We start from the raw sequence: 72,089 nt of genomic DNA on the forward strand, positions 1-72,089 counted from the left end.
GACATTCTCAGGACTGGAGCCTTGGGGGATTTATGGGCGAGGCAATAGATGGCTTGAAGCAAAGGACAAATTACAGCCTGGGAGGGCTAAAACATTTATGATTACTTTATGTGTTTAGGAATGACTGTCCTAGCATATCTTGCTTCCAATCTGTTTGAAGTAAAATACCGATGTATTCCCTGCAGTACAGGGAAGTAGAAAATAGTAAATAAAAACCATGAGTTGGCTCAGAGGGTTACTATTGCCTCCTGAAAGCTGTAGCCCTCTGATCCCCACTCTATTTCTTTGTCTCTTTCTTCTTATTTCTGCGGCACTGCTGACTTCGGGACCTGGGTTGACGAGCAGGCCTTGTCACTTGACTTAATCAAACAAGAAGGAAGCCAGGAAGTGTAATTATACTCCAAGTTCGGAGGGATCAGATATTTGGTCAACAGCACTAATAACCACCAAGCAGGAAATAGACTTTATTTGTAAATTTTTTATGTTTAAAAAGAGAGAGGGGGAGGGATGGAGGAGAAAGAGAGAAAGAAACTGTAGCAAAAATGGCAAAATGTTAGCCCTAGTATATTTGGTATATAGATGTGTAATGCATTATTTTCTAGACATTTCTGTGCATTTTAAATATTAAATACTAATTTTAAATATAAATATATACTATATGTGATAATAAAGGAGGACTCAGTTTTTGAAACAGATTAAAAGAGTAGAACTTAATTTAAATGGTGGAGTGAGTCATGGAAGTCCTGCCAGAGAAAGTGACATTTAAAATAAAAAGCAGGGGAGTTCCTGTTGCAGCACAGCGGAAAGGAATCTAACTAGTGTCCATGAGGATGGGGGTTTGATGCCTGGCCTTATTCAGTGAGTCAGGGATCCTTGATGCCTGGCCTTACTCAGTGGGTCGGGAATCCAGCATTGCTACAAGCTATAGTGTAGGTTGCAGACTCAGCTTGGATCCCATGTTGCTGTGGCTGTGGTATAGGCTGGCAGCTGTAGCTTCGATTCAGCCCCTACCCTGGAACTTCCATATGCAGCAGGTGCAGCCCTAAAAACCAAAAATAAAATAAAATAAAAAGCAAATGATGAATAGGTTGGACAGGTAAAGAATTAAGGTTAGAAAATTCTAGGTAGTAAAGATATCAGCTATAGAAACCTCTATGTAGGAAAGCACTGTGCTTATTTTGGAAATGAACATGGTCAAATTCATTCAGTAATTCAAATGTAATTTTCAGGTGTATATTATATAATGAATATTATTCTTTATAATGGAATCTCTCTGAAGATAAATCTATGAGATGGAGTGAATGACAGGAAAGTGGTCTTTCATATTGCAAAAGTACATCTGTACAGACTGGTGTTTGCATTTTAATTGAAATGCAATGAAAATCTATGGAATGGATATAAAAACAGGTTTTTATTACCTTATTTTCACTTTCCAAATACCTACCTTGTTGATTTAAGGAGAATGGTTTTAAATAGGCCAAGAAAACAAGCAGGAAGACCAAATTGAGGACTATAATGCTGAATAGAGAAAGAGTAATTAGCATTATAGTAGATAGCATACAGGTATATCAACAAGATTAGAAGTGAAAAATAACAATTTGAAATTCTGCATTTGTTGAGTTATGGTGATCGTAGTTTCCATTAATTCTTTAAACATATATTAGATGTAAAAAATAAGAGAAAAATATAAAGAATAGCCTGCAGGTTCGTGACTTGAGGACAAATAGATGACAAATAAATATCTATGATAGATACAAATACCATCAAGAGATGGTAATAGCTAGAGTAAAACATAAACTGATTTTGTCATTTCATTGTTTGTTTTTGAGATAAGTTTAAGAACACTGTTAGATATTATAAGTAGTAAGTCAAAGAAGTTACATGATCCAGAGTCCAGAGAGAAATCAAGGCTTGAGTAATAATTTGGTATTTTATTTATACATAATTTTTGATAATGAGGATGGATGAGTCTCACAGGTTTTTCTCTTTAAAGTTAATAACTAAGGTATGAATTCCATAAATAGTGTGCCCACACTCTATACTTTGCTCAGTTTTGAAAAATATATACACTACTTTGAACAATAGCCAAATTAAGATTTAAAACATTTCCACTATTCAAAATTTTTTTTTTAATGTGCATTCCAAAACTCCCATGACTCACCTTAGACAACAACTGACCTGATTCTATTTTAGTTTTTCTGTTACATGGCCTATATAAATTAATTAATTTAGCACATGTCTTTACAGGACTGATTTGTTTCATTTACTTATTTTTTTTTTGTTTTTCTTTTTAGGGTCACAGCTGCAGCATGTGGAAGTTCTCAGGCTAGGGGTCTAATCAGAGCTGCAGTTGCTGGCCTCGGTCACAGCCACAGTAATGCAAGATCTGAGGTACATTTGCAACCTACACCAAACCTCATGGCAATGCCACATTCTTAATCCAGCAGGCAAGGCCAGTGATAGAACCTGCATCCTCATGGATGCTAGTCAGGTTCTTAACCTGCTGAGCCACAACAGGAACTCCTCACATATTTTTATCCATGTTGTTGTATGCCAGGCCTTCATTCCTGTTTATTGCTGAGTTATACTACATTATACATACACTGCAATTTTAAAAATCTTACTATCTATTGATAGACATTCCAGTTGTGTTCAATTTTGGCTCATAAATAAAATTGCTACATAAAATTTTATACAAATTTTAATATAAATTTTAAGGTGAATAAGTTCACTTGAAATTTTTTTCTTGTGCATGTAAAGTGCACATGTGACTTGTTTGAAAGAAACACTTTTGTCTGCCCAAAGTGCTCAAGATATTGTCCTATAATATTGTTACTTTTACCAACATGAGCAGGAATTATCCTGCCTTTTACTCCAAACTAAGATAGTCACCTCTAGAATTGAGGCTGAGGGTTCCTGTGTCTTTCTTCAGCTTGGTAGATTTACAGCCCTGCTGGGCCAGATAAATGGGAGTAGCCTCAGGCAAGAATGCCACAGACTACCATTGTTCTTATTAAAATTTCAATAAATTTTAAGGAATGCATTTGTTTGTATTTGATCAATTTCTAAAACCCTTAAATGTTTGTTTTTGATAACTTTGTCCAGTATTTATAGTTGGTTTGGGGGAAAGGAATTTGCCTACCTTATCATACCAAGGGTTCTACTTCTCTGATATTTAAAATCAGATTAACCAACATTAAAAATAAATGTTCTATGCATACAAAATATATATCATAGCATCTCAATAGATGCAGAAAAATCTTTTGACAAAATACAACACCCATTTCTGGTAAAAACCCTCCAGAAAGTGGACGTAGAGGGAATCTATCTCAAACTAATAAAGGCTGTTTATTAAACCACAGCTAACACCATTCTCAACAGTGAAAAGCTGAAAGCATCTCTGCTAAGATCAGGAACAAGACAAGGAGATCCACTCTCACCAAACTATTCAACATAGTTTTGGAAGTTCAAGCTATAGTGATCAGAGGAGAAAAAGAAATTAAATGAATCCAAGTTGGAAAAGAAGTAAAATCATCACTGTTTGCAGATGGCATGATACTATTATGCATAGAAAATCCTAAGGAAGCTACCACAAAACTACTAGAGTTCATCAATGAATTTGGTTGCAGGACATAAAATTAATACCCAGAAATCTCTTGCATTCCTATACACTAACAATGAAAGATCAGAAAAAGAAATGAAAGAAACAATCCCATTTACCATCACATCAAAGAGAATAAAATACCTAGGAATAAATCTACCTAATGAGGCAAAAGACTTGTACTCTGAAAATTGTAAGATACCGATGAAAGAAATTAAAGAGGACATAAAAAAATGGAAAGATATTCCATGTTCTTGGGTTGGAAGAATCAGTATAGTCAAAATGACTATACTGCCCAAGGCAGTCTACAGATTCAGTGAAATCCCTATTAAATTACTGATGATTCACAGAACTAGAAACAAAAAAATTTTAAGTTTATTTGGAAACACAAAATACTCTGAATAGCTAAAGCAATCATGAGACTGAAAAACAGAGCTGGAGGAATCAGTCTCCCTGACTTCATACTTTACTACAAAACTACAGTGATCAAAACAGTATGGTATTGGCACAAAAACAGAAAGAGGTTGGTGGTACAGCATAGAGAGCCCAGGAATAAATCCATGCACCTAAGGATTTATTAATTAATCTATGAAAAAGAAGACAAGAACATACAATGGAGAAAAGACAGTCTCTTCAATAAGTGGTGCTGGGAAAACTGGACAGCTACATGTAAAATAATTAAATTAGAAATTCTCTAATACCATACACAAAAATAAACTAAAAATGGTTTAAAGGCATAAACATAAGGTTGGACACTATAAAACTCTTAGAGAAAAACATAGGCAAACCACTCTTTGACATAAATCACAGCAATGTCTTTTGGGATCCACTTGTCAGAGTAATAAAATTGAAAACCAAAATAAACAAATGGGACCTAATTAAGCTTAGAAGATTTTGCACAGCAAAAAAAGTAAAAAAAAATAAAATAAAATAAACAAAATTAACAGATAACCTATAGAATGGGAGAAAATTTTTGCAAATGAAGCAACTGATAAAAGATTAATCTCCAAAATATACAAACATCTCATATATATATATCGCAATTAAAAAATGGTTAGAAGATCTAAACAGACAATTCTCCAAAGAAGACATAGAGATGGCCAAACAACGCATGAAAGATGCTCAACATTACTGATTATTAGAGAAAAGCAAATCAAAACAACAATGAGATTTCACCACCCACTGGTCAGAATGGCCATCATCAAAATGACTATAAGCAATGAGTGCTAAAGAGGATGTAGAGAAAAGGGAACCCTCCTACATCATTGGGAATGCATGCTGGTGCAACCACTATGGAGATCAGTATGGAGCTTCCTTAAAGAACTAAATACAGAAATACCATATGATCCAAAAATCCCACTCCTGGGCATATATCTGGAGAAAAACCATAATTTGAAAATATACATGCACCACAATGTTCATTGCAGGTCTATTTACAATAGCCAAGACATGCAAGCAACCTATATCCATTGACAGAGGATTGGCTAAGAGGATATGGTTCATAAATACAATGAAATATTACTCAGCCATAAAAAAGAACAAACTAATGCCATTTGCAGCAACATGGATGGACCCAGAGTTTATTATATTAAGTGAAATAAGCCAGACAAAGACAAATATATGATATAACTAATATGTGGAATTTAATAAATAATGATAGAAAAGAACTAAGAAAAGAGAAACAGACTCAAGGATTTTGAAACAGACTTATAGTTACCAAAGCGGAAATGGGGGGTAAAAATAAATTAATAAATTAGGAGGATAGGATTAATATACACACTATTGTATATAAAACAGAAAAGTAAAAAGGACCTACTATATAGCACAGAGAATTCTACTCAATATTCTGTAATAACCTGTATGGGGAAAATAATCTGAAGAAGAATGGAGATATATATATATATATGTACATGTATAACTGATTCACTTTTCTGTACACCTGAAATTAACAAAACAAGTCAACTATATTCCAATAAAATAAAAATAATTGTAATAACACTTTTTATAGATTATAATTTTAAATAAATTTGACCAGCCCCATGAAGTATTTTTTCTTATTTGTTATTAAAATTCTGAAAGTAACATAAGTAACTGAGTAGAAACTGGGCTGGAACTAGGTATATAAATCCATTCCTCTTTTTTCAAAGTTCATCTCTATCTCCACAACATCTAGTGTTATAGTAGGCTATAAAATTCTTGGCCTACTAATCAATCTTACATTAAACATCAAACTATTGTCCTTTAATTTGGATTACTCCAGTAGAACTCAGCATTCAATCATTTATTTAGTGTCCAATACAGTAGTGCTATGTTTCCTGGTAAAAGAAAATCTTGAAGTATAGCCTCTGAGCTTCATGTTTGATTTTTGAGATGTTATCAAGAATAATTTCCATTTATTCTATTGACTAGAAAAATCAATTCAAAAAAAAAAAAAGAAAGAAAGAAAAAGGAGTTTCCATCATGGCTCAGTGGTTAATGAATCCGACTAGGAACCATGAGGTAGTTGGTTCAACACCTGGCCTTCCTCAGTGAGTTAAGGATCCTGAGTTGCCAGTAAGCTACAGTATAGGTTGCAGACTCAGCTTGGATCCAGCATTGCTGTGGCTCTGGCATAGGCTGGCAGCTACAGGTCTGATTAGACTCCCAACCTGGAAACCTCCATATGCCATAGGTGAGGCCCTAGAAAAGACCAAAAAAAAAAAAAAAAAAGAATATCACTTCAATAGCCAGCCAGGGGTAAAGGTGAATTTTCCTGGGTCAGAGTACAGGTTATCTGTCTTATTTACACTGTTCCAAGCACAATTTAAGATGTAATATCTATTGTGTATAATCTGGAATTCGATGATACTTTTAATATTTGATGGCAGATTTTCACCATTTCCCATAGACATATGAAAAATTCTTATTATAGTAGATGATTCTTAGTGATTCTTTGTATTTTAAAAATTACAGTAGAAATGTAATTAATTTAGTGAATTTTAACCTGGACAGCTGCATGCTAACCAATGAAACTAGAACACACCCTCCTCACACCATGCACCAAAATAAACTTAAAATGGCTGAAAGACTTAAATATAAGACAAGACACCATCAAACTCCTGGAAGACAACATAGGCAAAATATTCTCTGGCATCAACCTTATGAATATTTTCTCAGGTCACTCTCCCAAAGGAACAGAAATCAAAGCAAAAATAAACCAATGGGACCTAATCAAACTGACAAGTTTTTGCATAGCAAAGGAAACCATAAAAAACAAACAAACAAACAAAACCAAAAAGACAACTCACAGAATGGGAGGAAACAGTTACAAGTGATGAAACTGACAAGGGCTTAATCTCTAGAATATGCAAGCAACTTATACAACTCAACAGCAAAAAAGCCAACAGCCCAATGGAAAAATGTGCAAAAGACCTGAAGAGACATTTCTCCAAGGAAGATGTACAGATGGCCAACAAGCACATGAAACAATGCTCAACATCTCTGATTATAAGAGAAATGCAAATCAAAACTACCATGAGATTCCACCTCACACCAGTCAGAATGGCCATCATTAATAAGTCCACAATTAACAATTGCTGGAGGGGGTGTGGAGAAAAGGGAACCCTCCTGCACTGTTGGTGGGAATCTAAGCTGGTAGAACCACTATGGAGAACAGTGTGGAGGTACCTTAGAAATCTATACATAGAACTACCATATGATCTAGCAATCCCACTCTTGGGCATATATCCAGACAAAACTTTTCTTAAAAAATACACTTTCAACCGTATGTTCATTGCAGCTCCATTCACAATAGCCCAGACATGGAAACAACCCAAATGTCCACCAACAGATGATTGGATTAGAGAGATGTGGTATATATACACAATGGAATACTACACAGCCATTAAAAAAACCCAATATAACGCCATTTTGGATGGCAACATGGATGGAACTAGAGACTCATACTGAATGAAGTAAGTCAGAGAAAGACAAATACCATGTGATAGCACTTATATCTGGAATCTAATATAGGGCACAAATGACCCTCTCCACAGAAAAGAAAATCATGGACTTGGAGAATAGACTTGTAGTTGCCAAGGGGCAGAGGGAGGGAGTGGGGTGGATTGGGAGCTTGCGGTTAATCAGTGCAAACTATTGCCTTTGGAATGGATTAGCAATGAGATCCTGCTGTATAGCACTGGGAACCTATGTCTAGTCACATGTGATGGAGCATGATGATGTGAGAAAAAAGAATGTATACATGTATGTGTAACTGGGTCACCATCCTGTACACTGGAAAAAAATTGTATTGGGGTAATAACAATTAAAAAATAAAAATAAATAAATTAATTTTAAAAATAAAAATAAAAATAAAAAATCAATGTTAAAATTGTATTTTAATAAAATTAGTTGACATGTCATTGAATATAAAGAAGTTATAATCAAATGTCTGCAGATCAAGGATAAATTTAAAATTTGCCCAAATAATCAGAGGTTTAAAAAATTGAAGGGTTTACTTTGCAGCATATTTATAAACTTGTTTTTAGAGTTTCCACAATTAAGGAGAAAAAACGAATTCAGTTAATTTAATCTAAACTCTGTGATTTTTCAGCAGCTGATCAAATTTATGCAAAAGAGAAAGCCACATTTGGATGGTATTGAATTAAAGGTAATAACCAATAACAAAATCTAAATACCTATAACAAGATACAAAAAGGCATATTTCTCATCCACCCACCAATAATTATATATGAAAATATTATGCTGATATGGCTTCTGCAAAATGTCTTAGTATTTTACAAGTACATAAAAATTTGCTGACATGGTAAAACTAAAATTTTGCCAATTTTTGCATTAATTATCCATCCAAAATTTTTTCATTTTCTTTTATATACATATATATTAATACAAAATACAATTGATAAAGAGGTACAGAGATGCACCTTATACTACATGAAGCTTAGCTGTAATAAGTTTCCATTTCCCAGAAAATCAATAAAATAATTATTTATCCCTTCATAAGTAACCTTGTAATCGGAGGAAATGTACTTTCACTTTTATCTATGTAATCAGAGCGAAATAATGGGTTAAATCAAATAACTATGATCCAATTTATTTTATCTGCTTAGGAATGGCAGTTCCTTTTCTTTTTAAGTGGTAGAATGCATAAAAATGTCTTTTGAGGGTGCTGCAAGCAGGAATACCTTAATAAAACCTGTCTAATAGAAATTCATTGGTCATATACAGAAACAGTATTATATGATAGTAAATGGATTGTCCAAATTGATAAAATAATAATAGCAGACACTGAAAGAGTATTTTCCATGGGTCAAGCACTCTACTAAATGTCTACCTCTACTCACCCAATTAAACCTTTCATTAATATTATAATTAATACAGCAATTAGTATTTTCATTCATATTTTAATGATGACAAAATGGAGACACAGAAGGGTCACACAACCAGCAACTGACAGAAAAAAGATCCAAATTCAGACAATTTACCTCCAATGTCTATGCTCTACTAAAGTGTACAGTATTTATATACACTTTATTAGCACTTCAAATAATAAGATAAATTATGTTATCAAGAAATAAATTTGTGCGAACTATTGCCTTTGGAATGGATAAGCAATGAGATTCTGCTGTATAGCACTGGGAACTATATACAGTCACTTATGATAGAGCATGATAATGTGAGAAAAAAGAATGTGTACATGTATGTGTAACTGGGTCACCATGCTGTACAGTAGGAAATTGACAGAACACTGTAAATCAGCTATAAAGGAAAAAATAAAAATCGTTATAAAAAAGAAATAAATTTCTATTAATAGTACATAATTTCTTCCTATTTCACTTGGGATTGAGATCAGGAGAGGCCATTTCACAGTTGAAGCTCTTGGGGAAATACATGTAGAGAAGGGTGATGTGGAAAATATTAATTAATTTTCAATTCCATGGAATTAAATGATAAATGCTTACATCAAATTCTCTATGCTGTGAGGTAGAAAAGAACACAAAAATGGAAGTAATTAAAGCTTTTTCACTGGCAGGTAAATTGGCTCCTCTATCCCTGTCTTATATCAAATAATTGTCTTGCATATATAAAAAAATGTAAGAATAAAATTCATGGAGAAAGACCAGAAGGGAATAAATATTCTCTCATAAAAATGTAGTAGAATATCCATGATCTTTTATTCCAATATATAATACATAGTGTCTTTCTCAATAAAGAAATATATCTTGATGTTTGACATATAAGGCAATTCCCTGGGTTCAAAATCAATCATCTTTGTTTTTTTTCTTAAGAAACTGATAAAGACAAAAAATGTTTAATTATAATTGCAAGAAATCCTCTATGGATTTTGCAATGAATTAATCATGATCTGCTTTGAAGCAGAACATAGGAGTAAATGAACATCATCATAAATAGCAAAAACTATTTTAAATCTTTTTATTTTTGACCATTTAAAAAATTATAAACCTTCTATTTTAATATATGATTTTCAGAATGTCAATACTTAATTATACACTTTCCTCTAGAAAGCTGTAAAATTGATGTGTATAAACATCTTTTAAGAAAAATCAATGGATCTAATGTCAAAGGGAATGAAATTTCAATGCATGAGAACTTTCATCTTTCCAATAGAATTGGCCCTAATGATGTCTACCCAACAACACAAAAATTCTGTGATTAATGATAAATATTTGTAATGCCAGATAATCTTTCATTAAATACAATAAAAATATTAAAATCTAAATGAAAATTAGAGACTTAAAAATGAAGCTAGATTGGAATGAGATTTATTATACTGATTTCTCATTTATGTATGGTTTAAACTTTGATATTTCTAAGAAATGAGCACTACCAATCTTACCAAGTTTGCTTCCTACATTTTTGTTTTCTTCTGAATGTTTAAGCCAACTTTGGGTTTAGATGTCTCCCTCCCTTCCTTCCTGTATATACATATCTATGCGTCCATTTATCTGCAAGGGTTAAATTTACATATCAACTTGACTGGCCCATAAGGTATTCAGCTATTTGGTCGAACATTGTTCTGGGTGTTTCTGTGAAGATGCTTTTGAATGAGTTTAGCACTTAAAAATGATTCCTGAGTTAATGACTGAGGACAGCCATCTCTAATGTGGGTGGGCCTCATCCCATCAACTGAAGGCCTGAAGAAAACAAAAGGCTGATTCTCCCACTGAATATCAGGGATTCCTTCTGCCCTACCTTCTAGCTGTGCCTGAGGGATGTTTTTCCCTGCATTTAAACTCAAACTGAAATAGTGGCTTTTCCTTTATCATAGGCTTGCTGGTCTTTGGACTGGAATTACACTATTGGCTCTTCAGGTTCTCCAGTTTGTGGACTCTATTCCTTGGGGTTTGTCAGTGTTCATAATTGCATGAGCCAATTCCATATACACATAAAATCCTATTGGTTCTGATTCTACAGAGAACCCTAATCTTCTTCCCATCCTTTAATCTGTATTTACACATATACATAGGTGTGTGAGTATGTGTGTGTGTGTGTTTTAAGTAAGAATTACTGTGCGTGTTCAGGACTATTTAGAGAGACTAACCTTCTTGGCCTTTTTCAGTACAACTGAAAAGAGGCATTTGCAGACATTCAAGAAAACTGCCTTTCCCTAAGTAAGAATGAAGGTCCCAATTTGTCCATGATATGTTGGCTAATTTCATTTTGTATTTATTTTCTGGATATTCAGACCCAAATCATCTGGATTAAGAACATTTTAGCTCTGCAGTCTGACAAATGCAGCTTTCAATTCAGATCCTCAATCCTAGGCCCTAACACTTAATGTCCTTGGGTAAATTATCCAAATCAGATTTCTCTTCTATGAAATTTTGGCAAAAAATAAACTTCTAAGGTGTTGTATACAGTGCCATGTATACGATAAGATCTCAAGAAATGGTATTTTCTTTTATCAAGTATCTCTATTTTATTATGCATATGTGGTTATTTCATGTAAGAGCACAAAATCATAATAGAAAGTGTTCTGTTAGACATTCCATCCAGTGAGTTGTCAGAAAATCTATTATACCATTTTGTGCATCTGATTCTGTATTATAATTGCATCAGAATCAACTGTTTTAAGCCACCATAACCTTTTAAAAATTATTTAATATACATTAGTGGCAATATTTGATAAGCATACCAATGTATTGCCACTTTCTTCCATTGTGTTTGTAATCCACGTATGGTGTAAAAAACAGACACACACATTATTTTTAGATAAGTCATCTTTCCTGAATGTCTCTAAACTCTAGTTGCAATGACAAGAGCCAAAAGAGGTTAGTCTCTCTAAATAGTGCTGTATCCCTAAAAATACATTGCCTGATGTTTTAATGGGTCATTGCTGTTGATTTTTGTCCCAGAGACCGACATCACTCTGATTGGCGCTCATTGGTTCAGATTGTAAGGTCCTCAAATGTCTTATTCTTCCCAAGGATCCCATCTGATCATACATAATCAGTAAACAGAAATGGATCTAACTTCAAATTAGCATCATATCATGCAGAATGTGTTTGATTTTTTTTTTTCCTTTTTAGGACCGCACCTGCAGCATATGGAGGTTCCCAGGTTGGGGCTGAATCAGAGCTATAGCCGCCAGTCTACACCACAGCCACAGCAATGCCAGATCTGAGCCACATCTGTGACCTAACCACAGTTCACAGCAACACCAGATCATTAACCCAATGAGTGAGGCCAGGGATGGAACCCGCAACTTAATGGTTCCTAGGCAGATTTGTTTCTGCTGTGCTACATCAGGAACTCCTGATCTTATATTTTTCGCTTTGGTTTGTCTTGATCTTTCCTTTCCAGAGAGGAGCATAGCCAGCTTGACACACTTTTGTATGTGTGCAACATACACTCAAAAATTATTCTTTTATTTTTTAAAAAATATGGCAAAATAGGTATTTTTAGAAAACAGTTATTGTTTATTGTATTGTCATTTGTCTTTTCAAAAGAAAAAAAATAATGTTATAAATAAAGGTCTAGCTCCCTTGGCATGTTTCATGGTCCTACCAGACATTGCATTCATTGTATTGTTAAAGGTGCTGATGGGTAAAAAATACAAGTATTCCTTATGTCAAATTTACATTTTCATCTCCTGGAGACCTAGGGGGATAAACATTTACTAGACTTAAATGTCAGAGCTCTATTCTGTATTCCAGCATGATGGCTCAGCAGTGTGCAGCTGCACATTTAAGCAGAAATGTCTTCCTGGCCAGATTAATGGTCAGATTAATGATACCTGTTTATTTTAAATAAATCTATCTTGTGGCAATGTCTCCAGGTATGCCTAGTTAATACACAAGGCACCCCAGAGGGCTCTAGGATAAGCAAAAAAGAAATAAAGGATTTTTTCAAAGGTAATTATCTCTAGTCAACAATAATTAGTCAATGAGTAGATTGATTGAACGAATGAAAAATGATTTCAAACTTTCTGAAACCTGAAAAAAGTTAGGATTAGATGATTTTCTACTTGATTTTCAGCTCTTAAGCTTTTGGGATGCTAAACAATATTTAGATCAGTTTTTATAAATGATGAAATATTTCCTTTTAGCCAGTAATTATAAAAGATAATAAGAAGTAGTTCTGTGGTCCTTATTTAACTCTTTGATGCTTCTTTGAATCTATGTTTAAAAATACTATACCAAATTTACCTCTGTAATTTTCAAATCAACTCAGAAATGTTACTTTATCTTCTTTTGGAAATGTTACCAGTTGGTTCTGAAATGATAGAGGTAATTATCTCTTTGGTTCTTGTCCTATTTTCCTTTTCTGCAGGTTTGACAGAATTGAACATCTTTACCTGTAAACTTTATGCTCATTGAGTTTTTCAGATATGCTGACAATTCTTCAACTCGGTTTTTTTTTTGTTTCTTGTTTTTTAAGAAATGGGGAGCATCAGAGAGGGAAAAGTAAAAAAGACTGATCTTTTTTTTTTTGTCTTTTTTTTTAGGGCTGCACCCATGGCATGTGGAGGTTCCCAGACTAGTTGTCAAATCTGAGCTGCAGCCACCGGCCTACACCATAGCCACAGCAACACCAGATCCCAGTTGTGTCTGCAACCTACACCACAGCTCATGGCAATGTTGGATCCTTAAACCCCTGAGCGAGGCCAGGGATCAAACCTGTGTTCTCATGGATACTAGTCAGATTTATTTCCACTGATCCATGATAGGAACTCCAATACTGATCATCTTTTATATGCCAGTGGCTTATTTATAATGCTATTTAATTATCATGTCAAATTCATGCTGTCTGAGGTGTATTACTTTTCAAGGGTTGCCATAACACAGTACAACAGACCAGGTGGCTTAAAAAACAGAAATTTATCCCTCACAATGTGGAGACTGGAATTCTAAGGTCATCCTGTTGACAGGGTTTGTTTGTTTGTTTTGCTTTTTAGGTATATACCTGCAGCCTATGGAAGTTCCCAGGCTAGGGGTGGAATTGGAGATGTAGCTGCTGGCATACATCATAGCCACAGCAACATAGGATACAAAACATGTCTGCAACCTATACCACAGGTCATGGCAATGCCAGATCCTTAGTCCACTGAGTGAGGTCAGGGATTGAATATGCATCCTCATGGATACTAGTCAGTTTTATAACCCACTGAGCCACAACAGGAACTCCCAGGGTTGATTTATTTTAAAGGCCTTCTTCCTTGGCTTGCAGATGGCTGTCTTCTTTCTGTGTCTTCACATGGTCTTCTTCTATGTGTGTCTATGTCCTAATTACCTCTTCCTGTAAGGACACCAGTCATATTGGATTATGGCCCAACTAATTTTTCCTTAATTATCTCTTTAGAAGCACTACCTTTGAAGCCCAAATTTTATCTTAATTATCTTTTTTGAGGCCTATCTCTAAATTCAGTAACATTCTGAAGTACTGGGTATTAGAATTTTAACACATGCATTTTGGAAGGGACAAAAATCAGACCATAACAGAAGTTATGTAGGAGACAGTTGAGGCTAAGTGAGTTTAAGTTTGAGTCACACTCTTATGAAATGAAATGGTTGTTTCAGAAATTCTCTATAAGGTCAATAACATTACCTACCACATTTTGCCTCCCATCCTGGATCTTAATTCTTACCTTGGTCATTAATTGTAGAGTGACTGAGAAAGTTCTGAAACTATTTTTTTCCTTTTATCTTGCTCAAAACGAGAAAGACAGGTCCTATGAAATTTAAGGAATCTTGAAACAAACATTTTTGGATGAAATGACAGTTGAAATTTTGTCATGAATTCTGATTCTCCAATTACATTGTAGAACCCTTTTGGGTGGAATTAAATGTCAATTTTTAATTCCACTAATAGTTATAACATAGAGAATTTATGATTAATTAAATTGGGACTTTTTAGTTCTCTGTTAAAATGGAGATATGAAAAATTTTCACTTCAAAGTATATACTGTATTCAGTAAAAACATCTAATGATTTCAGTCTAAATTCAGCAATGGGGCAGAAACTACAAAGTTTGTAGATTAGGAAAAATTATTGTGAGCTTCATGTAATTACAGTCATTCAAATGACTTTAATTCTTTATTGACTATGACATCTAACAATTTTTTCCGTCTATTTAATGATTCCATTTTAATAAATGGACAGCACACATCAAGCACAGCACAGAAGGGTTAAAACTGATTTATTAAACAGATTCAGTTTTCAGGTTATAGGATATAATTATCCCAGTTACCATAGGCCAAATTTAAATTTCTCTGTCATATATCTGTAAATTCTTGAAGAAGGGACAATCTGAGCATATGGTTGTGATGTTATACATATTTTATGCCTGTGTTAAGCATTGGCTTCTTAAATTTCATTTACTTTAAAATAATCAGTAATTCATTTATTTGAAGGTATTTCATTAAAGGTTTTCTTTAGGTTAAATGAGTATATTCAAATATTTCTCACTTTTATATTTCAGTCTTAGAATTTATTTTGATATTGGATATAACATCAAATCAGTCATTTTTTGTATGATCTAGTTCCTTCACAGGTAACAAAACTTAAGTTTTCATAATCTCTCTAGTAGAAAACAGAAATACATTCTGGAAAAAAAAAATTAGAGTTTCAGGCTTTGATTTATTTTTTTTTAAATAGAAGTTATAGTCTGAATGAATTCATCCAAAATTCATATGTTGAAATCCAAACCCCTAAATATGATGGGATTGGGAGGTGAGGCCTTTGGGAGGTGCTTCAACCAAGAGGATAAACCTTTATCAATAGGATTAGTGTTCTTACAAAAGAAGCCCCGGGGAAATCCTTCATCCCTCTCACCTTTTGGGGATCCAGGGAGAAGGCACCAGCTATAAATCAGGAAGAGGGTCCTCACCAGAAGAGACCATGGTAGTGCCTTGATCTTGTACTTCCCAGCTTTTAGAACAGTGAGCAATAAATTTCTATTGTTTATATACTATCCAGTCTGTGGTATTTTTTTACAGCAGCCTGAATAGGACTAATCACAACATCTTTATCACCAATACACTCTTCAGACCCACCATGTGAATCTTAGCAATCGTTTAGCGTTGAGTATTATGCCTGGAATACTGCTCAAAAGAGATGATCTCTTTATTAATGTTATATAAGCTAGATAGACAGTTTTTTTATCTTCCTGGGTATTAGGCTTTTTTAAGAATGTAATGAATATTGTATAATTCTGTAACTGAATTTATTATTCTTAACCTTGACCATAGAGATCTTTTAGATAGCTAAGTGTAATCCCTTTTAAGAAACTCCTCAATGATGTATGTCCAGAAACCCTTATGTGCTGTCATAAGGAAATTAAGTGTAGAATTAACTATATGATGTGATCATGAGAACACATCAGTAAAAGTGTGACTATAATAAAGTTCATTTTCTTTTTATAAAGATAGATATCACATTTTTTTCTCGTAAGAAATAGTGCATACTATTTAATACTTTTCAAGGTTTAAAATGTATTTTATGCAAAAATACATAATTGTTTCATAGATATACCATATTTTAAGAAACAATTAATATATGAAAACAGAGTTGAGAACAGATGTTTTGTTATGTCTATTTTAAAACATATTTATAAGTTTCAAAAATTGCCAATATTTTCACTTGTCTAAAATATAATTTATTTTTGTTTTAGCCTAATTATGAAGATTTTAAAACATGAGAATCATACTTCTTTGCCCAAATGATGTAATGCTTGTACATGAAATTTCTTAACACAAGAATCCAGAAAATTATCTAAAATTCAAAATTAATCCCTTTTTTCTTGCTTTTTATTCTGCCTGACATATAATTTGCTTCTCTAAAGACACAATGTAATATAAGCTCTATCTATCACAGGTATAACAAATCTCTCACCACATAATGAGAATATTTTAATAATATCAAAATGGCAGTACTTGATCATGAGCACTCTCTTTGTTAACTGCTTGTAGATGGGATTTTCTACAAGAGTCTGCTTGGTCCATTGTTTTCTTTTTTGTTGCTGTTGCTACTGTTGCTGGTTTTTGCTTTAAAGGATGTATTAAAGTTTTTTTATACTAGGCTAAAATCCCTAAGCTAAAATCCCTCTTATTACTTCTGTATATGTTTTTATTTCTTTACTTTGAATAAAAGAGTAAGTATATAATTTTATTCAAAGAATCTCCAAATGGCTATTATTAAATTATGAGATATTTATGCTAGAGAATGATTATTTTATTAAGTTTCTTGAAAAAACTTGTTTTTCAACAAGTCATTCCCTCACTATCCTAAACATATGCTAGAATACATTTCATTCAATTTCAGCCTGAGGTATTTTTATACTTCTTACAATGGGTGCTCAGAAATTGTGGGAATGCCTCAGAAATATATAAGAATAAGGGATGATTTTTCTTTTTTAAAGATAATATTCTAGGAATTGAATCTTTTTTTAGGTAGCACCAGTGTATTGATTTTTAATTAGTTTATTTTTAACTGAAACCAATTTTTTTATATATGATTGCTAGTTAATTTCTTTTTCAGTGCATGAGAACTTGAAGAATTGATTTTAGGGGAACAAAATATAGAAATTTATTAGTATCCCTCTTGAATGTTATATCCAGTAATCCAGCTTATTTTTTTAGCTTGTGAAAATCCTTTCAGACCTATAATTGTCATTCATTAGCGCTTCAGGTTTCATGACACTGTGGCAATCATTAGGAATATTAATAGATATTCTATCCCATCTATTCCTTCAAGCTCATGATAGGATTACAATTCCTGCATTCAAGAAATTAAGTGCATTTTTGTAATTTGTTTTGTCCAGTCAAATTTAGTCTACATGTCCTGTGTCATAGTGGAAAAAAACCAACAATATCCACTTTTTTCCTATGTCACTGTGACTAGCAACATTAAAAATGATACCTGTTCCTCAGCCTGGGTCCTGGAGTGGGGATGATTCAAAACAGGGACCCCTCACAAACCTAAGATTAATGTATGGTACACCAGTAAATAATCCCTTCTTGCTGTAAACCACAGAGATTGTGTATGTGAGGGTGCACATATGTGCTGAGACTCGATTGCTATTATGAATTAGAATAGTCGCATTTGACAACAAAATGTCAGTGGCTTAATGCGACAAAATTTAATTTCTTCCTCTAATAGACTGTGGGCTTTCAGGGCAGCTTTGTTCATTATATTCATTGAGACCCAGAATGATGGTGGACCATCTTGACACACGCTATCATCATCTCACGGCAGGAAAAGTGAGTGTGGGAAAGTGTCACCTAATCTTAGACCTTTAGTGTAATGTGCTACACAGAAGTGACACAACCCATATTATATTTCATTGGCCAGAAGAAATCATACAACTACATCTAACTTCAGATTGGTGGGATGTCTGAATTATCTCTTAGCGATTCGATATAATTTTAAAGGATATAATCACCATATCCTTTAAAAATATCCTCTCCCTAAGAGTGGAGAAGATTAGAACCATATTTCCTACACTCCTCTTTTAGCAAGCAGGAGGAAAGCAGAGGTTGTTATTCTCTGGAAGTGGTTACAAGCATACAAGTAGGCAGATGTGAGATTCACAGCTGCTTCTTGGTGAGAATTGAGAACAACCACTATATTGCTGCCAACTGAGATAAGTGGAGGGAAATTTTCTAGAAATTCTTTTAAAAAGGAGATAATTTCCGGCTAGTTTTCGACAAACACTTCCTTCCATATGTCATATAAAGAATTCAGCTCTGCTTCCCTAACCATATAGTGCGGTTTCTCTGTCTTTTCACAAGGCCTTTTCTGTGCTTTGCTTTCTCATCTCCTTCATAATCATAACAAACATCAATTCTTATATTAATTTATAAAAGAGTACTTAGAATGATCCTTTTTTTTGATAATACATACATACACATACGAAAAAAGCTAAAACATGCAAATTTACCATATTCTCATTAAAAGTATAACTAGAATATTTACAGTCACATAAAGTAATGTAGTCACATACACTGTGACTATCCACATATATTAAATACTCACAGATAAACTATATTCTTTTATTTTAAAAAAACAGCATCCAAGTGATTTTTGACAAGTGTACCAAGATTGTCCAATGGGGAAAGGACACTTTTTTCAACAAATGTTACTGGGAAAACTAGATGTTCACATACACAAGAATGGCACTTTACCTAAAACTATATACAAAAATTAACTCAAAATGGATCAGACCTAAAATTGATGTAACAGGTAAAATTATAAAACTCTTAGAAGAAATCATGGAACTAAATTTTCATGAAATTGGATCGGGCAATGATTTCTTGGCTCTAACATCAAAGACACAGGTAACAACAACAAAAAAAATTGTTTAAATTAGACTTCATGAATTTTTTACCAAAGGGGAAATGTGGAGGCTGTGGAGGGGATAAATTAGGGGGTTGTGGAGGGGATAAATTAGGGGATTGATATATGCACACTACTATATAGACAATAGATGAGTAATAATGATCTATTGTATAGTACAGAGAAATTTACTCAATACTCTCTAATAACCTATATGAGAAAAGAATCTGAAAAGGAATGGATATATGTATGTGTTTAACTGATTTCCTTTGCCATATGCTTGAAATTAACACAATTTGTAAGTCAATTATTCTAATAAAATTTTAAAAATAAATAAAGTCCACATATAAGTGAGAAAAAAATGTACATCAAAAGATGACATCAACAATTTATAAAAAGGCAACCCACAGAACTGAATAAAATAATTGCAAATCATAACTCTGGTAAGGGACTAGTATGTGGAATACATAGAGAATCTCTAAAACTCAACAACAAAAATCAAACAACCCAATTCAAAAATGACTAAAGGACAAAAAGACATTTCTCCAGAGCAGATGTACAAATGACCAAAAAACGCAAAAAGATGCTCAGCATCACTCACCATTAGGTAAAAGGAACTCAAAACTATACTGATAGGCTACCTCACACCACTTAGAATGGCTACCATCAAAATAAACAAACAGTGCTACACAGCAGGATATCATTGCTAAACAAACAAAAATTAAGCACTGATGAGAATATGGAGAAACTGTTCACTGTTGGTGGAAATGTAAGATAGTACAGCTGCTATGGAAAACAGTGTGTTGGTTCCCCCAAAAATTAAAAAATAGAATTGCCATATGGCTCAGAAATTTCACTTCTGGGTGTATACCCAAAAGAACTGAAAGCAGAATCTCAAAGATACATTTGTATATACATATTTACAGCAGCATTATTCACACTAGCTAAAGCATGAAACTCAAGTATCCATCAACAGAAGAATGCATGATCAAAAGGTGGTATATACATACAGTTGGCTATTATTTAGACTTAAAAGGAGAGAAATTCTGACATTGGCTGCAACATGGATAAGCCATAATTATATCATTTTAAGTGAAATAAGATAGTTTAAAAAAGAAAAATAGTATAGATCCCACTTATATAATTTACTTAGAATAGTCAAAATCATAAGGAGAAAATAGAATGGTTATTGCTAGGGGTTGGAGTAATTGGGAAGTACTGTTTAATGAGAACAGAGCTTCATTTTTCAAGGTAAAATGTGTTCTGGAGGTGGATGATGGTAACACAATAACACAATCTTATGAATATAATTAATACCACTGAACTGTACACTTAAAACTAGATAAGATGGCAAATTTTATGTTAGGTGTGTTTTACTACAATAAAAAAAAATGGGGAAAACAAAACACTAAGCACTATGAAGTTGAACAACAGGCTCATAGACTTGATTCTTTGAGTGATACACAATAGTAACTTGAACCAGGGATAAATAATACATATATACCTTTTATTTTAAATGCATATATTTTTATAAAGTTTTAAATGCATATATTTTATATTAAATATATACATTTATATTAGATGCATATATTACATACATATTTTTATATTAGATCCAGATGTCCTTATTTTCGATCGATATATCTATGCACTGAAAAGTGAAATAAAAGCCATATAGAACAGAAAACATAAGTGATATTCCTCACATACAGCTGTATACAATTGTGGGATAGGGACAGGAATACTGATTTTTCTTCCTGGTCCTTAATCTTTGTTCTCCATAGTCTATGGTTTTCTTCCAAACACCATCTCAGCACACTGACCATGTGATCATATGACTTCCACTGGTAATAAAATGTCATAAATTTTAGGCAGAAGTTGTAATGGCCAATTAATAAATCATCAAGCTCTCTTCTTCTGCCATGGTAACCAGTAATATTCTAGATTGTATACCTTCCTTCGATCTAGATCCTGGAGAAAACGATAGGGATGGAGTAGGATAGTTACACAGGTAGTTGTAGAAGTCCCTATAGGGGACCACAGATAAAGAGGGAAATCTAGGTAACTTTGGAAGATCACTGTAGTTAATAATCACCCAAGAAAGCCATCAGAATAAAGCAGGCTTGCTTAACTACAAAACCACAAATAAAAACACGAGATATGCCTCGGGTTATTAAAATGAGGCCTGCATTTAATTTCAGCAAGGCAATAACACTTAAGACCAAGGTTAGGATTTTAAGTACTGCTCTTCTGCTGATTTGAATAAGCACCTTGTTTGACTGTATAGGGTCAAATACTCTCTTACCAGATACCAAGAAGGAACTACTCCTCAAAGAAAGAGGAAGAGATGGTCTTTTCCCACTCCCCACTTCCCTTGGGTTATAAAAATGTAGCCCATCTAATCCTCAGGACAGAGCCTCCTTGCCTGACTGCTTGGATCTCTCACAAGTGTCTTGTTTTAATAAATCTATTTCTTTCCTATCACTTTGTCTCTCACTGAATTCGTTCTGTGCTGAGGCACAAAGACCTAAACCTCATTAAATCCAGACACCAGGTGAGTGATTCTAATTTAAAAAGCATGGGTTCAAGTCCTTATCTGGGTTTAGGCTAGGTTTGAGTCCTGCATGTGGGTTCAAGTCCCAATCTGGGTTCTGGCTAGATTCAAGTAATGAGTGATGTCAGTTTTGAAAGGAATAAAGAAACAAAGCCCCTAGAATAGATATGGGATGGGCATATACCTTTTAATTGAAGCCATTAAGGTGGAGTTCCCATTGTAGCTCAGCGGAAATGAATCTGACTAGTATCTGTGAGGACACAGGTTCCACCCCTGGTCTCACTTAGTGGGTTAAGGATCTGGCATTGCCAGGAGTTGTCGTGTAGGTGGCAGACACAGTTCCGATCCAGTGTTGCTGTGGCTGTGGTGTAGGCCAGTGGCTACAGCTCTGATTTTACCCCTAGAATGGGAACCTCCATATGCCATGGATGCAGCCCTAAAAAGACAAAAAAAAGGAAAAAGAAAAAAATAGAAAAACACTGAACTGAAAACCTTAATCTCAGGTGCCTGATACACTGTATTTTGTTAAAATGAAATTTCTGTTCCTCAAAGACACTACTACTAAGAAAGTGAGACTATAATACAACAAATGGGGAAAGCTATTTTATATTTATTTATATTCTATATAAAATAAAATATATTAATATATTTATATATATTATATATTTATATACATAATAAAATATATTTTATACATGTATTTTATTTATTTAGTTAGTTTTTGCTTTTTAGGGCCACATCCACAGCATATGAAGTTCCCAGGCTAGGGGTCAAATCGGAGCTCTAGCTGCTGGTCTATACCTCAGCCAAAGCAAGGAGGGATCCAAGCTACAGCTGCCACATACACCACAGGTCATGGCAATGGCTTAGTGGGATTCTTAACCCATTAAGCGAGGCCAGGGAGCAAAACTGCATCCTCATGGATACTAGTTGGATTTGTTTCCACTGGGCCACAACAGAAACTCCCTATATTTTATTTATATATATATATATAAATATAAAAGGACTCATGCCTAGAACACATATAAGGCACTCCTATCAGTTAGTAAAAATGTCAACAACCTAACTTTTGAAATGGACAAAAGGCTTAAATAGGCACTTAGCAAAGAAAGATATCTAAATTGTCAACAAACCTATAAAATGGTGTTCAAGATCATCAGTCATCTGTAGATACAGACAAGCTTATTTTAAATGTAGGTATTATTTATTTACTACTTAATTACAATCTTAGAAAAATATGATCTAAACAATAAAAATTCAGTAAAGGTATGTAAAATGAATTGTATCTGTTTTATTACAACATATATTTTAAAATTTTGTGATTATATACTTGAATTATTTTAAATATTTGAATATAAATGAATTATTCCTCTAATGATATGGCCTAATCATTAAAGTTGGTATCACATGTACTAGTTAGAAGCTAATTATCTGGAAAGTTTAGGACAAAACTATATTCTTTACCTTAAATTTAGCAAATGTGTTCTGTTTCCAGGTATCTTCTGATTATATGTATTTGGGAGGTATTTCAGGTGTACAACATAGTGATTTGTTGGGTTTTTTTTATATATGTTAGGAAATGATCACCATGATAAGTCTAGTTACCATCTGTCACTATATAGAGTTATTGAAATATTATTGACAATATTCCATATGCACAATATTAAATCCCTATGACATTTATTTTATAGCTGGAGGTTTCTGCCTCTTATTCTCCTTCACCTATTTCTCCTGCCCCTTCCAGGCCCCTCCCCCCTGGCAACCACTAATTCTCTGTACCTATGAGTCTGTTTCTGTTTTGCTTTGAATCATTACCAGCCTTAAAGTTCAAATTGAACAAATGGAGATAATATTGGGTTTTTACTTCAAAAACATTATTCAGATTATGCTTTAATGCTTTCCTAAATGTTAAAATTACACTTACGCCTAGGATTTCTTAGTATTTTTAAGACAAGGAAATAGCAAGGTCCACACAAATTTTTTTTAATCTTAACAGCTATGTAATCTAAGTGATAGAAATACTAAGGGTAATTAGAGTAAGGGGTGTGTTTTATGTTGAAAATGTTAAAACCATAATGAAACCAACTAATGGCAGTCTGCTTGGCAATTTTAAGCAATGTCATTGATGAAACACTGCTCCTCTGCATGGTGGCAGACCACTTACACTGCCCTTCTCTTGGCATGCCACTGTTGGGCACAATTCACTTTAAGGGAAAACTGGGATAATAAATATATGATAAATCCATAAACTAAACTATCCGTTGTAAACAAAATTATTTTTTCCTTTGTATGAAAAAATAAAAGTGGTTACTTTGAAAAAGCCTGCTTACTATATCTCTGATTTGATGTTTTTTTCTCCAGCAAAATCATGCGTGTCATAAATACAGACTTTCCAACTGAAATCATCAAAATCCATGTGTGCAACACTTAAAAAAAAATTCAGTTTAGAATTATTTCATAGAGGTTAGCCTGTTTACTTTTCACTGGAAACATTTTTAACTTTGTTAGAAAAGATCATGAGAATTCTGCTGAATGCATGGTTGTTTAGAATGAATTTACGTTTATTTATGTTCAAAATGTTTTTGAAACTAAAGTCCACCCACACCATTAGGAAAAAAAATTTAAATGATAGAATTGCTATGAAAATATAATCATCAATCATATCTGCATGTGCATTAATCTGACAAATTCATAATGTTATTTAGCCTTCTTAAACTTTAATAATGAAAATTCTAAAACTTTGAATGCATGAATTGCATGTGTGTGTGTGTGTGTGTGTGTGTTTGGGTATGCTTAAAGAGATGATAATGAAGATGATATTGCAAAGAATTTTTGTGATCTATTAGAAGTGTACTTTGTGATAAGACTCAGTTATTAATGTATGTATTAAAATGCTAAATTCTACTCATTTCATTAATATCCAGCCTTATCCATATGGCTTATTTATAATCCTTGTTAATATTTTGCTTATTGGAAAATACATTTTATATCAGGTCAGTGTATAAACCCATAAAGAATTTATGTATTTGGTTCAGAAACTACTCACTGAGGCCTCACCTTTTAAAAATACTGTTTTGCTGCTGAGAAATATATTAAATTACAATATTATTAGAGTAAGATAATTCATTAGACAATTTCATAAGATTTTTTTTTTCTTAGCAATATTTTAACATGACTTTTTGGTTTAAATTTAATTGAAGAAATAATATACTTGCTTCATGAAAGCAATAGTTAAGATAAATGCATAATTTATTTGTAAATATTATAATAGGGCACTTTAAAATGGTTTTATATCAGTTGACTCTATACCTCTAATGTTGCCCGTTTACTTTTTGCCTTTTTATTATTTGTTTTGTCCATTGAATTAACTATCAACAATGTATTACTTTAACATTATATTTCCCACCAGTAGAAATGCCAGGATTATCAGGTCCTATTATTCATTTTCAGATAATGAAAGATTCAATTGTACTATAAATAAGCTGAATATCTCTATAATATGAAAAGTTCTCCAGTTGAATTTATAGAAATAATCACAGAATGTTGACATCTAGTCCAGATCTTGGGGGCAGGGAGCCAGTTTAAAAAATGTGAATACAGAAATTTCAAGAGAAAGACAGAAAAGCATTTACAACCCAAGAGACCTGAAGAATCAACCATAAGAAACTACTTTCACCAATTCCTGATACAAATTTAAAAGCCTCAAAAGTCAAATTGGAGGAAGGAAGGGAGGGAAAGAGAAAGGAAGAAGGAAGGAAGGAGTGGTAAACCAAGGCTATCAAATTCAAATAATTGGAAATGGAAAGTCTATTAGCAGCTTAATTATCTGCTGGAATACACTAATAATTACATGAGAGATGCTCTTTTAGGTAAAAGTAGGTCAGTGAATCCATTACCTGTATTTACTGAAAGGATTCATCTTTAAACATGAAAATCTAAATTGGAGGGATGAAAAATGTGAGCTACTGAGTGATGGACCCAAGTATCTACAGCAGGACAAGACAGAAGAGACTCTAGACACCAACTCACTTCATTTTATTCATTTATATGTTACTACTTTTTCTAAATGTATTATTTCTATTTTTTCAACCTCACTTTTAGCATATAATTGTAATTTCTCCAGACATGTTTTGTTTTATTCTTTCCTAGTCTCTTTCAGATGTTTCATTTCCATTTTTCTGTCTTGATCATTGCTTCCCCTGTCCCTGTTAGTATTTTAACTACAATCAATGTTTATTAGAGACATTATAGGGAAACTCCTGAATCAGAATAGTTGGCTTCTCAGGTGCCACAAAGCTGACATTCTTTGAAATATGGATTATTGTATGTCAACTGATTTTCTGGAGGGAAGCATTTATTAGTAAAAGTAGATGAAAGTATTTGTTTTAGTTAAATTAAGGTGCTGAGAACAGCAAGTAGCCAAAGGAATGAAGGCTATAAGAAAATCATAATCTCTTTAAGGATATATATCTGATCATTGGTAGATGTATTTCAGTATAACAGATTAAAATCTCAAGGGATATAAACTAGTGTATATTTGCGATTCTTCAGTTATCAACAAAAGCAGGACAAAGCCAAACCTGTTTCATTGTCAAGTAAATCTACATTTCCCCGCGATGACTTGAATAATAAATAGCAATAAAAAATAAAATGATAGAGTTCCATCATGGCTCAGTGGAAGTGAATCTGACAAGTATCCATGAGGATGCAGTTTCAATCCCTGGCCTTGCTCAGTGGATTAAACATCTGATGTTGCCATGAACTATGGTATAGGTTACAGATGTGGCTCTAATCTGGTGTTGCTGTAGCATAGGCTACAGATCTGATTTGACCCCTAGCCTGGGAACCTCCATATGCTACAGGTGTGGCCCTAAAAAGACATAAATAAATAAATAAATAAATAAATAAATAAATAAAATCACCACATAGTGAGTGACTCTTGAAGGCAGTCACTAAACACTAAAGCCAATAGTTACAATGCAAGTCAAAACCCATTTTTGAGTAATTTGGTGAATTTTTTTCAACAACAAAAAAAATCATAGAATAGAACAGTATAGAAAAATTGAATAATGTATAATTAGGGTAAATACTGCTTTGTGAAATATATGTTGCACATGTGCATATGTATTTCAGTAACATATATATGTATATACCATCACAATGTAAAAGACATTCTAATTGTGAGTTTGACTCACGACATTTGAAAGCTACTGTGTTAATCTGTGTATAATCACTTTGATAATACTGTACTTCAACAGATGATAAGTTTATGAGTTATTTTAACAACTAAAAATAATGTATTGTTATGGAGAAAAATGGTATAGAAAATTCAACGAGGTGGGTGGTGTAGTTATATAAGCACAAGAGGAAATAGATGGTAACTTACAAGTTATCTTAAGAAGAGAGTGAGAAGTTTTAAAACTAGAGAAAGAAAGCATAAAATGAAATACACTGTTAGTCCAGTTCAGAAGAACTGGAAATATGCCATGTTATTTAAAGATGATAAGGATGTTTGAAAGTGTTGCTATTCTAATGGAAAAACAAATTGTCAAAAGATGTTTTTGTAAAGTGTATCTGAATCACATAAGGCATGGCAATTAAAATGCAGCGTCTTGGGCATCCTGCCAAAGTATTTAATCCAAATCTCTAGAGGCACAGCCTAGGAATATATATTTTTAATAGATATAATAGATACTTCAGATGATCCTTATTCACACAAAACATTTGTGCATAAAAACAGCTTCTGGGAGTTCTTGTGGTGGTACAGCAGTAACGAACCCAACCAGTATCCATGAGGATGTAGGTTCGATCTCTGGCCTTGCTCAGTGGGTTAAGGATCTGGAGTTGTTGTGGTTATGGTGTAGGCCGACAGCTATATCTCTGATTCAACCTGGGAACTTCCATATGCTTCGGGTGCAGCCCTAAAAAGACAAAAAAAAAATGTTCTAACATAAAAATATCTTTTTATCAGCTCTTTGAACATTTTCACTAACAGAATTATTTAACTATAAGACAGCTTACAGTTTTCTCACAAAGCCTGTTATGTCTTTAGCATTGCAAGAGAAAAACTAAAATGGCAATGAAATGCATTCTGATGACATTCTGAAGATTATAATGAGAGTACATTCATATCAAACATATCTAGTTTTGGAATTTTTCTGAGTACCAAGGATAACATTATGTTCCTGCATTCTAATGCCATAGAGTAAGAGAAGAATACGGTAGAAAATTAATTTCAGCAATCATCAATCTTATGCTCCTTCTAAAGTATACACTTTGATGTTCACTTATCGGGATGCAAGAAGAACTATGGAAGCATTGAGAGCCACTTGGTATTCCAAAAGAGAATTAAACATCATCTAGTTAAAAGTTCCGGTTGATTATTTGTAGGCAATGCACTGCAATTAGCATTTAAATAATTCAATGTTAGAAACCATTTTCTCTGAGATTAACAATGATTCATTCTTACATGCTGTGTTTTTAATCAAAGAGGTGAAAGGTATAGAGCATGGGACAAGAACAAAGATGTCTAGTTACAAACTCACTCTTGCAATTTGCTGGTAATGTGCCTGCCTGCATGTTTAAAAGCAACTTGAATATGTGCTCTGTCTATTCAGACCTTAATGAGAATGTAAATGAAGGATTATTGTTCCACCAGCAGATGATATTTCTTTAGAAATATTGCCTGAACCTTACTCTATTATTTCCCAACTTCCAAAATATCTGTACAATAATGCACCTCATTAATGATATTGTCATTGTCATTTAGAAAGCATGTAAAGATCTGCAGTCATTATTAATTATAGGCACATGCATCAAAGCAGAAACACTCAAATTCATTACAGTATTTGTTAATTAGCTGAAAAAAATCAGTCCTATTTTATCATTATTTCCCTAAAATAATCTTATAATTTTTTGATTAAGGATTTTTTTTTCAAAATGGACACTGATCAGAAGAATCATATTCTTTCAACACAAACTACTCAATTCATTCCAGTCTAAATTGTCTCATCCAAAAGAACATGGTAAATACTACAATAGCAAGAAGATTTTTTTCCCACTTTCCCTGCATTAAAATGGTCTGATTGCCCCTTGTCCATTTCTAAATGATAGATAATATCCTCTCCTCTTTTGCTTTTCTTGTCTATTATGTCCTTTATAGAAAACCTAAAATGAGGCATTTCCTGCAAGCCTGCAGAGAGAGAAGACTGAATGGGAAGCTGAAAGGGAGTATAGAGACCGGGATAAAAGGCAGTTATTAAATTTGTGAACTCTATCAGAAGACAAGAAAATAAACTATACCACTGGCTGGAAGGGTAGTGAAGTATGACATTTCATTTTTATGCAGGTCTCAGCATGATAGAAGTAACACATTGAAGAACACTGTAAAAAAGCAGTTAGTGCATTCATTGAATGCCAGCATGGCTTCTCTGCTGTTCTTGGGTTGATCCTTTTTTGTTTCTTTGTGGAAGAGTAGTTCAGAGATTCATATATATGAGATTAGACCCACCATCAACCCTTTGTGAATTTTGATGATTAGAGGCCGAAAGCTCATTCTCTGTAACTCCACGATATTCAAGGTCTAGGTGTGCTTTATCTTCTTTCACATTTCTTCTCCTTCAATGTATGAATGCAGGCTCATGCAGCTTAAATTTCTCTCTCTCACACAGCATCATAGAATAGAGGTGCATATAATGTTCTTATGTTAAGAATTCTTAGGCATTAAATGAATATTTAATGTTTGGCTTTAGTTCATGAAAATAATATTAAAACTAAATATTTCTCCTCTTTAATTCTTTTAGATGTTATATAAATAGATATTAGATAAGCAAACGTGATATCTTTTTTAACATATATGTAGCTTGTGATAAAGAATTTTAATGGGCTGTGCTAAATAGTGAACACAACACAATTTTAATTTTTTCTATTTCTTTTTTACAAATCTGATTTCTAGTCTCCATGTCTACCAAATGTGGATGAATTCTTGAGCAGGACTTAGTGTTTTTCAGCTACTATTCAGTCATAAAAAAAAAGCCTCAAATTAATAATGAAAAGTGCTGTCCTATGTAATTTTAATGGTCCAAACACATGAAAACTTTTAACTTTTTTCCCTTCTGCAACTCAAGCCTAACCTAAGCATGAAAGTCTCAAGTAGGGACAGGAGCTTTATAAGATGGTTACTATGCCCTAACTTCAAAACATCATACCAGCCAAGGATCTTGGTCCCTCTAGGATAGACAGAAAGGAGCAGGAGTCTTCCAATACAGGTGTTGGTGTTCTGTAAGTGCCACATGTTCAGTTACTAGTCTCTCTCTCTTGGCATTTTGGTGTTTGCGGACTTTTGACAAAGCTCCTGATAGAGAACTCCAAGTAGGGTCATTTCATACTTTCTGTAGGTAAATGGTTTTCAACTTGCTTAGTTGAGGACAATTGGCAGTTTATCATTGCACTGAAATCTCCTTGCCTTCCAGGTGAACTACCTGGTTAGAATTCCTTTTACTATCTCTAGGCAGATGCACAGAAGGTCCGTGGTAAACAGTCAGGTCTATCACTCACTGGGGATGTGCTCACTCTTAGGAATTCTTTTGTTCCTTCCTTCGTCCCTCCCTCCCTTCCTTCATTCCCACCACTTCAAGCCTTTAGTAGCAACAGTCAGAGTCTGAAATCAGTTCATATTTCCCATAAACTTCATATAACACTGGCTAATATCTCCTAATTTTGCCTTAAAAATCCTTTTACTTGGTTCAAAAAGAAGGGAAAGTACAATTATTTTCTCCCCCTTTGTAAGGAAAGCACTACACATACCACTACTCTTTCTAAGACTCTTAGTTCTTTAATTTTTCCTTACTACATAGAATTCTTGATTCTCTTAAAAAGCTTCTAAGGAGAATGATGAGTACAGGTTTGTGAAAGTCATTTTGGTTCAATTATTTCATAGATGCCAAAAAATATCTTTGGAAACAATAGTTTGTTGTCAGCTTAGGGTGCCTTTGAAATAAGCTCACATGACAGAAAAAGTCTTATTTAATACTCACAACGGCAAAGAAAGCTATACTAGTCAAACCTACTCACATCAACAGATATATTAGAGTTGTCTGTGGTACTTTACCTGAGCCAGCTTGATACTTGGTGTCTTGGTACTTTACCTTGGCCAGAGTTCCTTAACTCTGCTTGCACATTTAAATTACCTGGGAACTTTTAAAACACTTAAACACTCAGACCCCACTTCTAATGATACTGATTCAATTATTGTTTTGTTTCGTTGGTTTGCAGCATTTGATAGTTGCTTTGTTTACTTATTTATTTTTAACTTTTCATCTTGAAAATTCTTAAACACACACCCATGAGTAGAAAGAATAATGCAATAACCTCCAGGAATCTTCTCCAACAGCCTTAATATATAGGCATACTTACTTCATTTTTATCTCTTCCTTCTTTCTCCACTTTCCCATCTGCACTTTGCTACTGAGAAATTTTTTAAAGCTAATCTTAGAAATGACATCATTTCATCCATATATAAGTTGTTACATTTTGCTAAGTGAAGCCACTTTGAAAAACAATAGCATAAAATAGTATCACACATAAATGTAAACAATAACATCTCGGTAGCATTAAATATCTTGTCAAGGTCCTAGAGCTTTGATTTTCTTTGAAATGCATTTAAAATTTTTTTTTCAAATCATGAGTCAAACGAGTTTCAGATATTACATAAATTTTAAATATCTTTTATAGGAGAGTTGCTGTAAATTTTTTTTCTTCTCTTTTACTTGTCATTTATAAAGCACCTCACATTTAGATTTTTCTGATTGTATAGTTGTGATATCATTTAACATTTTTTCAACCTGGTTTCTGCAAACTGATTTATCTAAAAACTAGATAATGCTTTATTTTTTTGGCAAAAATACTCCATGGATGATTTTAGGGTCTTCATACTACAACACTATGGCTAGTTGAAGCCTCTTCACATCGGCATCTGTCTACTTATGGCATAACACTGTAGTGCTAAATAGCATCCTTGGTTTCTAGCTGAACGAGAATTTCCAGTCTCACATTGTACATGTCCTACTATTTCTCTAAGAAGTCTTGTTTCTTTGAATAGAAAAATGGTAACTAGAGATCATAATTTAAGCATTAAAAATGTTCTTTGCTAAAATGTTAGTCACTCCATCTAGATACAAAAACAGAGTTCTCAAGAGAAAACAGAGCTAGTTTGTATCGTATATGTATATACATATTTATAGTATAATATAACTAAATATATATGAGGAAAGTTATTATAGAAATTGGTTCAGATGCTAACAGAGGCTGAGAAGTCCCACAGTCCACCATGTGCAAACAAGAGAACAAGAAAATGCAGTGGTGTAATCTGGTGCCAATCTAAAAGCTTAAGAATAATGAGGCTGTGGTGTAGGTTCCCATCTGAGGACAAAAACCTGAGAACCAGAAGTGCTAATGTTTGATAGCAGAAGACAGATGTCTCAACTCAACTAGAGAGAACAAATTCACCCTTCCTCTGTTTTCTTATTCTATTCAGGCTCTCAACAGATAAGATGGTGCCTGCCACCACATAGAGAGGGCCATCAACTTCACTTAAGTTCACCAATTCAAATGCTAATCCCTTCCGGAAATATCTTCTCAGAAACATCCAGAAATAATGTTTTGTGAGCCACCAAGCATCCCTTAGCACAATCAAGTTGGCATATAAAATTAACTATCATGTATATATTATACACACACACACATGCACACACACCAGACAAGATATCTACTATATATTAGTCACACATGCAGACATTAGTAAACATTAAAATATCAATATTTTATTAATATGTGACTTCTAAATACAGGCTAAGATTATTTATATTTGTTAATTTGCCTTGGGCAATATCTCACCAGGGATGTTCAACGAAATTATTGTATTTTAAAGATGTAGAAAATATCATTTCTTTGTGTTTTTAAGCCACTATCTCAATATATAGTTTTTTATTTTGTTTTAATATTTTTGAATATATATATAATATTTGCATGATTTTAAGGTAAATATTATACAAGATACATTCAGAGCCTAGCTTTCAAAATATTCCCTTTACTCTATTCTTTTCACCACTTTAATTAATTTATTATTGATTAATGTCATTCATCTTGCAGTCAACTCCTTTAACTTATAAACAAATACACATGTATATTTGCATTCTATAAATTTTATTGAAAGTTATTAACTATTTACATTTTTTGGACCAGTATATCCTAAAGATCAACCCAAAATATTATTAAGAGATTGTTCTTTTTAAAGCAGGTATCATGGTGTGTATATATAATAATTTCTTATTCCATTTCACCACTGATGAACATTTGTGTACTTTCTAGCTTTTTGCTATTTTAACTAGCACTGCAAAGAATAGCTTTTAGCATATGCCATTTTGAATAGTCACAGCATGTCTTTGAAATAAATTCCTAAAGGTTGGATTACTGGGTTAAAAAGTAAATACGGTTGTAATTTTGTAAAATATAGCCAAATTCACCTCCAAAGGTGGTTAAAACATTTTGTATTACCACCAATACTGTAGAAGATACTTACTTCCTATTAGCTCATCCAGAAAGTATGTCAAATGTCAAATATCTCAATGGGTACATCAGTATTATTTCACATAATACTAATTTCCATCTCCCCTAATTATAAATGAGAAGTTTCTGTAAATTGATTTTATATGTTGTCTGTTTTCAACAAATGATGTTTTTATATCACTTTTAGAATTTTAAAAATATATTCATTATGTAATTTTGTGATATCACTGTAATTTTCTCTCAGTATTTCATTTGTTCGTTTAACTCTTGTCTTGGTGTATTTCTATACATGATTAATTTAATTTTCAATTTATTTTGGTGTGCTATTCCTCCGTAACATTACTCCTGAATTTGAGCTTTAAGAACATTTTCCCATAGTTATTTTACAGAAAAATTGTCCCAATTTTTCTTGCAATCACAAATTTTTATTTTATCTGTAAATCTCTAATCCACTTATAAATGATATATTTTCTTGTATGTGGCCTCTGAACCAGATACATTTTTCCATTTGATTGTAACAGAGAAGAACAAACCTGACTCCATTTTGGAGCTACTCTTTTAGCACTAACTTTTGTGCTCTGTCACCTGTGTGGAGTCACACTGAGTCTGCATCTCTGTAAGAGAATGCTGCTTACAGTGTTAAATACACATAATGGCCCTTTCTCAAGGTTCTGTCTCCCAGGTTTGACCTTTAGAGGTATAACTTCTTTTTATTCATATAGAGATAAAAAGCTGCAGAAAAGAGAATAATACCTGTCTTGTTGGAGGTTTATGGGAACACATTGACCATACCTACCTGGACAAGAAAAAAGGTTAACATATCATAACCCCTCCAGGTTCTGGATGGCATTAAGAGGTGTGCAACTACCTGTGACACATTTTCCCTTTTTAGTATAATAGAAGACTGAATTCTAACTCAATAAGATGGGTTTTTAGGACTCTAGTCTGCCTTCCAGTCTGCTGGCTTTCCTAATAGAGTTGCCATTCCTTGCCCCAACACTTCATCTCTCCATTTAGTAGCCTGTCAGGCAGTGAGCAGTAGGAGCTTAGACTGGATAACATGATTATCCAATTATCCAATACCTCTTCTCAAAACATTTTTCATTTTCCACTGATTTATTTGCTACATTTTTAGATACAAAATGCTTAAATTGACTTTAATCTATTTTGGAATTTCCTATCCTTCCCATTCGATTATCTATTAAGTAATCAATGTACACAAATTTGATTATAGGTACTTTGTAAAATATTTTAATATCTGTTATGTCTATCATTCAAGAACAGCATAGGCTCTTCCACTTTTTAAAATCTAATTTTGAATAGTTTAGAAGTATTTTATAGTTTTTCCTCGTATATATTTTGGACATTTCTTGTATGTTTGTCATGCATATTTTTTTAAGTGCTCTCTGATAGTATAATAGAATCTGATTTTAGAGCCAGGTAGAGACCTAGTCACTCACTAGTTTACAGTATTTCTACTAAGTTTGTGCTTGACATTAACCTATCTGATACATATTAAAGTCCAATGTGAGTTAAAAGTATAAAATTAGTGGGGTTATTAAAAGGGCTAATATGAAGAAGTATAATATTTTAATAAAGAAAAAATGAGTGAATCATGAAATGAGACAGCCTTTAGCACACTGTAGACTACAAATTTAGGAAACAATGAAAATTTTAATAGTACCCACTAGATTATGAAGATGATGAAGGAAAAATTAAGTCTTATTCATTGGTACAAATTAGGCATTGAGTGAATTTATAAAAATCAGTTGTACAATATATGCAGATATGTGCCTAGGACTTACCTTCATCATCAAGAAAGGAGGAAAATTGATTAATAAAACTGAGAAGGAGAGGAAAAAATTTTTGAATGTATGATTATAAAAGGATTCTCAAATTCCTGGACCATAAACTTTATGGTGATTAAATAAAAGGCCAGAATAGAAACACCAAGCATCAGGAAAATGTGGAATATTTGTTAAGCCAAGAGTGGCTCTCTATATATTTTATAAAAATATAAGAGAAATATTTTGATTTGTCTATTGATCATATAATTCTTACTTTGTAATAAAGAAAAATCATATGAGGATTTTTCCATGGTGCAAAAGGTTAAGAATCTGACTGCAGCATCTCAGGCTGCTACAGAAGTGCAGGTTCAATCCCTGGCTTGGTACAGTGGGTTAAAGGATCTGGGATCTTCCATATGCCATGTGTATGCCTTATTAAAAAAATATATGTCAATATGTTTTTGTCTTAACCTCATTCATCACTGTTATATTCTCCTGTAACTAGGCTTAGAAGGCTACTCTAAATAACAGAAAACTGAGTTAATATAGCATTAATTTGACCTAATAAGATTTTTTCTTCTTATATGATACAGCATGAAGAAACAATGACTTAGCATATAATTACTACCCAATGGTAATGCTAGGCTCTGAGGATCCAAAAACCTAAGAAGGTCATCATCTAGTATCAAACAAGACATATTTTTTCTGCAGATTTATTTTTAATAACATAAAATACCCTCCCAGCAACAAAAAATTCTGTAAAAGAAAAGCTGTCTTCATTAAAAATATCAATGTTTACATAATTCCTCATTAATGCTTTGCAAATAATGGAGAAAATTAATGGTGTGTTTTTCTGCATATTTCATTTCTGAATGATAATCACACAAAACAAAGAAAACCAAAATAAATAAACAAAGCAGCCAGTATGAAAAGTATGGATGAAATCAATTCACAGTTTGATAGCACTAGTTTTCCTTGCAGTCTTTTTGCATGTACTATAATATATTTATGGTAAGCACTTGTGATAACGCCAGCAAAAATTTTCCATCTTGCTGCATGCTTAATTTCATCTAACTTGTTTTATGGCAGTGTACTGAAACACAGAGCGAAGGTCTGTTTAAACCATTTGTCTCTGTTTCTCTTTGCAGAATGCCAACAGATTTGTTTAAACCAAAACAAAATTCATAAACAATCACATCTTCTTTAAGCTAACTATACAATTTAAATTCTAGAACTTTTATAGTATGCTGAAAGTTATTAACTCAAATTCTGATTTTGGTGCTAGCAACTTCTTTTTTTTGTTCCTTTTTTCTCAAGGTAAATAATGCTTACCCATTTATTATTCGTTAAACTCCCATGCTGCATATAGTCTTGGTTTTATAAACTACACAATACAAATACCTGCTTTATTGAAAATAGAGTAATAATTCCTGGTGAATAATTAGATAAATGTAATATTCTTCTTCTTTTTTTAATATCAGATATGGTCACAGGTCCCTGATATATTTTTTTTTCAAATTTAAGAGCTGCAGTAAATTTTTTCCTGTTTGGGGAGTTAACATCAAATCATTTCCTACAACATTTAGTTGAATCTAATCATTTTCATGTGTGAATTGCAGACAAGCAGTATCAGCATTACTATGGAAGAAATGAGGAACCTCAACCCCTCCATAACTACTGAATCAGAATTTGCATCTTAACAAGATCCTAAGGTGTTTAATATATACATGAAAATGTGACAAGAATATTCCTATTGAGAATCAAGCATTGAAGGAAATATTGTTCAAGGAAGATTTATTCCTGTATTAGGTCTTTTTGGTAGTGGATATGAATGGAAAGGACTGAGTAATTTTCAGTTTTGCTTAAGAGAAAGAATTCATATAGTCTTACATTATTTGAGCTTAAGAAGACCTTAGATACAATAACCAATAACTCTATTTTTACATGAAGAAATTAAAGATGTATTGTTTTATAACTTTTGTATTTTGAGAAAGCAGCTTATGATGTATATGGGATCATGTTAGAATTACAAAAACATATGTCTATACTGATGTTATAATTTCTTCCAGAGAGGTTTTAAAGGATTTACAGTGATATATAAAGTTTAATGTGATAAACAAACAAATGAAATAAACAACAACAAAGAATGTAATGACATGAAAGTATGGGGAAAATATGGGTAACAAAAATCAATGTCAAAATTACTTTAACGTGTTTAGCTTTATAGAATAAAAGAAACCCAGTTAGACAAATTTATTGCAAAGATCAAAACAAACCATTTGCTAATGAAGGGTATATTATTCTTTGTATAAATTGCAGACACATTTCTCTGTTGTGTAATAAACAACATTTTCAAATTATTCTTAAAAGAGACACAGGTAGAATGAGTTTCATGAGACTGTAGTTTTTCTTATAATGGTACTTAATATCAATTGGCAATATTATGTAGAATTATAGTTTGGGTAAACAGTTCTGTTAGTGGGCCAGTGATATCTGAATAACCAGGTTTTGATGCTCTGACTGCAACTAACAAGTAAATTTAAACTATAGACTGTTCATTGAAAATTTTTTTTCTGAATATTATTCGAACATTACTACTGTTTTTATCATCTTAAGCACAAATGATGCACATAAAAGTTTTGTTTGCAAACTTGTTCACTCAGTTCCTAAGAGTTGCAGGAAAGGATAAATATTCTTTATGACAAATCTCACTGCACACACTCAAAGAAATAGGAACATAAGATATTTATTCTCTACAGTGACCTAAATCATAAACATTCCAGTAAACATTTAATCATCTATTTTCTAAACTCCTCACTAACATAGCATAATTGTCAGATCATATTCTTTACCTGTAAATGCAGAATCAGTCTTGCCTAAGTATAAGAGAAAGTAGGTCTTATTATATATGTATTTATTTGAAATATCAGTGAGATCTGGAATCAAGTTGGCAGAGGAGTAGGATGTGGAGCTCACCTTTTCCCACAAACACATTAAAAATGAAGCATCCACATCTAGAACAGGAGATCAACCAGGACGGAGGGGGAGATTCAAAGTCTTGGAGAACAGAACAGCAGATGGTCTGAGGAAGGCAAAGCAGAGAGAGTACACAGATAATCAATAGTACCACTTGGCAGACCAAGCCTGAGACACTCTAGCAGGGGCTGAGTTCTGAGACTTGGGCTTTGGAGGTCAATCTCAGGAAGAGGACTAGAGTTGGCAGTGTGGAAACAGCCTGAGGTGGTTAAGGAGTGGCATGCCATAGCCAAGACAGGGCTGGAGGAAGCCTGGCTCACCAAAGAAGCCAGACTCCATTGTTAGGGCATGCAAGGGGAGGAGGGTGAGACCACCACTGGAACTTACTTCTTTGTGCACACCTCTCTCAGGCAGGAGGGTTCCTCTGATATACATGGGATACAGTGGTGAGTGCAAACTGCTACAGCCATCTCAAATTTCAGAGGTAGGTGCTGCATGCCACCACTGAGGATCCCATGACCAGGCACCATCTACTGTCCCACTCACCCCAGTGGCCACTGCCATGGAGGGTTCTGCTACCAAGAGCCACCCTTTGGTCCTACCTCTCTGGAAATGCACATGTTCTGCCTTTGCAGCAGCCAATGGCCCTGGGTACCACATCATCCTCTCTGGAGGTAACTTCCAGTGCCGAGGGCCCTGCAACTGGTGTAGCCAACCAACCACACATCCTTATGGGATGGCATCACTGCCAAAGGCCAAGTAACCAGGGGCTAGCTGTAGGCACCACCCATTGCCCCCACCTTCCTGGAAGCATGCACAGGCCATGCACCTGCATACCACCCATCAAATGTATAGTGGCCTGCACACACTGAGGAGAGAGACAGCTAGCATCCAAATCAAAAAGTTCACACACACGCACACAAGATAAATAAAACACAAGCTACCCATGGATGCTCCCACATATAAATGGCCCTCTAAGACTACAGTAGATAAATGTTTTCCCTAAATCCACATGAAAGAAAAATAAAAGCAAAATGAAGAACAGGAACCATTTCCAGTTAAAAGAACAGGACAACTACCCTGAAAGAGCAAACAAGGAAACAGACCTCTGAAGTCTAACAGACACTGAGTTCAAAAAGGAGGTAATGAAAATATTGAAGGAATTAGGAGCAACTATCCATAGCAATGGATATTACTTAAAAAGGGAACTAAAAGCTATAATGAGGGGCCAAGAAATAAAATTGTTTCCTGAAACAAAACCTGAGCTAAAGGCATTGAACAGCAGAATGAATAATGCAAAAGAACAAATATGTGACTTGGAAGACAGAATAACATAAATCACCCAACCAGAATAGTAGACAGAAAGCCAAATGATAAAAAAAAAAGGTAGTATAAAAGATCTATGGGATAATATAGATCATGACAATCTACACATTATAGGGAACCCAGAAATAAAAGAAAGAGGAAAAGGGGATTGAAAATGTATTGGAAGAAATTTTGGCTGAAAATTTTCCAAATTTAAAGAAGGAAACATATCTAGATACAGGAAGTACAGAAGGCCACAAACAAATTGAACACAAACAGAGATACATCAGTACATATTATAATAAAAATGGCAGAAGTTAAAGGTAAAGAGAGAATTCTAAAGACAACATGAGAAAAACAAGGAGTTAATTATGAAGGAATTCCCATAAGGTTACCACCTGATTTCTCTACAGAAATTATATAGGCCAGAAGGAGTGACAAGATAAGTTTTAAAAGGGAAAAATTTGCAACCTAGAATATCTACCTAGCATGATTATAATTTAAAATAGGAGAAATAAAGAATTTCTCAGACAAACAAAGACTAAAAGAATACAGCAATACTAAACCCATTGTAAAAGAAATACTAAGGTATCCTCTGAATAGAAAATAAGTAAGAAGATATATGATGGAGGAAATCACAATTGGAAAGTAATAACTTAAATAAACCAGTATACAGATGAAAAAACAAACAAACAAACAAACTATTTTTCAAAGCAATGATGAACACAAGGAACAGCAAAAGGACAAGCATGAAGATGTAAAAAAAAGACATCTAAAATCATAAAATGAGGGGAAGTAGAGTAATAAATTGAGTCTTTTTTTTTTAAGGATGTATTTGAGCCTGTAAGACTATCAGGCTAAAACAAATGGATACAGGAAGGGGTTAACATACATAAAAAAACATGGCAACCCAAAATTGCCAAACAATATATTCACAAAAACTAAAAAGAAGAGGATACAAGTATAAAGTGAAAGGAAACCATCAAAGCACAAAAGGAAAAAGAAACCAAGGAGAAACACAGAATCAACTGATAAACAAGAATTAAAATGGCAATAAATATCTATCAATCAATAATTACATTACCTTGAGTGAACTGAATATTCCAATCAAAAGGCATCAAGTTGCAGACTGGATTAAAAAAAAAAAGAGGCTACAATATGCTTCCTATAAGATAACTATTTTAAGGCAAAGAACACACAGAGATTACAAGTCAGGGATGGAAAAAAAGACATTTCACTCAAAAGGAAGTGAGAAGAAAGTGGGAGTTTTAGTACTCATAGCACACAAAATAGACCTTAAGGCAAAGGTTATAAAGAAAGATGAAAGACAATTTGATGATAAAATGATCAATTCAAGAAGATGATATTAAACTCATTAACATATATGCACCTAATATAGGAGCACCCAAATATACAAAAAAATACTAACAGACAAAAAGAAGAAATGGATGGGAATATAATCATAGTAGGGGATTTTAACACCCCACACATAAATGGACAGATCTAGACAGAAAATCAATAAGGCAACAAAGATCTTAAATGACACAACAGAACAATTAGACTTAATTGATATTTTCGGGACATTATATCCAAGAAAACCAGAATATGCATTCTTTTCAAGTCTACATGGAACATTTTCTAAGATTGACCACATACTGTGCCACAAAACTAACCTCAACAAATTTAAGAGCACAGAAATTATTTCAAGCATCTTTTGTGACCACAATGGCACAAAACTAGACATCAACAACAGGGAAAGAAATGAGAAAAAAGTAAATACATGGAGACAAAACAACATGCTACTAAGAAACCAATGGGTCAACAAGGAAGTCAAAAAGGCAATTAAAAATATCTTCAGATAAAGGAAAATGAAAACATTATACGAAATCTTTGGGAGGCCATGAAAGCAGTTCTTAGAGGCAAGTTCTTAGCAAAACAGGCCTTCCTCTAAAAAGAAGAAAAATCTCAAATCAACAACCTACCTGTCACATAAAATAATTAGGAAAAGAAGAAAAAACAAAACCTAAAATCAGCAGAAGGAAGGAAATCACAAAGATCAGAGAGGAAATCAATATAATAGGGATTTGAAAAACAAATAGAAAAAAATCAATAAAACCAAGAGCTGGTTCTTTGAAAGGGTAGAAAAAATAGACAAATTTCTGACCAGGTTCACCAAGAGGAAAGAGGGAGACCCCAAATAAACAAAATAAGAAATGAAAAAAGGAGAAATCTCAATAGATACTGTAGATTAAAAAAAAATACATGAGAATATCATGAAAAAATTATATGCCAAAGAATTTGAAAACCTAGAAGAAACTGACAACTTTCTAGTAACATAAAGCCCCCAAAAACTGAAACAAGAAGAAATAGATAATTTTAACAGACTGAGCACTAGAAATGAAATAATATGTAATTTAAAAAACTTCCTACAAACAAAAGTCCAGGACCTGTGGCTTCCTAGGCACACTCCACCAAACATACAAAGAACATACCCATCCTTCTTAAATTCTTCCAAAAGCCTGAAGAAGGAGTTCCTATTGTGGTTCAATGGGTTAAGAACATGATATAGTACCTGTGAGAATGCAGGTTAGATCCCAGGACTCACTCAGTGGGTTAAGGATCTGGCTTTGCCACAAACTGCAGTGTAAAGCAATCTACAGATTCAATGTGAGCCCTATCAAATTACCCATGATGTTTTTCACAGAACTAGAACAAAGAACCCAAACATTTATATGGAACCATAAAAGACCCAGAATTGCCAAAGTAATCCTGACGGGAAAAAAAAAAAAAAAAAAAAAAGCAGGAGGCATAACTCTCCCAGACTTCAGACAATATCACAGAGCTATAGTACTTGAGGCAGTGTGGTACTGGTACTAAAGCAGGTATGCAAATCAATGGAACAGAACAGAGAGTCCAGAAATAAACCCAGACACCTATGTTCAGTTAATCTTTGATAAAGGAGGCAAAAACATAAAATGGGAGAAAGACATTCTCTTTAGCAACTGGTGCTGTAAAACTGGACAGCTGCATGTAAATCAATAAAACTAGAACACACCCTCACACCATGCACATAAATAAACTCAAAATGGCTTAAAGACTTAAACATAAGACAAGACACCATAAAATTCCTAGAAGATAACATAGGTAAAGCATTCTCTGATATCAACCATACAAATGTTTTATTAGGTCAGACTTCCAAGCAAATAGAATTAAATAAAAAATAAATGAATGGCACCTAATCAAACTTAGAAGCTTTTGCATGGCAAATGTAGCCATTAAAATAAAAAAAATGATGACCTACGGAATGGAAGAAAGTATTTGTAAACGATGCATCTGACAAGGGCCTAATCGCCAAAATATGCAAACAACGCATACAACTGGACACACACACACACACACACAAACCCAAAAAACAAACAACAGCTACAACAAATCAATCAAGAAATGTGCAGAAGATCTAAATAAACATTTCTCCAAAGAAGACATAAATATGGCTGGTAGGCCCATGAAAGAATGCTCAACATCACTAATAATTAGAGAAATACAAATCAAAACTACAATGAGGTACCACCTCACACCTCACATCCACCTCACACCTCAGTCAGGATAGCTATCATTAATATATCTACAAATAACAAATGCTGGAAAGGGTGTGGAGAAAAGGGAACATTACTACACTTTTGGTGGGAATGTAAATTGGTACAATCTCTATGAAAACCAGCATGGAGGTTCCTCAGAAAACTAAATATAGAACTTTAATATGATCCAGAAATATCACTCTGGGCATATATTCAGACAAAACTTTCATTCAAAAAGATACATATACCTGTGTATTCATAATAGCACTATTCACCTATTGTGAATAGTGAAGACATGAAAACAACCTAAATGTCCATTTACAGATTAATGGATTAAGGAGTTGTGTGTATATATACACAAAGGAATACTAGCCAGCCACATAAAAAGAATGAAATAATTCCATCTGCAGCAACATGTATGCAACAACAGATTCTAATACTAAGTGAAGTCAGAAAGATAAAGACAAATAACATATGATGTCACTCATATATCAAACCTAAAATATGGCACGCATGAACCTATCTACAAAACAGAGACAGACTCACAAACATAGAGAACAGACTTGTGGTTTCCAAGGGGCAGAGGGGAGAGAGTGGGATGGACTGGGAGTTTGGGGTTAGTAGATGCAAACTATTACATTTAATATGGATAAGCAATGAGGTCCTGCTGTATAGCACAGGGAACTATATCCAATCTCATGGGATAGATCATGATGGAAAATAATTTAAAAAATAATGTATATGTGTATGACTGAATCACCTTGCTGTACAGTAAAAATTGTCACAACATTGTAAATCAACTATACTTTAATTAAAATGAAAGAAAAAGTAAAATATCCATGAAAGATTTCACTAGACATTTAGTGAAGCTTATGGTTAACTGGAGTATACATCTTCAACAACTTTTGCATGAGTACAGAAAAAGACCAAAAAAAGAGAGAAATATATTATCTCATTTGTTTACAAAACAAAATTTTATTTCCTGCTGATATTACCTGAGTTTCTCATTGACAATTATTCCAGTGGATTTTGCTAGGATTCATGTGTCCTCTCACCTGAGACCACGCCTGAAAAACCACTGCCTTCTAAGTCATACTAGGTCAATGGTAGAGAGGAAGAGCACAGGAGAGCCAGAGGAAACCACACAATCATATCTGAAGCATCAACTATGATGGGGCAATGCTGTTCTATGCCCTTCTCATTGGCCAAGGCATATCATCCAGCCAAACTTAAAGTCAATGAGACAGGAACTCACATACCCTTACAGGATGAACTACAAGTTGGAAAAAAATAATTCTACCTTACTTAAAAGAGTAAAATATTTTCTCTTCAAAGGAGAAATATCTCCCAAGGGAAGGACATGTACAGCAAGTCTGGCTGGGGAGTCAAAATGTATAGGTTTGAATCCTGGATTAATCATTGTGTTAACTCAGAAAAGTTATTCAACCTATCTGAAGCTTAGATTTCTTCCTCTAAAACAAGGATAAATTCCATCTTTATGATTGCCGAGGCCAGCTCATCAGGATGGGGCTGAAGAAAGGGTGCTGTGGAACTTAAGGAAAAAAAGTTAACATAAAACAAGACACAGAGACATTTATCTCAAGTAAAGGTGGGAACGGGGTGACTCAAGGTCTCAGGAAACCACACTGCTTTTATTGTGCTCTTGAGGATTATGTCAAGCGAAAAGGGGATTGTAGGTGCAGGATATAGTGGGTTTTTTTATTATTATTTTATAAGTTCCTTTATTACTTTAAAAGTCACTTAGCTGATAGATGGTTAAACTTTTACTCCAAACTTTAGGCATTTAAGAATTATTAGCATTTGAATTAGCTATCTATGCATAGCATTTCAGAGAATCCTCACTGTGCTTCCGCAAATGGCATGCCTATTTGTGGCAACCCTGTGTGTCTAGGTTTGCACCTTGGATCTCTTTGCTAATGCATATTCTGTTAACAACCACTCATAAGCCACATGGCCATGAGGTTCCTCTTTCTCTTATTCTTTAGAGGACATATCATGCTTGTGCAAATGGCGTGCCGATCTGCATAGGTCTGGAGTGCCTAGACCATTGTATTATGTCCTCATTCAGCTGACCCCATGAATAACCCATGCCTTTAGGTCTTTGTTCTTAAGCTTAAGTCATTTACCAGGAAGACCGGACAAAGTAAGGAAGGACAGGATGGAGTTTTCAGCAAAGAGTATAAGAAAATATTATAAAAACATGTCTCGCAACATATGATTATTTATGACAGTAAATCACTGATTTTGTTTCCCTCCTTAATTCTTTATCCAATAGTGATAAGTCCAAGGTAAATTCATTATTTTAGACTTGTTTTAATTCTATTATAAATGAAAACACTGCTTTTCTCAAAGATGTGCTAAACAGTAAAGAGACATTGTTCTCTGTGAGTACTTATGATGCTCATTTCTTAATCACGTAAACCAACTATTGATTTTTATTATTTTCGGAAGTTGGCTAGTACATTTTGCCAATATAATTCAATGGTATTTTAAAACTTATTAGAGTGTTTAATTTTTTATACTTAAAAAATATTTCAAAACTTGGCAGAATATCCATGCTTAGAAAAAATTTTTGAAAATTAGAATACATTTTCTGTCTTTCAAATGTTCAACTTTAGATTATCTAAAATGGTGACATTCTTATGTTTTCTTGAGCTGTACTAACCTATAAGAATGGAGATATTCCCAAAATATTTCTAAAATTATTTTCCATAATATGAAGATTGTTATTTGAAAAATAATTTCTGATATATCTTAAGATGTCACATTTAAACTACAGAGCAGTTGTAAGTTTTACATTTTTTAATGTCATATTGCATTCTCATCATTTATACTTTATAATCTTGGCTAATGAAGACCTCTTTCTAGGGATAGTAGTGTCCAGCTTATCTTTTCTCATTGTTTCCTTTAAATCATTGTTAATATTTTCTCTAATCCATGTTTTTGTGCAGAGATGGTTTTAAGATAGTTTCGTATATAATATTGTATCATAAAACTTTGAAACTAAAAGAAAAACTTGGGATGTCACTCTAAACTCCTCCTCCTTACCGAAATATTACCTAGGTGTCAGATATCCAGGGGATTTCTCAGATATAGTTTAGGAAAATTCTCTAACTTCATCTTCCTATTTTGTATTATATTATGCCCTTCTAGAGGGCCAGCACTCATGTAGAAGACCAGTAGTTAGAGTACAAATGCAAAGTTCTATGAGAAGAGAAAACAAAACAAAACAAAAAAGAAGGACAGTCAAAGTGGGAAGATGAACTGGAGATAGCTCAGTTCTAAGAGCCTAGTTATGCTGCAGATTTTAGTTTGACTGAGGCTCCTATTGCACTAGAATTTCACAGATGTATTGATTTCCAAACTCAGGGGAATGTCTACATACCTATGCTAAATGTAAGGTAGGTCAGCATCTTTTAAAAATTTAAATGTCAACTAGCTCAACAACTTTATTTCCAAGATTATTTAATTTCCATTTTATAGCAATTTTATTGGGATAAAATACATGTTTATAAAACACATTCCTTTAAAGTGTACTTCTCAGTGGTTTTTACTATACTCAAAGATGAGCAAGCATACCACTATCTACTTTTAGAATAATTTCATCACCTCAAAATAGAATCCTGTATTTATTAGCAGGCACTCTCCATTATCCCATCTCCAAGCACTTTGCTATTACTAATCCATTTTTGTCTTTATTGATTTGTCTATTCTAGATAGGATATCAATGGAATCATATAACATGTGGTTTCCTATATCTGTTTTTCTTCTCTTAGCAAAATGTTTTCAAGATTCATTCATTTTTTAATCTATTCATTTTTTCATCTATTCAATTCATGAGCATTTGAGAGTTTTCCACTTTGGCTATTATTAGTAATGCTGCTATGAACATTTGTGTGCAAGGTTTTGTATGAATATGTGTTTTTATGAGTGTATCTTTTGGGTTTTATGGTAACTGTGTATAAATTGTGAGGAACTGCCAAACTGTTTTGCAAAGTAGCTGCTTTACTTTACATTCCCACCAATAATTTATGAGTACAAATTTCTCCATATCCTTACCAACACTTGTTATTGTCCAACTTTTTTATTGGAGCAATCCTTGTGGGTTTGAATTAGATCTCATAATGGTTTTGATTTGCATTTCCCTAATGAATGACTTCTGATGTTGAGCATCTTTTCATGTGTTCATTCACCATTTATCTATCTTATCTAGAGCAATGTCTGTTCAAATCTTTGCCAATTTTAATGTTCAGTTGTGAATCATTTTTATACATTCTGGAAACAAGTTATTTATGAGATACATGATTTGCAATTACTGTTTCCCATTCTGGTTAGTAATTTTAAAGCACAGAGATTTTTAACTTTGATGAATTTCAGTTTACCTTTTTTTTTCTCCTTTTGTTTTTGATTTTAGTATGGTAGCTAAGAAACCATTGCCTAGTCCAGTGTTTCAAACATTTACTCCTATGTGTTCTTCCAAGATTTTTAGTTTTATATATTAAATGTGGGTCTATGATTCATTTTGAATTATACTTTGCATATGATATGAAATGGGCATTCTATTTTATTCTTTTACATGTAGATATCCAGTTGTTCCAGTACCATTTATTGAAGAGACTCCTTTCCCTCTTTGAATTATCTTGACGCCCTCTTCTAAAGTCAATCTATTTCTGAACTCTTCTTTGTTTTTCATTGTTCTGAGTGTTTACCCTTCAGTGAGTACCTCACTGACTTAATTGCTATAGCTTTGTAGAAAATTTGAAATCACAAGAGTGAGTCCTCAATTTTGTTATTTTTCAAGATCATTTTGACTATTCTGAGTTCCTTGAATTTCCATGTAAACTTTTGGGTCAGCTAGAATATTTCTGTGAAAAAAGATGTAGCTGGGATTTTAATAGAAATTGTGTTGACTCTGTAGATCAGTTTTGGAAGGATTGCCAGCTAATAAAACTGTCTTCTAGACAATGAAAAAAAAATGATATTCTTCCATTTTTTAGGTCTTCTTTAATTTCCTTTCCTTCAACACTGTTAAAGATTAACAACATTCAAGTACTTTTTCCATACTGATTAACATAATGTAAAGTTATATTTAAAGGCTTTGGCAATCATACTATTGATCTTCCTAGTAGAGTTCTACCTTTTCAAACATTATGTATTTTCAAAAATCTATTTTGGAAGATCATTTAAAACCGTGGTAAGTGACTATATTTCTCTTTATTAACAATAGAAAGATATAAAAAAATTACCTTTTTTCCTAATTAAATGCTTGGCTCAGAATTCTTGGTGGAGAAAATTCCAGACGAATATATTGGAGAATTGTTATAATATTTAAACTTAAACTTATGGTGCTTTTAAAATAAGAGACTCATATGGCAGTACATCATAGTCTGATATTTGAAATTAATATTTTAGTTACATTTTACAGAATTCTAGATCTCCAAACTCATTTGAGAATGCTCACCTAAAGTCATTTTTGAATTACCATACTCTTTTTGGTAAATAAGGCAGAAATGATTCAGATAGTTTAAATTGCTAAACTAATAGCTGGAGGAAAAGGGAATTTGAAGATTCACGTACTGTCTTCAGTAGTATAGGTATTCTGTAACACTATCTTGCATTTATTTTTTCTAAAATATAAAAACTTTACAGTTAGGGCTGCCAGATTTAGTAAATATACATGCATGCAATCCAGTTGAATTTGAATTTCAGGTAACGAATAATCATTTTTAGCATAAATATGCCCTATTTTGTGGGACAAACATTAAAAATGTGTTATATATCTGAAATTCAAATATAACTGGTAAAAGCATATATTATCTGATAATTATATTTACAGTATATGTCTAAACTATGCTCTAGCATAGACTCGATTAGCAATATTGGATAATAGGTTTTACAAAAATTCAGCTGAATTCAAGATTACTTTTTAATAACACATACTGACCTCCATTTATTGATTTCAAGACACATGAAAAGAGTTAATGAACTCCTATAGACCAACATTCTACTGCATAGTTCCTTTGGGAAAATATTCTACAAGAGAAACTTAAAGTCACTTTCACTTCAAAGATTATTTAATGCTTTGCAATACCAAACGAAGTCTGGCATTTTATAAGACATATACTTTCTTAGTTAATTCCAGTCAATTTTCACCATTTTACTTTATCTAAATGAGATAATTGTAAACTTTACCCATTAAATACAGAAGAGAAAATTGAAATGCTGATAATTGCTCAAGGACTTATAATTGGTGGTACTACTATCAAACACCAATCTGCCTTATTCTAAATCCTATATTCTCCCTTACATACTTTTTTGCTTTTAGAATTTTACATATGGCTACCTATATTATCCAAAAATAGTAAGTATTCACCATTTACTTCACTTGTGCCTACTCACCTGTTTTTTCAGATAGTATCTAAAACCAAAACATACTGATTAATGTAATATTAAAGATTTTTATTATTACTAAGTCTATAAAAATTCAATGCATATTTCATAATTCACTGATAATGATTCATTCGGTTTTATTATGTATGAAGAATAGTGAAGAATAAAATTGTCTTATTTATTATTTTACCCCTTCTGGAGACATTTGAAAAGAGAAATGTTCATTATTTATCTTTATATATGCAATTATTCCTTGGCATAAAAATATTTTAAATTGTGCCGGATCACTAAAATAGAACCTAATATTTTATTGTATTTAGAAATTTGAAGCCTTTATGCTCCTCAATATTACTCCAAAGTAAAAGAAACATCTAAATTCAGGTCAATTTATATATCCCCAGTTCTTTGGTATATAGCAAAGTGAAATATAAGCTCTGTCTGTCATTTATTGGATACAGGGTTAAGTTTCACTAGGATGAAACAAACTACTTTTCTAACATAATTTCCATGAGGTGATTTAACCAACCAAAAATATCAATATATCATAAATGGAATTTTGCTCTATGCTAAATTGAGTTTAATCATAAATTTGCCTGAAAAAATTCTTACTTATATATGATTCAGGTTTATCTACTATACATGTATTACTGGAAAGCATCACCTGTTAACCTTCATGAATCTATGATATGTTTTAAAAGTGTCAAAGTGGAAAATGAAGGCTTTTATTATCTCTTTAAGATATTGGCAGGTAAGCAACATGGCAGATATGTTACACATAAAAAATTCCAATAGTCTATTAAAATCTAGGCTTCTAGTCATTTATATTCCAAAATTTCAATACTTGCTTTACTTCTTTTTTCTTTTTCTTTTCTTTCTTTTTTTTTTTTCCTAAATCTAAGTCTCAGCCCTGGGTTTAGCCAAAGGCAAAGCTGTGAGACATTTGAAATTTGCCTTTATAATTTTCAGCATCCCTTGTCTATGCTCTTCTTCCAAAGTAGCACATCTTCATTAGCTCTAGCATGTATCCTAAACCACTAAGCTCATATGACACTTTAAATACTATTTTCAGTTCTTCATTCCAAATCACGTGCTACACTTCCTGGAATTATGGATATTTTTATATCTGCTATTTTGTTTATTAAACAAATTTGGTGTCTACTGGGCTCAAGTTACTGATGCTGAGTCCTAGAAACCAGAACATTCTTAAGAAACTTGGAGCCTGTTAGCTAGAGAGAAACAAAGACAAACAAGAAATAGGAGTAAACGCAAACACTCTTATTTTTTTTACTTTGCTCACAGTGTGCCATGCCCGCTTGGTTTAATGGCTAATTCTCTAGAAACAGTTTCTCAGAGCTTGTGCTCTTACTTCTTGGCTTCTAACAAACTTGAGAGTCCAGGCATCCATCATGAGGTTTTCCATATCTGTATCTCTTCCCATTCCTTGGTGATCACATACTGTCCACTGGGTTTGAGAAAACTGATAGTCTGGAGTTCCTGTCCTGGCTCATCAGAAAAGAATCTGACTAGTATCCATGAGGACGGATGTTCAATCCCTGGCCTCACTCAGTGGGTTAAAATCTGGCATTGCCGTGAGCTGTGGTGTAGGTCGCAGATGAGGTTCTGATCCTGCATTTCTGAGGCTGTGGTATAGGCCAGCAGCTACAGCTCCAATTTGACCCCTAGCCTGGGAACCTCCATATGCTATGGGTGTGGCCCTAAAAAGACAAAAAAAAAAAAGAAAAAAAAGAAAGAATGAAAAACGAATGGTCTTCCATATTATTACCTCTAGCATTTACCTCCCTCCCCTGTGAATTCTTGAAGAACAAATCTCATTCCTACTTAACATTTTCCTTCTGATGTTTAATAAATATCTCATATTTAACATATAAAACAATTATTATTTCCTCTTTTGTATTAAATTTTGTTGAAGTATAGTTGACATAATATTGCATTAGTTTTAGGTATACAGAAAAGTGATTAAGTTATACAAATAGATATATCCATTCCTTTTCAGATTCTTTTCCCATATAGGTCACTACAAGGTATTGAGTAGATTTCTCTATTGAGTAGGTCTTTGTTAATCATACATTCCATATAATATAATAGTGTGTGTATGTCAACTCCATCCTCCTATTTTATCCCTCACTCCACTTGTTCCACTTTGGTAACTATAAGTTTGCTTTTTAATTCCTTGAGTCTATTTCTGCTGTGTGAACAAGTTCCCCTGTATTATTAGTTATTAGATCCCATATATTTGTGATATCATATGATATTTGTCTTTCTCGGTCTGACTTACTTCATTTAATATAATATGTTCTAGATCCTTCACCCTTTGCTGCAAATGGCATTATTTCATTCCTTTTTATGGCTGAGTAATATTCTATTGTATATATGTACCATATCTTCTTTAGCCAATCCTCTGCTAATGGACTTTAGGTTGCTTCCATATTTTGGCTATTGTAAATAGTGCTGCAATGAACATTGAGGTGCAGTGTCTTTTCAAATTATAGTTTTCTTCAAATATATGTCCAACCAGGAGTGGGATTGTTGGATCATATGATAGTTTTATATTTATTTTTTAAAGAAACCTCCATACTGTTCTCCATATTGGAAGCACCAGCTTACATTTCCACCGAAAATGTATGAGTGTTCCCTTTTCTCCACATGCTCTCTAGCATTTATTCTTTGTAGAAATTTGATGATGCCTATTGTGATTGGTGTGATGTTATACCTACCTCATTATAATTTTTATTTGCATTTCTCTAATAATTAATGATGTTGAGCATCTTTTCAGGTGCTTTTGGTCATCTATCTGTCTCCTTTGGAAAAATGACTATTTAGATCTTCTGACCATTTTTTGATTGAGTTATTTGTTTTTTTGGATATAAAACTATATGAGATGTTTGTATATTTTGGAGATTAATCCCTTGCCATTTGCTTCATTTGTAAATATCTTCTCACCACTTTTATTCAACATAGTTTTGACAGTTCTAGCTATGGCAGTCAGAAAAGAAAAATAAATAGAAGGAATCCAAATTGGAAAGGAAGGAATAAAATGGTCTCCGTTTTCAGATGACATGATACTATACTTAGAAACTATTAGAGCTCATCAATGAATTTGGTAAAGTTGCAGGATACAAAATTAATACACAAAAACCTCTTGTATTTCTATATACTAACAATAAAATGTCAGAAAAAGAACTTAAGGAAACAATTCCGTTTACCATTAAAGAAAAAAAAAAAAACAACCTAGGAATAAGCCTACTTAAACAGACAAAAGATCTATACTATGAAAACTATAAGACACTGATGAGGGAAATCAAAGTTGACCCAAACAGAAAGATATACCATGCATGCTCTTGGATTGGAAAAATTGATATCGTCAAAATGGCCATACTACTTAAGGCAATCTCCAGACTCAGTTTCTATTAAATTACCAATGATATTTTTCACAGAACTAAGACAAAAATTTCACAATTTGTATGGAAACACAAAAGGACCCCAAATAGTCAAAGAAACCTTGAGAAAGGAAAAGAGAGCTGGAGGAATCAGGCTCCCTGACTTCAGACTATTCTACCTAGCAACAGTCGTCAAAACAGTAAAGTATTGGCACCAAAACAGAAATATAGATCAGAGGAATAAGTTAAAAAGCCCATAAATAAACCCATGTACATGTTGTCAATTAATCTATGACAAGGGGGGCAAGAATATACAATAGACAAAAGACAGACTCTTCAATAAGTGGTGCTGGGAAAACTGGATAGCTACATGTAAAAGAATGAAATTAAAATGTTCTCATATCATATACAAAGAGCAACTCAAAATGGATTAAATATCTAAATGTAAGGTCATATACTATAAAACTCTTAGAGGAAAACATAGGCAACACACTCTTTGACATAAATTGCAGCAATATTTTTTGGATCCACCTCCTGGAGTAATAAAAATAAACAAATGGGACCTAATTAAACTTAAAATTTTTCGCACAACAAAGGAAATCATACTTCCTCTTTTGCCTCCTCAAATCTGCTCCTGCACTTGCAGCCAAAGGTATTGTCATTGTTTTTGTTCCAGATGCTCAGGGCGAAAAAGCTAGTCTTCTCTATGTCAGACTCCTTCAGCAATACTATCAAACTGTATGTTTAATTCTGTCCATTTTTTATTTTTTTCTCATCCATGATATTTTTTCTGGACGATAGTAATAACATCTAACCTAGCCACTCTGTGTCCACTCTTGATTCCTCTCTCTTCCTATAATTTGTTCTAGGAAGCAAGATACTTTAAAAGGACAAAGAGATCATGATTCATTTTCAACACACAAATGATGTTAGGTCACACCTGGAATAACATTTGAGTCTGTAACATATCAAAAGGAACCTATGTGGTCAGACCTCTGCCAAAATTTTTACCTTGATTTTTTTAAGAGCCTCTATCCTAATATCTTTAATCTAGCCACACAGCCTTTCTATCATGCCTTGAACACATCAATCACATTTCTGCTTTAAAACCTTTGCATTGACTGTCCCTCCTCCCCAGAATATCTACTGCACAGACACCTGGCATGCATACTCACACCATTTAGATATTTTCCTCATATACCAACCACCTTGGGAGGTCCTACTTGGACTACCCTAGTACTTATATCTATGTCTCATTTGTAAATCATCTCTATCCCCTATCTCCATCCCACATATTTTACTCTTCTGATCTCTATCCCCTTATCTGATTTTATTCTTCTTCATAATACTTATTAATGACATTATACTATATACTTACTTGATTATGTTCTGTTTACCTGACAACAAAGTAATCTCCAAAAAGGCAAAAACTTGTCTGTTCTGGCCACTGCTGTTACCTTGATGCCTAGAAAATAGTTGATAACATAAATTACTTTCTCCTTTCTCTCATGGCATCAATCACAAAATAGATGTTTGTGTTCACATTTCTACATTTCATCTCCCACTTTTTTGTTTCAAACTCCAATATGCATTTTGTCCCCTCAATCAATTAAAACACCTCTTTTTGCATATAAGAGAACTGGAGCTTTCAGTCACTGTCAGTGATGGAGGTAACTGCTAAAATCCTTTTGTAGATAAACTTTTGCCTTATCTAGTCAAGTTTCGAGTTCTCATAAGCTACAGTCAAGAAGCTCCATATCTAATTATATAATCCAAAGAACAATAATGAGTCATGTGCAAAGATGTTCACAGCAGCATTATTTGTAATGGAGAAATACTAGATATAAGTGAAATGCCATAATTAGAAGAATGAGAAAATACATTCCGGTATATTTTTACATTTATATTCAGCAGTTATAAGCCATGAATTAGATCTATATATGTATATCCCCATAGGTATCTAGAAAATTTGATGTTGAGAGAAAAAAATCAAATGCTATAACTCATTACATATAAGAAATTGATTAAATGGGAAAAAACCTACTCATCCATACATGAGTGTGTGGATATGTGTTTGTGTGTGTGTGTGTATGTGGTTAAAACATAAAGACATGAAATGCATAATATATTCATGGATAAACCACTACATGAAGAAAATGACAAAACCCAAAATCTCCTTCTGTCTCTGCCTCTGTCTTTGACTCTTTCTCCTTCCTCCTACCCTCTTTCTCTCTCAGCAGTAATTCATTAATTGACATCCAACATCCAAGCATTTTTAAATTTATTAACCTAGAACATGAAAAAATATCTTCTATATCTTCATATTTCATACTTAATGTGATGTTTCAAATGTCTCTGTTCTGATTTTTTGCGTTTTTATACATAATCCTTGGAATGTAAGATAGTCATATAATATCCCGTTTGTGATTTAAGGTTTTGATATAAAGATTATATGTGTCTCATAAATGATTTAGATATTGTCACCTTTGTTTTTATCAATTATTTACCAAATATTGTGGTAGAATTCACTTGCAAAGACATATGATCCTCAAAGCTTCATTGGAGGGAGATTTTAAATCAATATTTCAATTACTTAATAATTCTTGGACCTAACTGAATCTCCTACTTCTTTATGCCTCTGTTTCAGAGGGTTTTTCTTTTTCTAGGATGATGATCCAACTTAATTTGTAAATTCTTATTCATAAAGTATTCTTAATCTATGTAAAGTATTTCATTGTTAAATGATATGACAAAGTGAGATACACAAAATTCAATGGATAGCTACATGTTATTACATAGGCACACACCCACATACCACTGGAGAGACTAAGAATTGAGCATTTCTATCACCACCAGGAGGTTCTTTGTGTCCCTTTTTAGGAATCACTATTCTGACTTCTCTAATTTTACATAATTTTTGTCTTTTCTTGCACTTTATGTAAATGGAAACATCTCCTAATGTTTCTAGCATCTTTTGCTCAAAATAAAGATTTTTAAAATTCATTCCTATTGTGTGTATCACTAGTAGTACTGTCTTTATTTCTGTGCTAAAACCATTTTGACGTATATCATACTTTGTTCATTAATTTTACACTAAATAAATGTTAGGGTTGTTTCTAGTTTGTGGCTGTAATGAGCAAAACTTCTGTGAATTTTTTTTATGTATCTTTTGTGCAAATATGCATTCCTTTCTCTTGAGTGTATATCTAAAATTACAATAGCTATATTGTTTAAATATTGTTGTTCTCCAAAGTAAATGCAGGAATCACAGGCAATTACTTCAGAGATTTCTAGTTTTTTTATGATATCACCAACAATTAATATATTTTTTCTTTATATCAACCATTAGGGTGGAGATTAAACTTCAAACTAATGCTATATAAATCCTTGGAGTTTTAATTTATCTTAAGTGAAAAATATTTTCTTGAGAGCATAATTCTCATCTGTTGAGAGGGATTATCTATGCTTTTGAAGATCAGTGTACTATTTGATCATATTAAATGCATGTTAAATATAATACTAATTGTCAAAAAATTCTTTTCCTCCAAGAAGAAACAGTATGTTTCATATTTCTGATAGTGACTTTTGTGTGTAGATGCTATTGTGGAGAATTTTCTTAGGTCAAATTGGCACCTGTGTGCCTCTATATTCCTCAATTACAATGCATAAATATCCTATTTTTAAATAACCACTGATAGCTATTTTGTTATCCTCTTTGATTGTAAATGATCTCTCTAGTTTCTCTGACATTTATGTTGGCACAAGTCTAAGCACCCTGGAAATGTTGCCTTTGTGTATACTCAATGTCTTTCCATTTTCCTAGAAAACTGATATTTTTATTATGAATGATAACTACAAAATACAATACTTCAATGTATTGACTATGAAATTTTGGGGAATACGTTCCATTTATAATGGCCATATCCCTATATCCATTCTCCATGCACACACACACACAAATACACTATTTACTTGAAACCCTCCTCATTCCCCTTGGATGATATGTTCTTCTTTTTTTTTTTTTTTTAGGACATGTGAAATTCCCAGGCTAGGGATCAAGCTCCTAGAGCCATAGGAGTGAGTGACACTGATGAATCCTGGTAACAAGGCAACTCCAAAATGTTCTTCCTTTTATGAAAGAACTTTTACATCCTGTTTCAAATTCAATATTTTCCCACATGATTACCAATATTTTGGGCTAATTGTTGCAATTTTTATTATCCTTTCCTGAAGCTGACAGGCCTACTTTTCATAAAGATGTTAAGTTTTTGACATATGGATGTGAGTACTTCAAAAGGAAAAATGTGAATGGAGAAATATGTGAGTATAGACATAAATGTTCACCATCTATTCCTTCTTTCATCTATACCTGGTTTGGTGTTCTTAAAATATATGAATATTTATATCTCTACATCCATGATTGATTCAAGAAACAAATAATTTTTTCATAACTTCTATACATGTATGTATGTGTGTATGAATGTATTTTTTTTATATATGTTGCTCGATTTAAAGGGTAAGTTTTAGAGGAATATGCATCACCTTATTTGTACACAGGATCTGAAATTATGTCCATATTCCACTTGATTCTATTTTTCCCTCCATCTCTCCCTACCATTTCCAAGAATAGTAATATTAAATGTTTTCATGTATCACTACATAGGCATTGTTTACTAAATAATATTTAAAAATAACAAATGATTGTAATCTTGTCCCTTTTGGGGGCCTGAAATCCACTCTTCTAGCTTTCAAGTGATTAGTACTAATTAGATGGTAAGATTTATTCTAGGATTCATGGTGATAATCAGTTACATCACTGTAAAATAAAAAAAAATACTTAATAACTTCAGTGTTAATGCCATTTTGTTGGAGGGAGAAAATCATTTGGATTTGAAATGAAAACCAATTGTCTATATTTGTTATATATGATCACATGTTTGGTGTGAGGGTTTTATCATGATCATAAGCAGCAAAGATGATTTTTGCTTAATTTCATTTTAATTTATTAGAGACATTTAGTCAAAAAATAAAAGTAAAGTAAAACTTGCCTCATGAAAATCACATCAGGATTGTGCTTTTTTGGGAGGGCTGATTCTTAGCAAATTTGTAATCCTCACTTGTTGAGACCTTAGATTTAATCACATTGACACATGCTCTAAATTTATCTGGATCATACATTGCAATCTAGAGGATAAAATTCTGTCAAGATCTCTATCAGTAAGTTTGAGTACCCTGTAAATGTGTTCAATTTCTGCAATACCATGTACATTTTTCTAAGGAGTAAAAGACAAGATCATTTATTACCTCTTGGGAAGAATTTGTCTTATAAAACCGACTTTCCTGAAACAAAAGAAAAAGCCCCAAAATAAAAAGTCCTCTTAGTATGCCCTAAAACTCTAGTCACATTTGTTACTATACATGGCTATTTCTGATACGAAATATTTCTTTCCTTTATTTATCTTTTTTTAGTTAATTATCTGGTTCAAGGTTTAATTTAAAATAAAAGGATGTAGCAGATTTTAGCCTTAGATGGTGGAGAATTAAGGTCTATTATACTGCATTTTACTTTACCCTGATGTGTAATGGAAATACTAATGAAAGTAAAGAAATATACAAATGTGTATATATATATATATATATATATGTATTATGACAGTTTCTTGAAGATATTATCAATGCAGAGATATATATCCAAAACAGAAGGACATAAACAAAAGAGAATGTCTACTTTTCTTCAAACCACTTCTGTTTATGCTATTCTGGGTATTTTCTTTTTCTTAGGTGTAGATTCTGCATTGGTTTAGTCAAACTTGCTAATTATTCTGTTCATCTGTGTACTTATTAATCTTTCTACCTTTATCAATTAAACAACATATTGAGACCAATTTCAGCATATGGCTAGATTTTTAAAAAATATCCATTAAAGCAATATCTGTGTCCCAGAGCTGCATAATCAGGTAAGAGTGGGCTTATATCCACGAACACTAGAATTTTCCATTATTCTTCAGATTAAATTCATGGTACATTATATTCTTGATCTCCAAGTTAATAAAAAGTCTTTGGAAACCTTTGCAGCAGAAAGAAAAGTCAGGAAGATTCCATGCGTGAGAAGAATTTAAATTGCCATTACTGATTATAAGTGCAGGGGCCCATAATGCAAAGACCAGAGAGAAGCTTCTTAGAGTAAAGGGAGGTCTCTGGCTGAGAGCCAGCATGGACGAGGGGACATAAATAAGTTCTATGACTGCAAAGAACTGAATATGACTAAAAACCCAAAGGAAATTGTTTTCCTTCACAGCTTTTACTATAGAAGTAGCCCTGTTATAAACTTGATTTTAGCCTGGTGAAACCTATGTCAGATTTCAAAGCTAAGAAACAGTGAGATAATAAGTCTGTTGTTTTAAGCTGCTGAGTTGGTATGTATTGTATGGCAGCAATAGAAAAATAATATAGGGGACCTCGGAAGAAGCTCTAAGGAGAGTTTACAGTATTTTTAACTGTCTGTCTACTTTTAGAGAAATGGACAAATAAGCTTGCTAATGATTTTAACTTCATAATTATTTCTCTCCAAACTCCCCTTATGTAGGAGTAATAAGAGTCTTTTTTTTGTTTTTTTTGCTCACTGCTTTCTTTTCAATATATCAAAATCATTTTCATTTTTGTTTTCTCTCCTGCTCTGTGTTGCAGTGTTTAATTGTTTTTTCAGTTTGGCCTGTTATAAGTTTTAATTTTTTTCTATTATACTCTGGTAATGGGCCCTCAACTTGACTGATACAATGTAAAGGTTAAGAACAGAAATCTAAATCAAAATATTTTTCATATGTTTTAAACATGTCTGATAATATTAGAAAAGATCACAATATGTGCTCTTATATTTATATAACTTAATGTCCATGAAAGGAAAGCTTAAATGAAAGTGTAAAATGTAACAGTATGTCACATTGCCTTATGTGATTGTCAAATAATTTATTTTCTTTTAAAGTGTTTTAATAAATGCAGTAAAGAGAAAATGTTTTTTTCAGAAATTTAACATCTATTTTTCTGTTTCAGAATAGAAAAATAATAAGCTGTAGAGAAATATTAAAATTATGATATTCAAAAAAATGGATGGCATATGATTTATAAACTATTATTAGCCAAAGAAAAAATATGTCAGAGTTGGATATATAACTTCTTTTATATACATTTCAAACTTGGGAAAATTTTTTTTTATCCACAGCAGATGATCAGTCATTATGAAAAAGGAAGTTTTCCATATCTGCTAATTTTAATCAAGCATAGGTAAATAGTAATATCAGAAATGCCCTATAGATTTCTAATCTTCGCATAAATAACATAATATAATACTCATAAAATTCATTTTTAACCTACAGATTGTAGAATCAGCATGAGATATTATGTGTCAGTACATTCTCAAATAGGCTTTTTCAGTGGTACAATATAAGGACAGAGATAATATTTTTAAACAAGGCGTGCTGACTTCTCTTCATTCATTATTTAAAATGCTCTAGTGATGTAAATTGGTAAACCACTGTGGTTATACCTCCATACTGTATGGAGGTGCCTTAGAAAACTATGTATAGAATTATCATATGACCCAGCAATCCCACTCTTGGGTATGTATCTGGACAAAACTTTCCTTGAAAAAGACACATGCACCCACATGTTCATTGCAGCACTATTCACAATAGCCAAGACAGGGAAACAACCTAAATGTCCATCAACAGATGATTGGATTAGAAGATGTGGTATATATACACAATGGAATACTACTCAGCCATAAAAAAGAACAAACTAATACCATTTGCAGCAACATGGATGGAACTAGAGACTCTCATACGGAGTGAATTAAGTCAGAAAGAGAAAGACAAATACCATAGGATATCACTATATTTAGAATATAGTATATGGCACAAATGAAACTTTCCACAGAAAAGAAAATCATGGGAATGGAGAAGAGACTTATTGTTGCCAAGAGGGAGGGGGATAGAGTGGGAGAGACTGGGAGTTTGGGGTTAACAGATGCAAACTATTGCCTTTGGAATGGATAAGCAATGGGATTCTGCTGTATAGCACTGGGATCTATGTCTGGTCACTTGTGATGGCACATGATAATGTGAGAAAAAACGAATGTATACATGTAAGTGTGACTGGGTCTCCTTGCTGTGCAGCAGAAAACTGAGAGAACACTGCAAACCAGCTATAATGGAAAAAATAAAAATAATTATAAAAAAATAAAAAGATAAAATGCTCTAGTTAACACTATGCATAACAGGGTATTCTATTATGGGATGTGTAGGAAACACAACTACCTGTAAAATCTAGTGCAGTACCTGAGTGTAATGTAAAGAGCTACTCCTAAGGAAATTGCAGCATTAGCAGAGTGGATGGCAAGGGCATAAAATTAAAACATAAAGGGGACAGTATTAGTCCTATAAGAGTCCAAATTTTCACATGTAGTTATTGCTTCCAGTTAGTGGGAAGGAATAAGTCTTTATTGAGTGGGTCATATTGATACTGAGACATGAAGAATAAGTATTATGAGACAAAAAGAAATATATGATAGGCAACCCATCAAAAGCTGTAATGGAAAAGTATGAACTTTTGGTATCAAGAATTGGGTTTTGCATTTTATCAGAAAACCCTGTATTAGCTAGAAAATCACTAATTTGGCTAAAAATGTGAGAGTCAGAGAAAGCAATACAAGAGAAAAATGTTTCCATTAGGTTCATAAAAATAATCAGGACTAATACTTAGAGTTTCTGGCCAAGACTCTGTAAGATTTACCAGAGACAATGAGAAGCTATTAACAGTATAATTAGGAGGTCCCACTGTAGCTCAGTGGGTTAAAAAGCCAAAATAGCATCCATGAGAATGTGAATTCAATATCTGGCTTTGCCTAGTGGGTTAAGGTTCCAGCATTGCTGCAAGCTGTGGCATAGGTTACAGAACTAATTTAGATCTGGAGTTGTTCCCAAGGTTTGGCCATTAAAAAAATGAAAAATAAAAACAGTATAATTAATGGTATTTAGATGAGGTTGAGAATGGAGTTACCCTCAGACCAGCAATTTAGTAACACGTTTTGATTCTAGTTGTAGTTACCTATATGTTTGATAGGTATGTTAATTGTTAACATTTAGTTTAGATACTTATTTTTTTCTAATTTTATTGCTATATAACCATGTTAACACCGTATTCAGTACTAATACAGAATATTACAAGTAGATATAGTTTTATAATGTTTATATATAATTTGTTTATAAAAGTCTTTGTTTACATTTTCTCATTGTTCAAAACTGCTGTTCTCTACTTGTCTTGAATCTACATTGACGCTGTTTGATCACTGGAGTCTAGTATACTAAGATAAACTCATAAGTCAGTACACATTGAGATGACTGTAGTAATGGTGATGCTACACTTTAAAAATTAAATTTGTAAATTTTATTTCTGTATAGTATACAAACATTATTTAGGATGAATTTTTCCCAAAGTATAGGTAGCCAACAGATTTATGTTATGGTAAAATATAACCCCAAAATCTTAGCAATGTACAATAAGAGGAGATTATTTTCTTTCATAGCATATGCTCTTTGCAGATTGCCTGTAGCTCTGTTCCAGGCTACCATTCATTCTGTGATGCAGGCCAAAAGAACCACCTCTATCATGGATTCCTGGCAAAGGAAAAGGGCATGGTCAATCCATGAGATGCCTCTCAGAGCTTTTTCTCCATCTATACCATACCACATTCTATTGGACAAAACAAGTCTATGTCCAAACCTTAAGTCCATGGGACAAGAATATATTCTTTCACAATGAGGTTCTGCCCCTTTCATAGTGCCTGGTAGGAACAAGTCACCTTCCTATAGGTAAGGGAGCTGATAATTGGTTACAATAATATGATCTATAACATTTAATCCTATAAGCACTTGTACCATAAGAAGGTCTAGTTAAAAAATAAGCCTTCAAAATTTTGTAAGTTATAGTTATTATTTGGATATCATGATGTATGTTAATATGTTAATGTGCTTTTTTTTTTTTTTTCTTGTTAGGGCTGCACTCACAGCATATAGAAGTTCCCAGGCTAGGGGTTGAATTGGAGCTGTAGACACTGGCTATGCCACAGCCATAGCAACACCAGATCTGAGCCACATCTATTACCTACATCACAGCTCATGGCAACACCAGATCCCTAACCCACTGAGCAAGGCCAGGGATCGAACACACAACCTCATGGTTCCTAGTCGGATTTCTTTCCACTGTGCCAAAACGGAGACTCCTTTATTTTATTATTTTATTTTATTTTATTTTATTATTTTTTGTCTTTTTAGGGCTGCACACTTGGCATATGGAGGTTCCAAGGCTTGAGGTTGAACTGGAGCTATAGCTGCTGGCCTACACCACAGCCACAGTAATGCCAGATCCTTAACCCACTGAGCAAGGCCAAGGAATAAATCTGCATCCTCACGGATGCTAGTCAGATTCCTTTCCACTGAGCCACGATGGGAACTCCCAAATGTGCTTAGTTTTTATGGTATAAACATGGATGGATTTTTAGGTTTATTTTTTAAGGCTGTTTTTCATAGTAATAACTCCTGAGGGATGGTGACTTTACCTCGTTATCACTTACAAAGATCTGTTTTTTTCAGCAGATATTTGGGATCTGAAATCCTGTATAGAAAAGTACCAAGTTGACAAAAAAACAAAAAACAAAAAACAAAACCTTCTCTGTTCACTCACTCTCTTAAAATATAATATGATAAATGCACATGAAGTCTTTTGGTCATTTGTTGTCTTAGAAATCAACTCCATCACTTCAAAGGAGAGTGGCAATTTGCAAATATAATAAGATATATTACATTTCTCACTTCCTTATATCAGCCATCCATAATGTTTTTTCCATTATTACTTCACAAACATGTTCCTATTATCAAGGAAACAAACAAACAAAAACACTCTTTAACTAGAAGAGAGCAAAGAAACTCACAGATTTGCAATAATTGAATTTGTGCCACTCCTGGCCTTTTAGAAAGTCATTTACCAGGTGAGAAAGTCATTTCTATTATGTGCTGCTACAATGCCTATGAGATTCATTTACATAGATTCCCTTGACATGGTTATTACCTCTTCATCTTGATAGTAAAAATGGTTCATTGTTATAGACAGTAGTGTAGAGATGAGTATTTACAACTGCAGCACTTACTGGGTTGGGCTTCACATCTGCTATTAAACCATTCCCTAGAATTACGTGCCTTTATTTAAGTGAGTACATTTTTTGTGTATTTGCTAATAAAGTTTTATCTGCTCTTATTTTCCGTTCCAAGACTAGGGGTTTCAAAATAACAGATGTAGCTGAGATTGCACTTTATATAGCAATAAGCCAGCTGCTGCCACTTCAAGAAATATCTAATAATATACAATGCTATTATTGACATAATAAGAAAGAGAAGATAATTTACCATTTTAAACAATGTTTAAAACTTGGTCCATATATCTTGAATACACTCTGCTTGAAAAATGAATAAAATTATCCTACATTTACCCTTATAGATACCAAATTTCTATTCATTTTGGGCAAGTAGATATTTCCATGGGTGCTAAAATATCTCTGTTTAGTCAATTATTTATCGAAGAATAGTTAGAATTCTCAAATCTTAGTGCATACAAAATTTTTTTTTGTCTTTTTTTTTAGGGCCGCACATGCTTCACATGGAAGTTCCCAGGCTGGGGGTCTAATCGGAGCTGTTGCTTCAGGCCTACTCCAGAGCCACAGCAACACCAGGTCGGAGCCATGTCTGTGACCTACACCACAGCTCACAGCAATGCCAGATCCTTAATCCAATGAGCGAGGCCAGGGATGGAACCTTCAACCTCATGGTTCATAGCTGGATTCATTTCCATTGCACCATGACAGGAATTCCAAAAAAATGCTTTTAAAATATGACCTATATTTCATGTTATACATCATGCCCTCCCAGAATATGCAGCTAAAATGTAGTTTTTAGACGTATAGTAGTAAACATCTTGGGGAAAAGCACTGTATTAGTTGGGGTTCTCACAAAAACTCTCCTTGACTATGCTCCTGTGAGCTCTCTTCTCAATCAATCTCTATGGGCTTCTATGTCTTGGCTAAATCTAGTTTTAGCAAGAATCCTGCCAAGTCAGTTTAGTGAGAATCCTTCCCAACCCTTGATATCTGATCACTCTGGCCTGTTTTCAGCAAAAATCCTGTTAAGTTGGTTTAGCAAGAACTACAGCCCCTAGATTTCTCTTCTTAGTAATTTTCCATCCACTGACCTTCCTTACCCTCCCACCTTGTGCCCTGGCCATAAATTTGTCCTTATCTTTGTTGTCTTTGGAACTGAGCCTATTCTTGTACCTCTACTGCAATAGTCTTAAGTGTCCCTTACCATTTAACGAGTGTCAGAAACTTTTTTCTATAATAGTTCTCCAAAAAATAGAATCAATGAGATATAAATACACACACACAAAAAAAAGATTTATGTTAAAGATTTGGCTGATGGAGATTCTATAGACTGACAAGTTCAAAATCTGAAGGTCAGGCTGGCAGGATGGAAACCCAGTCAGATTGAAATTACAGTGTTAAATTCAAAATTTATGAATTGACAGATTGCAAATTTGGGTATGATTTTTATTCTACAGAATTTCTTTTTCACCCAGAAACCTCCCTTTTCACTTGTAAGACTTTCAACTAATTAATGGGGCCTACCTACTTAATTTATTGCAGATAATCCCCTTTACTGAAAATCAACTGGTTATAAGTATTAATCACATCTATAAAATGTCTTTACAGAAATATTTAGACTAGTGTTTGACCAGAAAACTGGACACCATAGGCTAGCCAAGTTGACACATGAAATTAACCATTATAAGCACAAAAAGCCATTCTTTTGTGTTCCAAATAGCAAGCCACAATTCCAAAAAAAGTGTAAGAGTGATTAAAAGGCATATTTCAACTCTTTTAAAATATGGATTGTTAACACTCTCAACCTTGTCCTTATCAAAATTCTACTATTCATATATCTTTGATTAATTTCTAACTGAAAATTATCTTCAAATTCTGAGTATTACCTCATATTTCAAAAAGATCTATCAGGAGTTCCTGTTGTGGATCAGTGAAAATGAACCCAACTAGTACCCATGAGGATGCAGGTTTGATCTCTGGCACTGCTAAGTGGGTTAAGGATCTGGTGTTGCCACAAGCTGTGGTGTAGGTTGCAGATGTGGCTTGGATCTGACATTGCTATGGCTGTGGCTTAGGCAGGCAGTTGTAGCTCCAATTTGACCCCTAGCCTGGGAACTTCCATAAAAAATAAAATATAATAAAATAAAAAATAACTAACAGTAAACACTATAGAAGATATGATGGTAGGGGATTCATTTTCTTTCCAAAAATCTTTATGGATATATTACTCTCATCTAATTGTCAAGTCAGTGTGTTTTTATAGACAAAACATTCTACTGAAGCATTTTTAGCTTTTAGCACTTGGAGTGTCTTGAATCCATAAGCAGTCCATTAGCACAATTTATGGCAATATTTATATCGCTTTCAAAATCCTTAAGGAAAATCATGGATTTCAGGGGCTTTGTTGTCTGGGTTAAAGGTTCTGATTTATACTTTATACCAGTTCTAAATAAAAAGCAAAGATAATCACATAATCTGTGCCAAATGACAAGCAATTATTTTACTTATTTATTTTTTCCTCTAAAAGATTTATTTAGATTTGACGATTTGCTATCTAAAAATTAAAGAGATAGTAGAAATAAATGACAAATGATTACTTATACTCTTTCTTTCTTGGAAAAGAAAGCAAAATTTCAGATCAAAGAAATGATTATACTAAGAGTATGAAGGTCATAAAACTCCACTCAATCAAAATCAGAGCAAAGGCAGACACAAAGTGGCAGCTAAGGAACTTGAGGGGTAAAACATGAAGAGAGAAAGGGAAAAAAAAAAAAAACAGAAGACTATGAAAGCTTTTCAGGGAGAGCAGATAGTTTCCATAGTAACAAAGCATAATGTTCTCTCAATGTAAAAAATCCTATTTTGAATGCATTATTGGTGATTCAGATGCAAAAAAAAATGTAATTTAGAGAAGATGGCACAGGAATTTCCATACAACAAGTCTTGAGACTAGGAAGCTATGTGTTGTTAAGAATACACTTGTAATTTCTGTTGTTAGATTTGTGTGCCTGTAAGATATCTGTATTTAGTGGTACAACTTATTCAGTACATGAGGATCTATAAGTGAAAGGGTAAGAATGACCTAAAATTTAATACTCACTTTCCAGATTGCATTTTAGAGATATATCCAATCACAGGAAATAATCGTTTTGCTAATTTACGTTTGGGATAGTGGTAGCTGTGTGCGTGTGTTTATTGAGACAGAGAGAGAAAGAGGGGGATGAATAAAAATTTCATTTAAAAGCACATATACCAGTATGGAATAAAGTTTTTTTAGAATATATAACTATTTAGAAATATTTACTTCATCCATCTCCCATGTCTGTGGGTAAAGAGTACCTCACAAAGCAAGCTTTCTTTAGAACTGATCATATTGTTCATATTGTGAGTATAGCATATGTGAAGTGACAAAGGTTTAAAAAAATTCATGTACTATTGATATTGCTCTCTTGAACCTCTGCAATCACCCAAAAATGAACATGTATAGTCTAGCCTGTTGGTGCAAGATGTACAAGAGAAATATGGAGGAGAGGCATTTCAACTGAGTGCATCCTGGATCATCTAACCTCCAGTTGAATTTGTGAGTGTTTGTTATGCATAAGTTAAATATTATTAAAACTGACAACTAGAAATGCAGTGTTATCATTAAGGTCCTAAAATATGTAGCATTGGCTTTGGAAGAGAGAAGAGAGATATAGGAAAAACATAAAAGCTATTACTAGAGACTTAGAAACTAGAAATTGTCTTATGTTACCCACAACAACTAAAAATGTACTTAAGAAAGATTGTTGCCAGGCAGATTGTTGAATGCATGAACTAGCTTTTTTTTGACTACATATAATCAAGTTCTAAAATACAGAGTTAAATTCAGAAAAACAAACAAGCAAACAAACAAATGCCAATTTACAACCAAAATTTAGAAATAAAATAAAACTGTTGCAGCTGGTTTCTGTTTTCACATATAAGAACTTAGAATGGAAATCACTACTTCACCCTTACAAGTAAAGCTGAATAAACTGAAATAAAAACAGCTTTTCTTGGATTCATAGGACAAGTGAAAATACAGGAAAAACTGCTGCCTGGAGAGACAGATAGGCAAATACAGGAAGTCATTGCTTACTGAAGCGAAGACTCAGGAGTGGAAACCAGAAACAGCCATAGGAAACAATGCTGGTGTAGGGATATCTAAATTGTAATTTGTAATGAATTTCTGGAGGCTCACTGTGGACAAATCTAAGAATTAAAACTCCCAGGGGAAACCTATCATAGAAAGGACTGTACAATTCTGTGACATTCATCTCCAGGAGCTTGACAAGTTTTCCACAGTAAATATAGAGAAAAATTCCCTACTTCTCTAGTTGGAGGAGACGAAAAGAAACATTTTTAAAATATGATGTAGCACTTTTTTGTTTCTTGTTTTTTTTAGGGCTGCACCCATGGCTTATGGAGGTTCCCAGGCTAGGGGTCGAATCAGAGCTGTGGCTGCTGGCCTACACCACAGCCACAGCAACATGGAATCTGAGCCATGTCTGAGACCTACACCACAGCACATGGCAATACCAGATCCTTAACCCACTGAGAAAGGCCATGGATGGAACCTGCAACCTCATGGTTACTAGTCAGGTTTGTTAACCACTGAGCCACAATGGGAACTCCCTGACAGAGCACTTTCTTAACAAGGCCTGCCCTCAGGAGAAAATATTTCACAAGAGCCTAATGGAGATGGAATATTATCAGAATCTAACTGGCCTGGAGAAAAGAACACTCCAGCCCATTCTAGCCATCCTATTCCATCTAAGAAGAGAGAAAGAAAAAAAGAAATTTTTATGAATTTCATAGTCCTATTTATGAACTTCATAGTCCAAGTTCATTTAAAAACTGAGATCTGAGAATCCTTGAGCAGCTAAGAATACAGTCTTGTCATCGCTGTAGCTTAAATGTAATCCCTGGCCCAGGAACTTCCACATGCTTCAAGTGCAGCCAAAAAATAAATAAAGAAAAATTAAAAAAATAAAGACTGACACCTAACCATAGGATTATAAAATGCTTCTCCTTTCTCCTTAATTTACTACCACATTACTAAAGTCTACATCATGGTTGTCTAGCGAGAAAAATGTACAAAGCTTATCAAAAAGCAAGAGACAAAATTTGAAGAGACAGAGTAAGCATAAGAACTAGACATTCAGTGTTGTTGGAATTATTAGACTGAGAATTTAAAACAACTATGATTAATAGGCTAGAAGCCTGAATGGTTAAAGTAAACACCATTCAATAGCTGAAAGCAGAGAGAGAGAAATCCTAAGAAAGAACTAAAAAGAAATGCTAGAGATCAAAAACATTGTAATAGATATAAAGAATGATTTTGATGGGATTATTAGTAGACTGGACACAGCTGGGGAAACAATCTCTGTACTAGAGGATGAATCAATAGAATCCTCAAAAACTGAAAAGCAAAGAGAACAAAAATTCTAAGAATTAAGCACAAAACATCTCAGGATTGTGGGGCAGTGGCAAAAGGTGTGCATATGCTTAATAACAATACCATAATATATTTGGAAAAGAGAGCAAGAAACTAATGACGTATTTGAAAAAATAATGACTGAGAATTTCCTCAATTTAATATCAGAAACCAAACCACTGATCCAATAAGCTCAGAGGACATTAAGAAGTATAAATGTCAAAAACTACACTCAGGAATATCATTTGCAAACTATGGAAAATCAAAGATAAAAAATCCTGAAAGAATTCAAAGGAAAAAATTCTTAACTATAGAAGAACAAAGATAGCAATTATATTTGATTGCTTCTCAGAAACTATGCAAGCAAGAAGACAGTGGAGTGAAATACTTAGTGCTGAGTGAAAAACAAAAAACAAAAAACATAGAATACTGTACCTTGCAAAATCATCCTACAAAAGTGAATCAATAAGACTTCCTCAATCAACAAAAATTGAGGGAACTTGTTCCTATAGACCTGCCTTGCAATAAATGTTTAAAGAAGTTCATTTAAGAAAAAAGTATAGGTTAAAAACTTGGCTTTACATCAAGTAAAAGAGAGCACTTAAGGAAGAAGTGAAATTTTTAAAAAGTTTTATTTTTTTATTTTTGATTAATCTAACAGATAAAAGTGTGTTCAAAATGATAATACCAAGAATGTGTTCCATTAGACATACTTATGTGTGTATACCTGTATTTATGTATGCTTGCATATAAGTGAAATGAATGACAACATTGATACGAAGAATGTGAGGGAAGAATTAGGATTATTTTGTTACTACAAGGTACTCACACTAATGAAAGGCACTAGAAACAATTGCTATAAGGTGGTATAGTGTTATTTGACAGCAAATTTGGATTAAACATAAATGTATATTTATGGACCTCAATTATCCAAAACAAGTTTGACAAAGTTGGAAAACTCACACATTGATTTTATAACATAGTACAAAGGTATAGGAATCAAAACAGTGTGGTACTGGCATAAAGGCAGCCATCTAGACCAATGGAATGGAATACAGAACTAAGAAATGAATCCTCCTATATATGGTAAATGACTTTCAACAAGGGTACCAAGAATAATCAATGAAAGAAAGGACAACCTCTTCAACAAATGGTGGTAAGAAAGCTGGAAATCCACACATAAAAGAATAAAGTTGGATTTTTATTCTTATCCACATACAATAGTATAATCCAAAATAGATTAAAGACCTAAATATAATAACTGAAACTATAAAACTCCTAAAAATATATAGAGAAGAAATCTTCATGAGATTGGGTTTGGCAATGAGTTCTTGAACATGACACCAAAACTATAGACATCAAAAGTAAAAATAGATAAATAGGGTTAAATTAAACTTAAAACTTTTGTACATTAAAGTACAAAATCATAAAAATGAAATGTGGAGTTCCCATCATGGCGCAGTGGTTAATGAACCCGACTAGGAACCATGAAGTTGTGGGTTCAATCCCTGCCCTTGCTCAGTGGGTTAAGGATCTGGTGTTGCCATGAGCTGTGGTGTAGGTTGCAGACGTGGCTCGGATCCCACGTTGCTGTGGCTCTGGCATAGACTGGCAGCTACAGCTCAGATTCGACCCCTAGCCTGGGAACCTCTGTATGCCGCAGGAGTGGCCCAAGAAATGGCAAAAAAAGACAGAAAAAAAATGAAATGTAAACTGCTGAATGGGAGAATATGTTTGCAAATTATATATCTGATGAGATTAATATCCAGAACATATAAAGAGCTCTTATGACTCAACAACAAAATAACCCAATTTAAAAATCTGTAAAGGATTTGAATAGACATTTCTCCAAAGAAGATATATAATGGCCAAAATGTATATTAAATGATGGACATCACTAATATTAGAGAAATGCAAATGAAAACCACCATGAGAAATCATCTCTCACCCATTAGGATGGCTACTATCAAAAATATATATATAAAATAACAAGTATTAACAGGATGTGGAAAATAAGAACTCTGGTACAATATAAGGGATTTTAAATAATGAAATGTGGAAAACAATATGAAGCTTGTTTAAAAAATTAAAAATAGAAGTACCTAATCTAATAGCAACACCAATTCTGAGTTTCTAGTCAAAATAATTGAAAGCAGTATCTTGAAGAAATATTTGCATATCTTTGATCATAGCAGCATTATTCACAATAGCCAAGAGGTGGAAGCAACCCAAATATCTACTGACGGATGAATGAACAAAATGTAATACATATTCAACATGGAATAGTTTTCAAACTTAAAGAGGAAGGAAATTCTGACACATGCTACTACATGGATGAACCTTGAGGACATAATATGAGTAAAATAAACCAGTACAGAAAAACAAATATTGTATGATTCCACTAATATGAAATATATAACAATCAAATTCATAGAGATGGAGAGCAGAATGCTTTTTAG

The sequence above is a fragment of the Phacochoerus africanus genome, chromosome 9 (genome assembly GCF_016906955.1).
Source record: "Phacochoerus africanus isolate WHEZ1 chromosome 9, ROS_Pafr_v1, whole genome shotgun sequence".
NCBI lineage: Eukaryota > Metazoa > Chordata > Mammalia > Artiodactyla > Suidae > Phacochoerus > Phacochoerus africanus.